Source organism: Astyanax mexicanus, chromosome 11 (assembly GCF_023375975.1).
Source record: "Astyanax mexicanus isolate ESR-SI-001 chromosome 11, AstMex3_surface, whole genome shotgun sequence".
NCBI lineage: Eukaryota > Metazoa > Chordata > Actinopteri > Characiformes > Acestrorhamphidae > Astyanax > Astyanax mexicanus.
Genome location: NC_064418.1, coordinates 612,573 through 684,661, shown reverse-complemented (window position 1 = coordinate 684,661; position 72,089 = coordinate 612,573). Strand labels below are relative to the sequence as shown.

General features: G+C 38.1%; 5 protein-coding genes across 5 annotated transcripts in view; 1 reads left to right on the top strand and 4 right to left on the bottom strand.

Moving 5' to 3' along the window:
• Positions 1-13,397: 13,397 nt before the first annotated feature.
• asmt (acetylserotonin O-methyltransferase) lies at positions 13,398-26,036 on the bottom strand. The gene is made up of 8 exons (XM_022665671.2): positions 25,929-26,036; positions 24,417-24,594; positions 23,268-23,397; positions 21,952-22,020; positions 18,672-18,790; positions 14,676-14,816; positions 14,355-14,477; positions 13,398-13,693 (listed from the first exon to the last, which is right to left on the bottom strand). The coding sequence occupies exons 1-8, from the start codon at positions 25,998-26,000 to the stop codon at positions 13,482-13,484; spliced, it is 1,044 nt and encodes a 347-aa protein (XP_022521392.2). The 5' UTR covers positions 26,001-26,036; the 3' UTR covers positions 13,398-13,481.
• Positions 26,037-28,024: 1,988 nt separating this feature from the next.
• On the bottom strand, positions 28,025-40,094 carry akap17a (A kinase (PRKA) anchor protein 17A). Its single transcript, XM_007235494.4, has 5 exons — positions 39,924-40,094; positions 37,333-38,099; positions 32,553-32,701; positions 32,187-32,427; positions 28,025-31,599 (listed from the first exon to the last, which is right to left on the bottom strand). Exons 2-5 carry the CDS (start codon positions 38,086-38,088, stop codon positions 30,739-30,741), a joined length of 2,007 nt encoding a protein of 668 aa, XP_007235556.1. The 5' UTR covers positions 38,089-38,099; positions 39,924-40,094; the 3' UTR covers positions 28,025-30,738.
• Positions 40,095-44,112: 4,018 nt separating this feature from the next.
• Positions 44,113-46,920, bottom strand: sowahca (sosondowah ankyrin repeat domain family Ca). The gene has a single exon (XM_007235493.4). It carries the CDS (start codon positions 46,718-46,720, stop codon positions 45,020-45,022), a length of 1,701 nt encoding a protein of 566 aa, XP_007235555.3. The 5' UTR covers positions 46,721-46,920; the 3' UTR covers positions 44,113-45,019.
• A 1,069-nt stretch (positions 46,921-47,989) lies between these two features.
• Positions 47,990-59,005, top strand: septin10 (septin 10). The gene is made up of 11 exons (XM_022665683.2): positions 47,990-48,354; positions 50,130-50,244; positions 50,677-50,872; positions 51,509-51,695; positions 52,758-52,919; positions 53,299-53,395; positions 53,907-54,075; positions 55,478-55,507; positions 56,059-56,161; positions 57,442-57,614; positions 58,556-59,005. The coding sequence occupies exons 1-11, from the start codon at positions 48,325-48,327 to the stop codon at positions 58,569-58,571; spliced, it is 1,278 nt and encodes a 425-aa protein (XP_022521404.1). The 5' UTR covers positions 47,990-48,324; the 3' UTR covers positions 58,572-59,005.
• Positions 59,006-64,039: 5,034 nt separating this feature from the next.
• LOC103045289 (E3 ubiquitin-protein ligase SH3RF3) overlaps positions 64,040-72,089 on the bottom strand; it is a 147,809-nt gene continuing 139,759 nt past the window's right edge. Inside the window, exon 10 of the mRNA XM_049485274.1 lies at positions 64,040-69,686. Within this exon, the coding sequence (XP_049341231.1) occupies positions 69,518-69,686 (169 nt within the window). The 3' untranslated portion in view covers positions 64,040-69,517. The remainder of the gene's footprint in view (positions 69,687-72,089) is intronic.

Genomic DNA, 72,089 nt, shown 5'->3' with positions numbered 1-72,089 from the left:
TTCTGCCCAGGCACAGGCTTGATTGCTGAAGTATTTTATTTAATCTGCCTAAAGTTCTGTTTGTGCTTTATAATATAAAATATTTACTGCAAAGCATTGTTAATATAATCATAAGAAGAATCAGTTTAGTGAAATAAAAGTGTAGTTCAGTACAGATTGCACTGCATCGACAAAGGTCTTTTTAGTGAATAGTGAGGTAGAGTTGCATTTTCATTCTGCAAAACCTTCTCTTCAAAACAGGAACAATACAGTAGAAGAAACAAAAAAATCTTTTTTTTATTTTTAAGTCAGTGTGAAATTATTTTATTCAAAGTCTTTTTGGGAATTTCTATTGTTAATAAAGTTTTGAGACAATATAAAAAAAACAACTGACAGATTTACAAAATGCCAAACAGTCAAAAATTGCGGGGGAAAAAAAAAAAAAAAAGAATATCCAAGACTGTTGTGTGACAGAATCATTACTTTTATTAAAGAACCTGGAAAAAACTATTTTTATAACATGAATTTATTGCTTGCATTATTCTTTTTTTGTTTGCATTATTATGTAAAGCAGGGGTCACCAACCTTTTTGAACCTGAGAGCTACTTCTTGGGTACCAATTAATGCGAAGGGCTACCAGTTTGATACACACTCGTGAAATTACAAATTTTCTCAATTTACCTTTAATTATATGTTATTATTAATAATTAATGACATTCATCTATGTGAAGACACAGATATCAATAGGCAACACTATTATTATAAATCTCTGCAAGTGTTTACATTTTATATTATATTTTAATATAATATTACATATTATATTACATTATATTGTATAATAATATATAAACTATAGGCTATCTCTAAGATAATATTAATGTAATATAATCTAAAATTACATCAATGCAACTGTGATTTAAAAAAAAAAGAATAGCAACAAAAATGCTATTTTTAGACCAGGCCTGCGGGCTACTCATAAGGTCCTTGCGGGCTACCTGGTGCTCGCGGGCACCATGTTGGTGACCCCTGATGTAAAGCATCACACGTTTCCTCCATTTCTATTTATTACTATAATATAACACAGATATTATATAGTATAACAGTGAGCCACGCATCTCATTCACACGCTCTGCCCATAGATATACGGCCTAACAGAGACTCAACATAATTCAATCATACCCCCCCCCCCCCCCTCCATCCTCCATCTGTGATTTAGAGCTGAATTGATTTTTTTCCATCTTATTTCGCTCTGAAGAAGATTTCATTCAGAGAGACGCCGAGAAGCAGCAACATGTTGCTATGGATACCTGCTTAGAAAACATAATGAAAGCTCAGAAATTGATAAAGAGCCCTGAATCGCTGTTAAAATACTGTGTGTGTGTGTGTGTGTGTGTGTGTGTGTGTGTGTTGATACCGGCACCCTTGATGGAAGAAGATGTTCTGGATGGATCTAAATTGCTCTGAAAGAGTGAAACATCTCGTTTCTCAGACTGCTCTGCTCAGTGTGTGATGTGTGATGAACATGAATCAATAAGTCATTCCCATAATGCCTACAGAAATCATACGATGTGAGGAATCACTGAAATATCATACGAGGCAAGTCATTGCTGTAAAACTGAATAAAAGCAAATATATATATATATATATATGCAAGGAATTCATTACCATTACATCACACAACATATGTGAGCTCACTCACTGCTGTAATTCTTTAGGGCATGTGATGGAATTCACCAGAGCTGCACAGATTTCCACTGGAATCCTCTAAAACTTTTTCAAGATAAAATCATAGAGCTGGTGGATGTTAGTTAGACGCCTTGCGCTCCAACACCTTCCACTTGAGGATGCCCCACAGGTGCTCAATCGGGTTTAGGTCTGGAGACTACTACTACTACTTGGCCAGTGCATCACTATTACCATTTACAATTCAATACATTTTTTAAAGCCTCTCCTCTTAATTCTATCCTATATCCTATAAACAAATACTATAAATATCTTGTTTACATGTTCACAACAAGTCAACAAGTTTTCTGCTTCTTAACTGCTTCTTATTCTGATTAACTGAACTGATTTCCTTGTTAAAAGTAAAGATTAGCTCTATATTACCATCGTTTAATGTGTAGTTTCAATGTTTTATGACAGAATTCTTCAAAACAAGCATAAAAAAGATAGTAGCTAGTAGTTCGTCTCAGTAGCTAGCTAGCTAATGTGCCTGTTCCACCTTAAATGGTGCAACAGACGGCAGGGGCTGCAGCATTTAAGGAACTGAAAAATACAATAAAATAAAAGCTAAACAAAGCTAATTTCAGCTCTCTGGCCCATTCATAGGCTTGTCTGCTGATGCTGCTGTCTGTTCTTTTCATGCTTTATAATATATAAGACTTTACTTATCATAAGAAAATTCAGTTTAGTGAAATAAAAGTGTAGTTCAGTAAAGATTGCACTGCATTGACAAAGATACTTTTTAATGAATAGTGAGGAAGGGTTGCATTTTTATTCTGCAAAATTATTAAGAAATTAAGGAATGGACAATAATAATACATTTCTGCACCATCTCCACGCTTTCTGAAGACATACTGAATAAAATACGCCCTAAAGTTAACTATAGTTAACCAGCAGCAGCAGCAGCTCGGTTACTGAACTTTAGTATAAAGGTTAGTGCTTGTTATCATGTTTTACTACACTAAAAGTCCATTTTACACCGGAGTGTAAAATTCCTCCTTTAAGGGAACAGTCTGGATACGTTTAGACGTACAGTAATTATGGATTAACTTTGAGAAATGATTTACTTGTCGCTTTACTTGTAGCAGTGAGTCATTTATTTATAAGTGTGAACAGTTTTAGATTCTTGTGTAGTGTATAAACACACACAGACAGACAGACGTCTGATAGACAGTTAATCTGTCTGTCTGTCAGTGAGCGGAGTGCATCATCTCTCTCTCTCTCTCTCTCTCTCTCTCTCTCTCTCTCTCTCTTTTTCAGAGTCTGTTAGAAATGGAGCAAATTGATGGAGGTTGTCAGAGACGGAGGGAGGGGTCAGAAAGGGTAAACAAATTACACTGACCATTACTCACCTGTCAGTTCTGATTCCGCCGTCTGTCACCTGGTGAGAGTGGTCCGGGGACGGTGGGGGTGCGGTCGGTCGGGGTGGGGGGGGTTCCTGGCTTTTATTCAGGGTTGTGCCGGGTCATGCCGGACGAATGCCAGGATTTTTTGGGGTCTATGTTTTGGCGGCCATCTGTGAGACGGGCTAAAGGAAGACATCTGGGCTGGTTAAGGTGTCCTTGGCGCTGCTGGGTGTGAATTAAGCTGTAAGATAGATGAATATTGATCGCGAGTCCCAGCAGAGCACGGGTCGCGGCGCTGACGCTGAACAGAGCTGACTTTAGCTGATTGCTACAGGTGTGTGGAAGATAAGCTGTAAGTGCTCGGTGCACCGTGTGGATGTCTACATTTTTAAGACCTTTTTCTTTCTTCTACTGAATAAACCTCTCAAGTGCACACACACACTTTACACATACACACTTTTACACATTTATCATTCTTCTTCATCCTTCTATTGCAAAGCTTAAAGGTCTTTTAAAGGTGTCCTTCTGCTAAAATCCGATTTTTCTGGTTGTTTAAGAAATACAATAGGTCTCTTGTATGGAGTTGTTTATGATGCTGCACATGATGAAAATCTTCCTCAACCTCTTCCTCATTGTCTGTAGTAGCAAACGTAGTAAAAGAAAATATTCAGATCAGAAAAAGCATTGTGTCTACCTCAACCCGTGAATTAGTATTCATGGCCCCACCCACCTCGCCAAATAAAGAGCTTACAGATCTGTTTACAGCAGCTAGTTAGCGTTAGCCATCTTGTTTAAGTAACTTAAGGTTTAAATTGGATCTCCGGTGGATTTCTGCATTTTACCGAGACCTTAAATAACTAACTTAAATCACTAGGGAAGCACAGTTTGACAAGGCAGCACAGCTCGACAGAACACTGAGTGCCGTCAAAGCAGGCGTTGTTCAAGTTGGATTTTATTATATAGAGCACCGTGTCTACGTCAACCCGTGAATTAGTATTCATGGCCCCGCCTACCTTGGCTCTGCAGTGCTAAAGCATTGCAGCAGCAGAGCCGACACTGTCTCTCATCAGCTAAAGAGCTTACAGATCTGTTTACACCAGCTAGTTAGAGTTAGCTATCTTGTGTAAGTAACTATAGGTTTAAATTGGATCTCCAGTTGATTCTGCATTTTATCAAGACCTTAAATAAACACTAGGGAAGCACGGTTTGACAAGGCAGCACAGCTCGACAGAACACCGGGTGCCATCAAAGCAGGCGCTGTTCACGTTGGATTTTATGATATAGAGCGTATATAGACTCCGGGGCTTCGACGTGGTGAAACTGCCCAAACTGCACCGAATCATCAAGTCTGAGGTAAGAGTTTAGTAGCATTAGTTTAGCTGAAAAAATATTATCAATGCTGCAGGAAGTTAAGTTAAATATTAGGTTTCTGAGTCTGTTTATGTTTGTTTCTCAGATTGAGCTCTCTGATTGGATGTGTGTTTAATGGTTATGTGTGCTTTATTGGCTATAATAAGCAGCATTATTACATATATTTTGCATGTACAGCTGATAGCTTGTGTATTGTTAAAAACTGTTAGTTTTTGTGGGCAGTTGGTTGTTTCCCAGTAACTGAATATCTGAATTTATTTTTAATGGTTTCTATGTTTTATAACATAACACCTTTTTAAAATCCTGCTCTGCACAAATAAACCAAAGTATGAAAAAACTGAAACTAATACTAGAATTAATAAAAACTAACTAAAACTAAGCACTTCCTAGTATTGCCTGCTCAGTAATCTCATGACTTTCATAGATAACAAAGACTATTGAGGAGAATATTTCAGGTCAGCTGACCTTTTTAAAAACACTGAATATGATCTGGAGTAAGAATATATAAGCTTCAGCCACCAGTATATTAAGATTCTGCAGGCAGCCAATGTATTAAATTAACCTTTCGGCTTGTAGACGTCTGTGTTACATATTTAATGCATGCAAAACGCACTCGGTCAAACTGCATATCTGCCACTCCGTCATCTCCCCATATATTTCAAAGTCAGAAGAGATTTTGTGGAGAGATATTCCTCATATCTATTGGTAGAAAAGCCTGGAGACGTCTCGGCCAGGCTGAAGAAATGGTTGGGAAAGGTTACGCTGGAACATGTTTCAACCGTGCGGAGACATTTTCTGAGGACAGTGTTTTCAATCCCACTGCAGAACCGAGCCTCCAGGTTTAGAAATAGGTTTTTGAGAGAGATAAGAGAGAAGAACACACTCACACAGAATAAAAAACACACACTCGGACACACACTCGGTTGTAGAGAAACACTTCTGTTTTGAATCAGACGTGATGCATTCAGTTGACCTCGGGGCCAAGAGCAATCTCAGGCACCGCCACGCATCACACAGCAATGTGATTCAGGGTGAATAAGGAAAAAACGATACGTTTTTATGCCTGTTTTTATGACTATTTATTTGCGAGGTTTGACTACCAATACATTCCCTGGACCAGCATTTCTCAAACTGTGGTACTGTGGGTACAACTGGTGGTACTCGAAGCATCTCAAGGTGGTTCACTAACTAGATGACCTCAGAAAAACATTGCATTGCTTGCATTGAAATATTAAGAACTGAAATCCACCCTACATTAGTTTCAACCTTACATTAGAAAGTATTTAGTTTTTACCCATTAGAACCTGTATGTAATCTACACTTCAGTCCTTCACTCTCAGAACTACAGTTTTAGATAGATAGATAGATAGATCTGAAAATGATGCTTGTTCTTACAGCCTACAACAGAGAGACCAGGGAGGAATCACTACACACTGATGGTGAGTATCTCAAAGATCTCGGTTTGAATGTATATGTGCCCAAAAATGTTCAACTCAACTCAAAATAGTTAAGTAATGTTTAGAATTCAAATTAATTTCTATATATAACAAACTTAATTCATTTGACTTCAAACAACTAATGGGTTTACGGACTAAAATTTACGATTTTGCCGTTTAGTAAAAGTATTAGAAACATTTGTCTGACAGATTAAAGGTCTGGTATTATGCATGCAGGCCGCCGCAGCAGTGATACAAATCCAGAGGAGAACATTTCCCACCTCGCTGACCAGAGAGAGACGGTGGTGAAAGTGAGAGAAAGAGAGGGAGAGAGAGAGAGTGACGGAGAGAGAGAGAGGGAGAGAGAGAGAGAGCTGTTCTCTCCTTATCCATATTGGATGAGTAACAGTCCTCCTGGTTAACGCGTCTCACCGCTTCCGCTAGCTGTTGTGTGACCACCAATTATAATGGCAATTATAGGAAACAGATAAAGGTGGATTTCTTCAGGGGCTCCTAATCGAGCGGCTCAGGTGCTTCATATTTCATTTCTCGCCGCCGTGTCCGACTCTCTCTTCAGCACCGCGGGGTCACGCGTGTTTCAGGTTCGGTCCTGCTACGCCTCAAACGTTTGGGTCGGCGCCGTCAGCAACTGTGATGAACAACAAGTGGGTGGCGCTTAAATCAATAAACTGATCCATGACAAAACAACAACAAATAAATAAAGCAGGAGGCAGGGCAGGTGTTCTATTAGATTGTGTTAATTGATTTGATTAAAACATTGCAATGGCTTGCTTACAGAGGTGTTTAAGGTCTCATTCTATGGTTTTTTCATTCATTTAAAAAATGTCTATAGTTGTGTCTCTAGTATGAATGAATGCCATGTGAGCTGTTTTTTTGTGAAAATAAAGTGTTCCGGTGATCCGGTATAATGCTGCTTTAGTCCAGTGGAGGAGTGGACTGGGTGGTACAATAAGATTTCAGCTCTTGCTCATAAATATTCATACACGCAAATGTATGTTGCCTCTGATTGGCATTAGAAAGGTTTTAAAATACAAAAGACATTTTTACACTAATAACAGTCTTTGCAATGTCATATGTTACTTTACAACATGTGTAATAATGCCCTGCTAAGTGCAGTTCAGCCACTGATCTAGTCTTAGAGTCTCTGTAAAACACCAAATCCACCGGAGATCCTATTTAAACCTATAGTTACACACAGAGGTGGATAGTCAGAGTTTTGTCTCAATTGTACTTTTGTTCTTAATGGGTTTATTTTTTCCCCATTACTTTTAATTTTATACTTTAAGTCCTTTAGAAACCAGTACTTTTACTCTTTTACCCTCCTTTCTATACGTCTACCTACAGAGTAATGAATGTTAATGCTTAAATATTTCTCAAAGAATCACTGGTGCACCTAGGTTGCCAAGATAGCAATGAACGTCTGATAATTGAATAAATGACTGTTGTCTAGAAATATTCTAGAAATGTACTTAATTTCCAGACCCCACCATGCCCATCAGTGTATATATATATATATATATATATATATATATTCAGAAGCTCTGCTGCTATTTAAACATGGTGTGAAAATTGACTGTTGGCGGGGTGCAAAATAGCAATGAGCATCACAACACACCTTGCGCAGGGTGTAAGATATGGCCAATCAATGGTGTTGTACACTTTGTTTTTGTTATACTTTAAAAAAAAATTGGAAAAATCTGAATAATTTTTTTTTCATGAACCCCTATGAATGGATTCCACCCCCGGCATTTGCCTAAAAAGCCATCAGACGGTCCAGCTCTGATTATAAGTAAAGGAAAATGTAGTAAAAGGCTGAATTTCTCTGAACATGTGTAACACTGTCAGTCAGTCGGTCGCACTGTGAGAGAAATGGGCTAATTAGTATTAAAATGTTCTTTAATGACGTGTCAAACACTGAAACTGTGTTCAGTCAGGCGTCTCCATCCACTAGTCCATGTAAAGCAGCAGCAGCGCTCTGTATACGAGTGATTCATGCATTATTCAGAGCGGCTGGATCACTGAACCAACATGCTATAGAGAACATGACGGCTCTCCTGAGGGCCATGTTCTCTTCATCTGAGGAGGTTGAACCACCGACACACTTACAGCCCTAACAAATCATAATGACTTCATCACAAACCAAGCTGTAGAGCTTAAATTCTGGAGAAACAAACCGGTTAGAACTGTTCACAGTGACGACGGAATAAAACAAGATGTTATTATAGAGGGAGCTATCATAGCAAATGATTATAAATACACTACCTGATGATTTTTCAGACTCTGTTTAGAAAATGTGTGGTCTAAAATGTGTTTTTAAAATTGCATATTATTAAATTAGTGGAGAGATACATGCAGTTTATTACCCACCAAAAAATATTCCCCAAAAAATCAACTGACAGCAATGAAACTTGGTGTGTAGGCTTGTAGACATTATAAGACATGTAAACGATTCATGTCTCATGTAGAGCCATGCATGTGATGAATGCACGGAAGGACCAGTATAGCTTTACCAGACTGTAGAGTTTAGATTGGGCCCAAAATGTCCTGTCCGACATCCGTGATTAAAAAAACAGATGCCTACCTGACTGATTATATGCTGCAAGATTGCCCTGTTATGGATGCTTCACAATTCTGACCTTTGTAAGCGAAGTATCGCCTCTGTGAAAAGATTGAAAGGGCTCACATCGTAGAGCTAGGCTTAGGGTTAGGATTAGTTTTAAGGCTAAACTTAACCCTCAGCCTAGCACACTGTTGTCGGCAGAGGACAGAAGAAGGCACTTACCAGCAACATAAATAATCTAGAACATCTTTAAGAACTACAGAAAGATATAGAGAGAAGCAACAATATAGTCAACATGCAAGAAGTGACCCAACAACCATGATTGAATATACATTCAGTGATGCCCTCTGTAAGAATTACAGCTTTGACCAAAAACGGTCATTTAAATCTCCATGAGTGATCCAGTGCCAGCACCATTGGCGGACGGCTGCATGACGTAGGACTACAACATTCAATATGAACATTATGATGACTGCTTTTAAAGAACATGGTGTAAAATGCTAATAACAAATGCTTGGTTATGTTTACTCTCAACACAAATAAAGAATGAAAGAAAGAAATTGGTAGTTTGTAATTTGGATCATTCAGTTTATCTGAAATGATCCACAATTTGCAGTAGAGGGGTTTTTCAGTATAGCGTAATACTTAGAAATGAGTCATATCTGCCAGCGTGCATCATCCTCTGCTGTAAGTGTTTTTTGGAGAGGTCTGCAGTGAAGGCATCGGTTCTGGCCCTCTAATCAAAGGAGCCGAGCCAATAAAAGCCTGACATTTTAAAGATCCAAATCCACGGAGCACACACGGTGGAGCATTTTCTAAAATATTCAATTGCTTTTTGCCCCGGATTCTTCATCTGTTGTTGAACGGCGGACCTTATTATCATACTACACGAGATTGCTTTCAAATGTCTAGAGTCATCTGCCACCGACTTGCTATCATTTGTCATAGAGAAAAGCCTAAAGACAGCGGCGTCAGTCACTCCAGCCGCTCGGAGACGCTTTCCTCCCCGGGCTGTGGAGCGGCTGAGTGTATGTTGGCGCTGTCAGATGCATGTTACATCCATGATTCATGAGGCGGCCTAAATGCGCTCACTTTCCTATGCATGGTTTGCATGTTTAGAGGATGCTGTGTGTGTGATTGCTCTTCAAACAGCGTGAAATTACAGCTTCACTATCAGTCGAGCAGGACTCGGCTCATTAGCGCACCTTCCTCTAAAAAAAAAAGGATTTATGTCATTTTATTTAATGAGATTGACTTGCAGCAAGGTGGAGATCAAACATCATTCAGAATCTCCCAGAATCTTTAGTATAAAAGCTTGGAAGATCCGTCAGTTTCTTTACACAATGTTCTTTAAAGCTGATGTCTGTAATGCATGCGGAAGAATCATTTTAAACTGGGCGGGTGTGATGCGGTCTCCTTCTTTCAGAGCAGATGAATCTGATTCCAGGTTATGTCCAGTCAGAGAGAGAGAGAGAGAGAGAGAGTTCAGTCAGAAACTTCACTCCTTCGTTTCTTTGGTTTTACTATGAGTGAATGAGCTACAGAGCTCTGAGTTTCCTCTTCTGAAGTCCCCGTTGCTCCACCAGCCGCTCGCGTTCAGTAAAACTGAGCCAGATCCTCTTTTAGAGGCTGTACGTGTGACGTAAGTACGTAAAGACGATGCATGACGTGAACAGAAGAAGAAGAACTCCCGCGTAAAGCGACCCGATACCCCAGTTTTTATAATAAATATATATTAGTCTTAGCAGGGATGGTGGTTCAGCACACTGATACCATTAAACATAATATTTTATCCATATTCTTCTCCACTCAGAAATACTTCTGCTTTCAGTTTAGAAACTAAATAATACAGACTGACACTTTAATTTTTTTTAAATGCTTGTTATCAATAATAGAACAGATTAGAAATGAAACACCTACTTACTTTGTGTTTTTACATACTGGCCACTTTATAAGAAACACCTAACATGTGCTTAAAAATTCTGCATGTTCTTATTGTTTTGCAATCTGTTAAAGTGAGTGAGTAAATAAACTGTAATTATTCAGAAATCATGGTTTCTGACTTTGGGGCCCAAACTTTTGGATTATGAATGTTCAAAACAACTTCAAAAAAATACATTAAATATATATAAATAAATAAATATGATTATTAAAGAGACAGTTGTAGTCAAATCTAATCACATGCTCTCTTTATGGGATGCACATTTTTCGGTTTTGCCTTAAGAAAGCCCGCCGGCCTTCCACTCTAACACACCCACCCACACACACACACAGTGGCGTCACACCGAGCTCCCTGCGGCGGACTGGGGGTGACATCACACAGCGTGACTCTCATGTGCTAAAAGTGCGTCTCTGTTTTAAATACACAAAAACAGCCGGCCTGTTTTTCTTCACTTTCCTAATTTAAATCTTCATCGCCCTCGGGAAGGTCATCCTCCCTAATCACCAAAACACCACCGCTCTGATTAATCAGCTCTGATCTCCGGCCCGTTTCACCAGAGCTCAGCCCAAACCCTCCAGCAGTCTCCAGCAGGACCAGGGAGCTGGGTTTATTCTGATTTATAGGACACGCCCCTTTTATTAACCATTTAGGAGCAAAGCAAAAATCTGAATATTTCTGATCTGTTTAGTCCCAACAGTTCAGTCCACTGTAAATTAAGCCCCTCCCATTCAGCCTACAACAGTTTAGCTCCACCCATTCATTCTACAGCAGTTTAGCCCCTCCCATACACTCATTAGCAGTTAAATCCCAACAGTTTAGTCCATTATAAATTAAGCCCCTCCCATTTAGCCTCCAACAGTTTAGCTCCACCCATTCATTCTACAGCAGTTTAGCCCCTCCCATACACTCATTAGCAGTTAAATCCCAACAGTTTAGTCCATTATAAATTAAGCCCCTCCCATTTAGCCTCCAACAGTTTAGCTCCTCCCATTTAGCCTCCAACAGTTTAACTCCTCCCATTTAGTCTCCAACAGTTTAGCTCCTCCCATTTAACCTACAGCAGTTTAGCCCCTCACATTTAGCCTACAACATTTTAGCTCCTCCCAATCACTCTACAGCAGTTTAACCTCAACAGTTCAGTCCATTGTAAATTAAGCCCCTCCCATTCAGCCTACAACAGTTTGGCCCCTCCCATACAATCTTTACCAGTTTTGTCCCAAGAGTTCAGTCCACTATAAATTAAGCCCCTCCCATTCAGCCTACAACAGTTTAGCCCCTCCCATTCAGCCTACAACAGTTTAGCCCCTCCCATTCAGCCTGCAGCAGTTTAGCTCCACCCATTCTGTCTTTAAAAACAGTGTAAAAGATGCAGAAGCTGCTTTAATGTTCTCCCTGGTTCTCTCGGTTCTCCTCGGTTCCCCCTGTTCTCCCCTGTTCTCCTCGGCTCTCCGATGTTCTCCCCGGTTCTCCTCGGTTCTCCCCGGTTCTCCTCAGTTCTCCTCGGTTCTCCCCGGTTCTCCTCAGTTCTCCTCGGTTCTCCCCGGTTCTCCCCGGTTCCCCCTGTTCTCTCCTGTTCTCCTCGGCTCTCCGATGTTCTCCCCGGTTCTCCTCGGTTCTCCCCGGTTCTCCTCAGTTCTCCTCGGTTCTCCCCGGTTCTCCGCAGGTTCCTGAGGATCTCTGTCGTCTCACATGATCATCATTAATAAACCTGACGTCTCTCCGTCTCTGAGCTCAGACTGAGGAGCTGAACACACTTCATTACTGCGGCTCCGCGGCTCTCTCTCCTCTTATATAATGTTTTTCTGTAATGAATGAAGGAATTAAGGATGTAGCGGCTAATTGGACGCTGGGCTGATTAGCATAGAAATGGCTTCTCCTCGTTAACAGAGACGTCCCTCCAGAGCGGGGGTCCGGTTCTGCAGACGGGGACACAGAGACACTCTGAGCAAACCAGAACTTTATCATTCATTTAAATGACCAGCATTAAAAATCATCACTGAATAAACAATAATACATATTAATTAACCCATAAAATATCATATTATAACAGACTAATGAAGAACCATTACAATATAAACAACAACAACAACAACTTATTTATGAGTTTAAATAAGCAACCCTGGGACAGACAGTAGCATAAACAACAAAAAATAATAAACAAATAAATTATAATAAAATAATAAAATAAATTATATTTCTATAAATATAATTATAGTTATAGCCAAAGTAGAGTCAAGTATGTATGTAAATATTTATGTTTTAAACATATTTAAAAATATTTATGTTTACCAATTTTAAACCAAAAAATCTAAAAGAGCACATTTGTTTACTGTTTTACTGTTACTGTACATTAATAATGATGATATAACAACAGCAATACTTATATTGATAGTAATACTATTTGTTCTTGTGGTTTTACATATATTTAAATCAAATATATTATGTTTTTTTTTCTAAATCACAATTCATTTAGTAATATCATTAATAATACCAAAACTACTACTAAGATTACATTAATAATCCAATACAATTTTAAACAGATTAACAGGAAAGGTAACAGTAAATGTAACAATAAGCATTCAACAGTAAATGCTATGCATTTGATAGCAAATTATTTTATTATTATAATTATTATAATAATAATAATAATAATAATTATTATTATTATTATTATAATTATTATTATTATAATTATTATTATAATTATTATAGTAATATTATTACAAATACTATGTTATTGTTCTTGCTTTGTTGCTGTTGGTAATAATGATTATGATAATGTGTCTGACTTTACATGTATCGGATTTATATTATTAATATAAATTAATAATAATAATAATAATAATAATAATAATAATAATAATAATAATAATAATAATAAAGATAATAAAATGAATAGCCCATATGTGGTCTGGAGTGATATTCCTATCCAGAGTAGAGCAGTGAAAGGACAGGTAGGTTAGCTGATGTTTCTGAGACGGAGGAGCTGCTGGATAAATCAGGAGAATCAGGAAGAGACGTTTGGTTTATTTATCTTTTTATTGGAGGTGTTTTTGCTCCTCCTCTTTTACGGAGGCTCAGAGAGGACACTGCAGAGCTGTGCTTTACTTCAGTCCGAGTACGGCGTCGTAGATCTTTCCGGTGTTGTGGATGTGGACGGTGGTAAATCCGGCTCTGGTCAGCAGGGCGGCGTACTCTGAGCCCTTCCTCTCCCGCCCCTCAGTCTGAACCAGCATGTTCAGAGAGTACAGCTGAGCGGTCAGAGGACCACTGTTATCCTCACTGAGCAGAGCTTCAACCACTAACACACCTCCACCTACACACACACACACACACACACACACACACACAGATAAACACACAATTTTGTATTATTTTAAAACCATTTTATTTTACTGATTAAATGATACTTTTATAGTATAAAACAGCAATCATTTTTTAACAGTAATTACCTTTTATTTTTTATTTAAGAATATTCAGACATTCAGACTGACATTACTATTTTTTACAAATATAAAAAAAAACAATCATAAATAAAATGAAAACATAGTTTTTAAATTGAGCATTCTGCTTGTTCACATTAATGTGCTCTTCTTGCTAAAGAAAGTAATATATTTTTAATGTAATATAAATCAAATCAAACAAAAGCAGTGGTTTATTGTTTAAATACTTCCTCATTCCTTTTAAGCACATTCCCCAATAAATAAAATAATTGAGGTTGTGTAAATATATTGTATAATAGGTCAATAATGTATTTATCGTGACAGAATGGACGCAAATGCTTAGACTGGGAATTAATTTATTTACTGTAACAGTAGAGTAACAGTAGAGTAATATATTTATAAAGATTCTGTTACAGAGCCAGAATTTTGAACAACACCTGAAAGCAAAGTGACTTTTGGTCTGTAGGGGGTGAAAATACTCCAACAAATCATTTTATAATAAAAACCCAATCTATAAATCAGATATACAGGTACCTGGTCTGCAGGACTGGTGAATTTTGGACAGCAGCTCGACGTTTCTCTCGTCTGTCCAGTCGTGTAAAATCCTCGCCAGGACGTAGAGGTCAGCCTCTGGAAGACTGTCCTTAAAGAAGTCTCCTGCAGGACACACACACACACATATACACACACACATACACATACACACACACACACACACACACACAAACACACACAGAAAAATGTCATTTTGAGAGAGTGACACCACCATCTGCCTCAAGTCTTCACATCAGAACATCTATAAAGTGTAAAGTTACTATTCAGTTCCTCCTCCCGACCTCTGGGTGGCGCACTCACCCTCATGAAAAGAGATCCGGTCTTCCTCAGGCGACAGGAAGTGCTCTCGGCTCATCTGCACGACCTTCGGCAGGTCAAAGATGGTGACGGTGCAGTCAGGGTACAGCTTTACACACTGCCTGGCCAACGCTCCACTACAACCTGAGCGAAAACACACACCCATCATTAATTAATGTCAACCAATCAGCACTCAGTAGCAGCGATGCAAACCAATTAGCACTCAGTAGGATTAATGCAGACCAATCAGCACTCAGTAGCAGCGATGCAAACCAATTAGCACTCAGTAGGATTAATGCAGACCAATCAGCACTCAGTAGAAGTAATGCAGACCAATCAGTACTTAGCACCAGTAAAATCAACCAATCAACATCTAGTTTTTATTTTTAACAAAACAGAACAAAAACTAAGGCAGTAAAACACTAAGACTAAAGAAACAAAGACAATAAAACAAAGGACAACCTAGAAGACAAATAAACAAACAAGCAAAGAAACAAACAAACTAATGAGGTCTAACCAGAAACTTTGTAGACAAATGCAGAAGAAGTGAGGATCAAACAAACGGCATAAATTCATCAAAACAGGGTTTAAAACTACAGGATAAAACAGGAAACACCTGGGTCTGGAAACAAGGGGGCGGGGCAGACAGACACAGGCGAAGGTGTGATAGATGAAGAACTACTTAGAAGAACCAAGACTGGGGGAAAAAATAAAGTATTATAAAAATAACATTTAAGAATGAAAATATCTTTAAGTAAATGAAGAAAAACTATTAGGAGGAACCCCAAGATTGAAATCCAAGCCTGTACACATGTTCCGCTGTAAAGAGAAGAAGCAGTAGATGAATTGAATAACATGAAGCACCATGGTGTGGTCAATCTCATTTTTTTCACAGCATGAGCACCAGGTGATTCAAAATTATTCCCCTAAAAATACGCCTCAAACTGAACCTCCTCCTGTGAGTTCTATGCCCACCCTTCGTGGTGGCCAGAGGGTCCAAACGCATTTACCGAACGCTCCCACAGTCAGAGACGATCCAAAGAGACAGTGACTTTCTGCCACATATATAATAGAAGAGAACATCACCTCCACTGTCCTTAAACACGACCTGCTGTCCCTACAGATCTCCCCTCAACCTTCCTACCTTCAGTCACTTCAATCCAACATCTACCAGAGGACCAATCAAGAAACAGCTCACCAATCAGTGATGGTTTGTTTGGTCTGTCATCTGCTGGTGTTGATCCACTGTGTTTTATTATCAAGTATAAAGTCAGTGCAGTTTTGTTTTCCCATAAAATCTTACAGCACTTCATATCTTACAGCTTCCCTCTGCTGAGAACAACTTTTATGGAGATGCGGATTTCATTTTCCAGCAGGATTTGGCACACTGCCCACACTGCAGAAAGTACCAATTGGTTTTTATATAATATTCTAATTTTCTGAGACACTGTTTTTTGGGTTTTAATTGGCTATGAACCATAACCATCAAGAATTAAAATTAAATTAAAAGAAATAAATGTTTAAAATAGAAATAAACTGTGTGTAATGCATCTATATATATTATATGAATTTACATTTACTAACTAAATTACTGAAATAAAGTAATTTTTCAATGATTTTAATTTTTTTTTAAGATGCACTAGTGTATTCCAAGACCTGTAAGCTGTTTTGGAGAAGGATTTTAGTGAGGCACTTTGGTTTGGCGTGCACACCGAGTTTATATGTGTGTGTTTGTGTGTGTTTGTGTGTGTGTGTGTGTGTGTGTGTGTGTAGTGTTTCCCCATCATTAGATGTGAGCTGGCAGAGGCAGTCAGGAGTCTGTCTCAGCAGGGTGGTCAGTGTTGGGTTTGCTGTGTGGGTGATTGTCATCTACAAGGACAGACTCTACAGATCCAGCTCCACAGCGCCATCTAGCGGACCTCCTACCATACCTTCAAACTTAAACTTAACAGAAAGGATAAGGATGAAAAAATATATAAAACAATACATACTAGTGCATCTCAAAAATTAGAATATCATTGTAAAAATGTGAAACTTATGTATTATATAGATGTATTTATTACATACAGAGTGTGTAATACAGCCAATGAAAACCCAAAAATCAGTGTTTTAGAAAATTATAAGGAATATTATATAAGACCAATTGGTTCTTTTGGCAGTTCCTGCTGGAAAATGAAATCTGCATCCCCATAAGTTGTCAACAGCAGAGGGAAGCTGTAAGATGTGAAGTGCTGTAAGATTTTGTGGGAAAACAAAACTGCACTGACTTTAGACTTGATAATAAAACTCAGTGGATCAACACCAGCAGATGAAATGGCCAATTTTTGGGATGCATTTGTATAATTGGTAAATTGAATAAATGAATATCTAATCAATATCAATTGATCAACAGACTGGAACTAAAACTGTGTAAAAGCACAAAAAAAACCTACTGAGACAAAACAAGACTTAAAAGAAGAACCTGATCAAAGAAGAACCTGATAAAAGAAGAACCTGATAAAAGAAGAACCTGATAAAAGAAGAACCTGATAAAAGGTCTTTATGGGTTTAAGAAAGAAAGGAGGAAGAGAAATATCTTTGATTTCACAAAGTAAAAACAAAAACAAAAAAGAAACAAGACTCAAGAGCAGGATTGTGTAACGTGTATCTACAGGACTGTGCGTGTTTACACGTCCTGTGTTCCTCTCAGCAGCAGGTTCACTCTCATTCCGTCTCTCAGAGGCGTAACATTTGAGAAAAGGTCAGATTGGGTTTCGTGTCGTGTCTCTATAACGTCTCTACAGCCTCCGGTTCCTCCTCTGCTGCTGTTCTTCAGCTAAAGAGGAACCTGAACCCAAAACCTCCTGATAATGAGATCAATCTAACGGTTCTGCTCTGCTTCTCGCCCTGTAAAAAGCAGCAGGACGGCCGGCGGGGGGGACAGATGGACGCTCCACTGTCCTGATAAAATACTTTCAGCCTGTAAATCAGCACAACGTGTTCAAGCTTTTATAGTTTTCTAGTATTTCTACAAAAAAATCACTTTAAATATATATACATATTTTTACTTAGTACCTTAAAGGGTAACTAGACAACCTGATTTTAGCTGACTCCACCCTCAGCTCAAATTTAAAAAAGACAAAACAAATGTGAGGGGAAGTTTGGGAGGGGCAGTGGGTGATGTATGGGTTTAGGGGCAGGGCAGGAGGGAGAGCTGATTGGTTAAGCTGCAGCAGCTGTGTGCCTCTGATATGATATATTTTAAAGATACTGTAGTAAACTAATTAAAACTGCTGTTAAGATTTCTATTTAAATATTAGAGAATATCAGTCATTATTAGTTAGTTATTAAGTGAAACATTAGATAAAATAAGTCATTTTAAGATATTTACAGTTTTAAACACAATAAGCCATTAATTAATTCCTGCGATATTTGGCTCTGACTATTTTCTCTGAAGTGTCACACAGTACCTTGAAATAATTCTATATTTTATATTTATTTTTTAAAAATGTTATATTTATATTTATTTTATATACTGTACTACTGTTAACGCATTAAAATAACTTATTTCTCTGAAGTTTCACTTAAAATAATATAAGTATACTAAAATAAAATGTTTTTTTTTTCATGTCTTAAATTTATGGCTCTTTTTTCTAATGTTTCACTATGGTAAGTATGGTAAAATAATGATTACTATTCTTTAATATTTCAACAAAAATCAAAAATTAATGACAGTTTTACCTCTTACTTCATTAGCATCTTTAAAATATGACATATTATCAAATAATTGAAATTATGATTTACGCTGTCTAACTTTTACTAAATATCCTAATACTTTAATACAAAATACAAAATGACGTAGTTTTGTAAGAATATTCCATTACATATGAAAGTCATTCTTTTGCTATTTAGTCAGAACTGTGAGAAAACGAGTCGTTTCCATATTCAGAGCCTGAGATAATGAGATACTGCTGTCAGAAACAGAAACAGAGAGGGCTGATAAAAACGGGCGAGGCCTACCTCCCAGATCATAAATACTCCTGAAGGGCGAGAGGTCGAAGGCCGAGATCACGTCCCTCCCGCAGACGTTCCAGATGGAGTTCATCAGCCACATGAACTTCACCATCTCCTCATCAGACCTGCAGCACAAAACTCACGTTATTCCTGGATCAGACTACACGATTCTGGGTCAGTTTTTAGTCGCCAACAGTTTTTCGTTGGTCGCCGACAAAAACTCTGATTGGAGGAAAATCAGGGATCACTCAGCAATCACGCTGGTCGCCTATGAGTCGCAGACACCCGGCAAATGTTCAACATGTTTAATATCTGACTCAGTCGGCGACTGGGAGTCAGGAGGAGCAGCGGCTACATACAGCCAACGGGATCACAGAAAGAGAGAGAGAGAACCACGAGTCCAAAGAACACACCAGACCTGTTCATGAAGAGTCTGACCACCCCACTATTCCCCCTGTAAACTGTTATATCATGGAATTACTGTTAAACTCTAGAGGGAGCTAGTGAGTGAGTCCTCTATGAATAGGGGTGAATGGAGCTAAAAGCTAAAAACTTTAAATTAAAAATAATTATGAACTACTTGTTCTCAGTATTTTTTAATTTGAGAAAGTATAATAATGTATTTTACAAAAAAAAACTAAGAAAGTGTTCCTGTATATTTCAGCTTATCTACAGAAAACATGAAAGATTATACTCTGTAAACTGTAAAGCACTAGCATTACTGCTACTGCGAGCTGATTGGCTGGTTTGCGAGCTGATCCTGGAGATACAGGTAGAGCATGTTTAAATGTTTAGTAAAGGTTTATAACTGGACATTAAAATTATAAAATAATCTGCGGTGCTGAAACATTTGACATAGTTCTGTGTTGAGGACATAAATACATATTTCAGTCTAAAACTGATCAGATATTTATAAACTCTGATTTTGCTCAGCTGCTTCATATGAACTCGTTCATGTTGATCTCACTTTAAGTGCGTATTCTCCTCTATAGAGAAACCCTGGAAGGGCATCGCTAGTTTTCATGTGCATTTAGTTCAGGTGTGTTCTCGTGACGAAACGTGGTTCTAGAGAGCAGCCAGGTGAGTCACCAATTTCCCACACTGAGAAATCGTGTTATTTGTGACCCTGTGTTGTTGATCAGTCATGTAGTGTGTAGTCTCAACAACTGAAGGACTCACAGTTACAGCACAACGACTAAAGACTCAAAAAGTCATGTAGTCTGAGCTTGGCATTAGGCAGCGTCTACAGGAGGAGGACGGGGGTCGGTTCAGGCAGGGACAGAGACGGGGACGGAGACAGGGACAGAGCTGAGGCTAAATTAACTCGAGTGGACAGTTCGTATCTTAAGGCAGGCTGTGAGAAGTTTGTTATCAGGCTTTGGGTTCGCCGGGCCACCGACCAAACCCCGTCAACCAAACCCCGTCAACTCCAACTCCAACCAACAACAAGCACAACAACAAGCTCAGCGACTGTCCTGCAGCCACGCGGGACTCCATCCAGCTCCAAGACCCAAATGTCAGGGCTTTGGTATCGGAGACGGCCCCCGGGGGCCCGGGACGCGGGAGCCAGTCATTACTCAGCAGCTCCTCAGCGTTAACCTCGGAGAGACGCTGGGTTTTTATGAATACAGCAGCAGACAGCTCGGAGAAAGCCGCGGGCCGGGAGACGTTTCACCACTGTTCTCTTCTTTTACTGACTAGAATCTGTTCTTTCTCCCAAGAGACATGAAACTCTAGGATGATGCATCTACTGATCTGAACACAGACCTGCAAATGTGGAAAAATTAATGTTGCTTATGTTTATGTGAAGAAATCTTTTGATGTTTGATGTATAGCCTCCTGAGAAACATCAAATCAGTGTTACTGAATCACTGTAGTACTCACGGGACTGGGACCTATTTAATAGCACCATTTACTGTGCTATTAGACAGCCAGAAGACAGCAGACTTTGTCTGAAGGAGGGATCTGTATCTACTGTCCACTGCAGATGAGGGAGATGTACATGCTTTCAAATAACGAATTTTAAGCTTCTATCACAGTTAAGCTTGAACTAGCTTGTTTGTGTTTTGCTGTTTAGCACAAGCTAACACTCACATGTGGTAAACGTTCAGAGGTATACACGTCATGGCTAGCAATAGCTTATTTCCAGAATTTCCCTCTGGGATCAATAAAGTATATATCTATCTTTTTATGTGAAAGTTATTTTGTGTAAAGAACTTTATGAACATGCTTTGTATAGCCCATAGACCTCTTCTATGGGCTATACAAAGGGCTATACTCGGTTTTCATGATATACCTATATATATATACCATATATATATACATATATATATATATATGAAAACATTTATATAAATCCTCTTATCTGCTCTAATTACAATTACAACTACAAAATTCATTGCTGCCAATCAGAGAAACACCATACTAGCCAACAGGTAGAAGTCCAATGCTAAATATATACATTTTTTAGCGTCCCACAGATGATGAAGATGATGCTGTATAGATAATTCTCCTTCACCCTGAGGAAGAGTCAGTGTGAGGCATGTGTGTGAGGAGTTGACTGGTGTGACAGTTCCCTCAGGTCTTTCTGTCTCTGCATTTCTGAGAGTTCTGAGACGTTACGCACCAAAGAACAGCCCGGAAAACATCACTCTGCTCTGCTGTGTCTCTCTTCTTTCATCCAACTGCTACAGGATCACGGATTACACAACTCTGATGTAATGGACACTCTTAGTCATGTTCGGAGCTTCTTTAGTTAAACACTGGACCTACACGGCTAATATAGCTAACAAACAATTAGCATACTGCTAAAAATGAAGAGAGCACTTCAGTTTCTGAATCAGTTTCTCTGATTTTGCTATTTATAGGTTTATGTTTGAGTAAAATGAACATTGTTGTTTTATTCTATAAACTACAGACATTTCTCCCAAATTCTAAATAACAATATTCATAGTCATTTAGAGCATTTATTACTGATGTTTTTTGAGATTTTGTAGTTGATGTCATACCTGTACACTTTTTTAGTCATTTTAGTCATTTTAATTGAGAACCTAAGACAGTACACAACAAGATTGGACAGCAGACTTCGTCTGAGGGAGGGATCTGTACCTACTATCTGTGTCAAGTTAGCAGATGAGGGAGATTTAAGTACTTTTAAATAATAATGTTTTGTGCTTCTACAGAAGTTAAGCATGAATGCTTGTTTGTGTTTAGCCATTTAGCACAAGCTAACGCTAACATGTGGTAAACACTCAGTGGCATACACGTTGTGGCCAGCTAAACCCACCTGTACACGGCTTCAAACAGGTCCTTGGAGCTCACGCCAAATGCCTTTTCATACTGAGTTTTCCCCTCTCTGGAGAAACAGAACAGAGATAGTTAGTTTTAGTTGCTTTTGATTAAATGTACCCAAACTCTTGATCTAAAGGGGTTAAATCATCAGACAGATGAGTAACCATGTGAAGAAGGAAGGTTGTAAAATGCATTTAAACCATTATATATATATATATATATATATATATATATATATATATATATATATATATATATATATATATATATATATTATAAAAGTACAAAAATGTCTACGCTATGATTTCTTAACTTTTAATGGAAGTAAAAAGAGTTTATTTCAGGTCATTTTAGATTTTTCCACAAGCCAACAATATAAGATTTATTAAGAATATATTAAATAATTCAGAATAAAAGGATACGCAGAAAAGCTAAAATGTAAATGTAAAGATACGAATAATTAGAGTAATAAAATATAAACACAACTAAATAAATGGAGGACTAACACCTAAATTATAAAAAAAATTAAATGATGGAACTAAAATAAATATTAATATGTTTAAAAAAAATTACAAATAAAAAGACGAAATAAATGAAATAAAATAAATAAAAAGTCTAAAAGGTAAAACATAAAATTAAAATAGAAAAATAAAAAGACAAAATAAATAAAATAAATGAAACAGTAAAAGAAAAAACTTAATTAAACAGGATGTCCAAATGTTTGTGGACACGACTTCTAATAAATGCATTCAGCTACTCTAAACTAAACCCATTGCTGACACAGATGTGCAAATATACACACTCACACACACACACACACACACACACACACACACACACACACACACACACACACACAACACACACACACACACACTCACACACACTAACACAATAACACACACACACACACACAGTTTGTCTAATAATACCTGTATAATAGTACTGTACATATACATACAGTCTGTAGTACAGAGTCCTGTATTTAAGTGAAAATAGAGATACAGATACTTTTAGTAAAGCATTACTTAACGTAACTTAATTTAAGTCCTGTAAGTATTTTTTTATTATTAATTTTTTGAGCAGGAGACACAGGTATCTCTTTATTTTACTCTGGTCAGTATTGAGCACTGAGTACATTATCCTCCTCTGTTCCGCTCAGAAGTGTCTTTGATAAGTGCGCCACCTGGTGGATGACTGGTGCTTTAGTCCACACAATTTAAAAATACACTTTATTATATTAAATATAATGCATTTTAAGGTCAGGTGTGAGTGTCAGTGTGAGTGAGTTATGGGGGGGCAGGTTCTCACCTGACTGCGTGGGGCAGGTAATGCCAGCACAGGTACATGGTGTTGGAGTTGTAGTCGATGGAGTGATACAGAGAGCGAGGACTGGACTTGGTCAAAAACACACTGGACATCTCTGTGTTACTGTAAAGTACTGCTCACACACACACACACACACACTTCAGCTGTGGATTCAATTGTGCATAAGCACATACAGGTGCATCTCAAAAAAATAGAATATAATCAAAAAGTTACTTTATTTCAGTAATTCAGTTAAAAATGTGAAACTCTTATATTATATAGATGTATTACACAGCGTTTATTTTTTTTATTGTTGATAATTATTATGGCTCACAGCCAATGAAAACCCAAAAATCAGTGTCTCAGAAAATTAGAATACAATATAAGACCTATTGCTACATTTGGCAGTGTGGCCAGTGTGCCAAGTTCTGCTGAAAAATGAAATCCGAATCTCCATAAAAGTTTTTAACAGAGGGAAGCATGAAGTAATTTTTGAAGATTTTGTGGACTGACTTTAGACTTCTATATAACTGGACTATCTATGTAATATATACATACAGGGGTTGGACAATGAAACTGTTCATCAAATCTTCATTAACTGCACATTGCACCAGTAAGAGCAGAGTGTGAAGGTTCAATTAGCAGGGTAAGAGCACAGTTCTGCTCTAAATATTACAATGCACACAACATTATGGGTGACATACCAGAGTTCAAAAGAGGACAAATTGTTGGTGCACGTCTTGCTGGAGCATCTGTGACCAAGACAGCAAGTCTTTGTGATGCATCAAGAGCCACGGTATCCAGGGTAATGTCAGCATACCACCAAGAAGGACCAACCACATCCAACAGGATTAACTGTGGACGCTGTAAGAGGAAGCTGTCTGAAAGGGATGTTCGGGTGCTAACCCGGATTGTATCCAAAAAACATAAAACCACGGCTGATCAAATCACACAGAATTCAATGTGCACCTCAACTCTCCTGTTTCCACCAGAACTGTCCGTCACCACAATCAATTATTGTGCTCTAAAACCAGGTGATTCAGTTTCATTCTCCAAACCCTGTATATTTCTTGAAGTGACCACCATGCCTCAGAGGGTTATGAGTGTTACTGGGTCAGTGTGTGTGTGTGTGTGTGCGTGTGTGTACTGTACCAGGACCGTCTGCAGTGTTCTGGGTTGTGAGCAGGTCCAGTCCGGTGCAGGCTGAGAGCAGTCGGTTCATGCCGTCCTCACTGCTGTTCAGAGCTCGAGCCACGTCTGCAGCAGCCAGCGGGATCTCAGAGTCCTGCAGCAGGTCAAACACCCCCAACTCACACGCAGTAAACAGCGTCTGCACAGGGGTCAGGGGTCAAACAGCAGCAGGGCTGAGTGCAAAAACACCATAAATTACCTAATTCCACTCTAAGGCCTTTTTTACACCTGTAGTTGTGAAAGTTTCTATGATCCGGATCAGATGATGAGTTTGTTTATTTGGAGCTTTAGTTTACCCCCCCTGTTTGGTTTGGTTTCACACAGGTATGAAAACCTAAACGCACCAAAATACACACCAATAAACCACACAAGCACATCAGAGTCTCCTCTGATTGGTCAGAGCTGTCTGGTGCTGGAGCAGAAAGTAAATATCATGAGAAGATTATGTGTTCCAGGACTGTGCTTTTAATGGGGCGTGCAGCAGCACAGATGTACTAAGCAATGTATGTAGTAAGCAAAGTCACGCAGCTGTGAGCAGTGAATGCAGCACAGACTGCGCTCAGTGTGTAGACAGCATGGAGCAGCAGCAGAGACAGCGTTTGTTTATAGCTGTGTAACTAATTAGCGTTATCTGGCTAATATACATCAGATTAAACTGCACCTTATCATCTGTTTAGGTTAAATAAAAGGAGTATATTTGATATCTGGGTCAGATCGAAACCAGATCACATTCTCACCACAAGAGAACAAAACGCTTCATATGCTCTAGCACAGGGGTCGGCAATAGGCGTGAAAGCATGAAACATCAGGCCCGTGAGCTTGTTTGAACAAAAATTGAAACAAATAAAATAAAATGCTTCTCTGGTGAGCTTTTGTTTACAATTCCCCCTGTCTCTCTTTCAGTCGCGCTCGTCATCATTTAAGATTCTTTAATTTCTTTAGTTTCCGTCCGTTCTCATTTTTCTGCAGAAATAATGGCGTTTTTCCCGGCCGTGTCCCAAATTACTAGCCGGGGCAGCAGTAGTATATAGGACCGTGACCCTGACGACTCGGGTTTGATCTGGCGTGAGGAGCAGTGTGTTTATTTATTTATTTTTTCCTTTATTTTTGGGTTTACCTGCTTCATTTTTCAAAAACTGATTTTTTTGTGGCCCGCCATTTAATGGATTGGAAAATATCTGGCCCACGGCCGAAACTGATTGCCGCCCTCTACTCAAGCAGGTCTTAGTCCGGTTGTTTTGATCTGAATCTGAGTGTGATTACTGTTTTCACACCTGCTCAATCAAACCGCATTAAGAGTACAAACCAATCAGAGTCTGTTTTAACCAGAACAAACGGTGCTGGAGTAAAAAACACCCTTAGAAAATAAAGAATTGCAGAGAACTAAACTCAGACCAGAATATGAAGTTTACAATATTAGAGGTTTATGAATATTTCTGAATATTAATAATGAAATAAATGCAGCAGATTTACCTTAGACACCAGATATCCCTCCATATACTCCAGTATTTTCTTCGGGTACATTTCCTCTTTAGCCGCAGCCATTTCTGAGAGTGTACTGGTCACCTAGTTTGGGGTGAGTGTGTGAGAGTCCAGACGAGAGTGAGCTTTTGAGAAGGAGCTGATCAACCGTAGACATAATCAGATTAGTTAGATTACTGGAGCAGAGTGAAGGGCTGACTGAGCAGAGCTGCTCACACTAATCAACCACGACTGTATATATATATATATATATATATATATATATGCACAAAAATATACCACTATTACAGATATACAAATGAAGAGAGCACTTCAGTTTCTGAATCAGTTTCTCTGATTTTACTATTTATAGGTTTATGTTTGAGTAAAATGAACATTGTTGTTTTATTCTATAAACTACAGACAACATTTCTCCCAAATTACAAATAAAAATATTCTCATTTAGAGCATTTATTTACAGAAAATGAGAAATGACTGAAATAACAAAAAAAGATGCAGAGCTTTCAGACCTCAAATAATACAAAGAAAACAAAAAGTTCATATTCATAAAGATTTAAGAGTTCAGAAATAATCAATATTTGGTGAAATAACCCTGGTTGGTTTTTAATCACAGTTTTTTTCATGCATCTTGGCATCATGTTCTCCTCCACCAGTCTTACACACTGCTTTTGGATAACTTTATGCTGCTTTACTCCTGGTGCAAAAATTCAAGCAGTTCAGTTTGGTGGTTTGATGGTTTGTGATCATCCATCTTCCTCTTGATTAAATTCCAGAGACTTTTAATTTGGTAAAATCAAAGAAACTCATCATTTTTAAGTTGAATCTGTAAAAATGTTACTGTAATTATAGTTACTGTTTCTGCAGCTAGTGTTTCGTCTGTGAGAACAGGAGGAATGTAAGGAATGTGATTGTCAGAACTTTGAGCCATAAAGAGTTCAGTCAAAAACAATAGAATTATCCGTGGACTGATTATGGAAAGCTCAAGCTTCTGCAGCTCATTTCTACTCAGACTGGTGCAGAACCAGTTCATTATTTCACTGGTGTTTCAGTAAGAATACACTCTCTAATGAGAGAGAACTGGGTCAAAGTTCAGATCAGCCTCATTAACTCACACGGTCTTACACTTGTATATATAACACTTGTACAAGTAGTGCATGTCGCTTTTTTCCAGTTTCAGACACTACTTGAATCGGCACATATTCCTTTCTGTAATTTGTTGCCTGTAATTGTTCTAGATTAATACATCAATAAGTAGTTATTTACCTATTAATCCCTGTATGAATAGCCACATCTCAATTCTCATCTCTCACAAACAAATAAAATAAAGCCACAACAGCAGTTCAATATATTTTAGCTTGCTCTTAAAGCCAGGCAACTGTACCATAATACAAGTTATAATGGAACACATACAGTAGGAAAGATAGCCTGGGGAAAGACTAGACACAGGTCTTTTTTTTTTTGGCTTCTTTTTAATTTCTTGCATTTTCTCCCCAATATTTAGCAGCATTGCCAAGTAGCATCACAGCGCTAACGCTCGGAGGAAAGCGCAGCGACTCGGTTCTGATACATCAGCTCACAGATGCAGCCTTGTGCTGATCCACATCACCCTAGGAGTGATGAGGGGAAAGAGAGAGCGCCATCTACTGTACTGTACCCACCCAGAGAGAGAACAAGACCAACAACTTTGTGTGCTATCTCGGGGCTCCGGCAAGTGATTGCAAGCTGCATGACCGGGATTCGAACCAGACATCAGACATGGCTTATTTAGTTTAAATAATTATTTCACACTTTCTGTAAATCCTATAAACTTCTCAAATATCACTGTGTTCATCTGCTATATGATATATTTAACTAAAATTGCTGATCCCAACAACTAATGATTTATAATGACAAATAATGAAAATGATCAGGAGTGCATAAACATTTTTCATACCTCTATATAATGTTTTGTATAAAGCTATTTAAATTGCGTCTCTGTATAAAAGGTGCTATATGTATAAATGTGCCTTTAACACTCAGATTTACTCAGATATTACAGATATTCTGTTCAGAACTAAGATAAAAAAAGAGAAAGAGAGAAAGAGAGATGTGTGAAAGGGTCATTTTATTGGAAACTGAATGAATAAATACTTCTTGAAATTAATTCAGATCATATTCCTGTTTGGAGGTTTGCGTGGAACAACCCACGTTTCCTCCCTGTAACTCAACAACAGCTGATCTGAACGCAGAACCCAAAATGACCCCATTCATTACAAAAAAAAAACAAAACGCCTGCTTTATATCATTGTTTTTCCCCCAACAATTGATCTAAAATCCTCCTGATTTAACTATCAGTGGGTTTAATAACAGTGCAGTTCAGTACCTAACAAAGAAATGATCTAAAATGTTCTGCTAGACCTGAAAAATAAAGTTTTAGGTGGGAATTAAGAGAATAAACTGCATGCAAATCTAACACTGCTTCAATGGAACGTGATTTTAGAATAAACCCCATTCTTATAACAGCTGAAGAGGCCTAAACACTTCTTAGTATTAACTGAGAAACTGCAGAACCAAAAAAAAATCAGTGTTTCTTCAGGTTTAACTGGAGCAGCAGCAGCGCAAATAGTAAAAAGTAAAATAAAGACATGCTAAGAGCCAAACAGCGCGAAAGCTCCAACAAAATAAAAGGTCAGTTCCACTTCTTTTTTTCACTAAATATCAGTAAATATATAACTAAAAAATAAAAATAACTTCTAGATATCCATATCTAATTATTTGCATTGGTGTTGATGGTAAAAGTATGCAACAGTAAAATAAACTCTAATTTAAAATCTAAATTCAAGGCAAAAGTTGAAATGAGAAGAAATGTGTTATTTGACTTCAGTCGACACTAAGAAGCTGAACGTAGGTGAGTTTAAAACACTGTACATCTCACAGCCCTGCAAACAGAAAACTCACTCCTAAACATATGTAGAGCTGAATATTAGGAATATTAGGGCCAAACCCATTCAAATACTACCATGGAATACCATGATTTAAACTTGCAAGCTAAATTTGCATTCTTATTATGAGACAGTCCATTAGTTTATGTAATTAAACATCCAATTGGAATTTTTATCAGTATAACTCCCTGATTTTGTGTACATGTATATGAGCTGTACTCCAAAGTCAAGGCTGCATCCTAGGTAGTTTCCAACAGGTTTCAAAGTGAAGGATCCTTGGTGTACAGTTGAGTGATTTGTAGGACGCGACTGAGGTATCCTTCCTGGTTTTCGTACGCTCAACGCAAAGGGGAAAAAAAGGAACTGAACCATGAAAACTGCACAAAAATTGAGCAGCTTGTTCTAACATGTTGTAAAACTTTTAATTTAGGAATTTTATTTTATGAAAAAACAAAAAACAAGTTTATTAAATGTATAAATACATTTATTTTATGGTAGATTTCGTCCTAGCCCCATCACAGCTTTGGTGTGAGTTTATAAACCAAACCCCTCAGGAGATATTTTTATATAACTGTTTTTCAATGTTATTAATCCTTTAGAATTAAACAGTGCTGTCTCTTTAAGGTTTACATATATGTAAATAGGTTCTGTTCCGATTGGCTGCCACGATATTGTGCCTCATTCAAAAATCAGCCTATGCTGAAACACTTTTTAAAATTTCAGCACGAGTGGGAGGGGCTTAACTAATACAAAAGTAGTCACAGAAAAAGCATTGTTCAGCCATTTGTGTATTTTAAATATTCAAGTTTAGCTACCATGAAAAATTTCTGCTCTATTGCTCAGATCTATATGGATACTACAGCCAGGAATTATTACCCAGAATCAGCAACTTATTAATAATGAAGAACTGAGAGATGCAGCATTGGCTTTAATACCTATATAAAACAGATCCAGCCCTGTGGCTTCTTTATAGAATGTTTTGAAAAGCATTAGAATAAAACAGCAACACTTCTAATGTTGTGCATGCTCATTACAACTTGATTTAAAGTTATCCTTGGTGGAAAAAAAACAAATTATACTATACTATAATATTCTCTCTTTTACCTTAAATTCAGTCATTAAGATAAGACATGTTTGGTGCTGCAGGTTTCCTTTCTTAACTAAAGAATGTTGGGTCTGGTGGAGCCTCTACTTACTTTATTTATACATTTATTGCATTAATTGTTGGTGTTTAACAGTAATTTTGGGGGATTTTTCCCTATAAAAATGTTACAGCTGAACCCACTTGCACTGCTTGGAATACCTTAACAACCATATAACCAACAGCCAGGAATATACCACAATAAAACGCTTCTGGCAGAGTTTCGGCTACACTGGAGTTAAGTAAAGCTAAGTAAACAAAACTGTAATTAAAAAAAGACTTCTAATCTGTAATTAAACAGATTTCTCTCCTGAAAACTCTCCTGTTTATTTGGGTGAGTAAAGCACTTTAGTTTATCTACAGTAAGCTTAGATTAATAAATTTCTCCAGCACTAAGGCTGGAGCATTAGCATTATAGCGGCTAACCACTCCAGCAGTGCTAGCAGGGGTTAGGAGCAGGCTACAGGCCAGATAATACTCCCCTCTGAATGGGGAAATAGCGAAAGCGGTTAGCGGGTAATGCTAATGCTACTCCATATTGCGGTAATTGAGTTCTAACATTGTACAGGGAAACACCAAACATGTTTTATCTAATCGAATACAGGGTGCAAACTTGCAATTTTTGACCTTTAAATGAATTTTTTGACTATTTCTTAAATATTTGAGCTAAACGGATAAACAGGGTTTTGATTGGGCTTTTTTAGTGTGGTTCTGATGTTTTAAGCAGTCTGGTTTCAGTTCAGTGCCGTCGAGAGCGGCTGTAGGAGTGTCGTCTTCTTTCTCCTCGGCTAGAAGAGCGACTTCTGCTTCTGTTTCTACTTCTGGAGCTGCTGCTGCTGCTGCTCCTACTGCTGCTACTACTACTCTGGCCGTGACTATAGCGATGGCTCCGCCCACTGCTCTTTTGGCCCCGCCTCCCGTTACTGTGTCCCCTCCCACGACTTCTTCGGTTTCGGCTCTGGCTCCTCCTGTAACTGCGGCTTCTTTCTCGACTGTATCTCCTGCCGCTCCTACTGCGTCTCCGCCCACTCCTGCTCCCGCTTCGGCTCCGCGCACTTCTGCGTCCCTGACTCCGCCCCCTGCTGCGGTTCTGCGCCTGGCTGCCGCGCCCGTGCCGGCTGCCGGAAACGTCCGCACTGCGTCTCCGTTCCCTCTGGCCTCTTCGCTCGTCTTTCCCGCTCGGCCTCTCCTCTCTCTTCGCGGGTTCGCTCTCCTGGCGCCCTCTAGTGACCGGAGGTGGAGGTGCGTCAGGAACCGGCTTGGTTCTGTTGAGCCGCCGGGTGACTCCGTTGAGTTGAGTCTGTGTCTCACACACCTGTGGCGCTGTATCACCTGCCGGTTCTTCATTAATCTCAGGTCCTGTCTCTTCCTGACAGTCAGTGTTGGTGCTCTTCTTCAGGAGGTTCCCCAGCAGTCGGTCCCTCAGCTCTCGCTCCTTCCTCTGGAGCTCCAGAGCTCGAGCTTTCTCACTCTCCACCCGCCGGAGCTCCACCTCCTGCTGCCGCCTCTTTTCCTCCAGCTGCTGAAGCCGTGCAAGCTCCGCCTTCTGCTTCTGGGCAAGCTCCGCCTTCTCCTGTTCCAGCTGCTGCTGTTTCAGGGCCTGTGGAGACGATACAGGAAACACAGGATTATGCATGAATGCATTAGTACACATTTTATATTTTGGGGTGTGTTTTCACACATAAGTCCAGACCATCGCCAGACTACGTGGGATGAGTCCCCCTACTAATTTTTAGAAGGGTGCGTATCTGACTTCTGCATGTTGACTTTGCATAACTGCAGTTTATAGAGATCCCCCAACACCCTGCCAAAATTCAACACTCCTAGTCCATGTTCCGGTAAGCCAGGGCGCTGTCAGCTAGCAGTTTTTGTTTTAACACGATAAACACGCAGACTACAGTCCAAAAGAGCTAGCGCTGCGGTTAGCGCGTAATGCTAATACTGCTCCAGACTTAGTGCTGGAGAAACTTCACTGAAACTCCTGTATAACTCTGTACTTCAGTGGAGTGTCTTTACTGCTCCTTAATACCTGACTGATAGAATTCATACATAAGGAGCAGCGGATTATAAGGAGCTCTGATGATTTTTGGAAAAATAAAAGATTTTAAGTGCGTCTTATAGTGCGAAAAATAAGATAATATTTCATTTTATTAAAAGACTCCAGTTTGTCTGGATGTTATCTGTTACCTTGGCTCTGCTCAGCAGTTCAGCGACGAGCCGGATGGACTGGAGGTTCCTCTGGGCCAGCAGCAGCTTCCTTTCCTCCATAGCGATCTTCAGATGGAGTTTCTTCTGCTCCTCTTCCTGCAGTTTCTTCACCTTCTTCTGGTTCTTCTTTTCCTCTCGTTCTTTCAGTTTCTGCTCTCGTTTCCTCAGCTTCTCCTCTCTTCTCTTCTCCTTCTCCTCCTCTTCCAGCTCACGTTGCCTCCTGCAATCACAGAACCACCAACAAATCTCAAAAGATCAGAGGAGATCTTTATGTGAGGACCATCCATGTGTAATGTAGAAGAACTTTTTAGTGTTTTAGTGTGAATCCTATTAAAGAATACATACCGCTCTTCCTCTTTTCGTCTTTCTTCTTCTTCCTTCTGTTTGCGCTTCTGCTCCTCCTTTTGCCTCTCCAGCTCCTGCAGCTTCAGGCGCTCCTGCTGCCTCTTCTTCTGAGAGGATTCGCTCAGGTGTTTGGTTGTGTCGAAGTTTACCTGAAAGGAGATATTTAGGTTATTTAATCAGATGTCTGTTAAATTTGCTGTATATCGTATTTTAAAGCACAAGTCTCACCAAAAACTAGGTTACAAAAAGAAATATCACTCATTTTTTAAACATTTAGGTCAAATTTGTGAAAAGTGCAATGCTTTAATAAAGTTTTGAGAAGGTTCTGGGTCTAAAACATGTTTTTAAAACAATATAAAAATTAGAGCATCCAAAATGCACATTAGAGGTATTAACAGCGTGCAGTGGCATGGCTTGAGACTAGTATCATGTCCCATGACTTTTGCCACATCGCACAGAAGCTAATATATTCAGCACTGATCTGAAGAAAGGCGTGTGGGGTCTAGGGGTGTGCCATATCATATCGTATAAATAAAAAATAATCATTTTTATTTTATTGCAGTGCATTCTTGAAATAATTTTTCTAATTCAATTTAATTAATTTTGTCATATCGCCAAAATAGTGCTGAGTGATTATGGCCTAAATAAAATAACCTTCGATCTTCATGCTAAAACAGTGCTGGATTTCATTATTTGCTCAGTCCTCGGCAAAGTGTTTAGTAAATAAGCGCGGGTAAGTCTGTGGGAGTCGCCGGTAACCAAGATTAGACGGATAAACACTTCAGAAATGAGGAGCGTTTCTGGATATTTTAAAATCGCATTAAAACTGTAATTCCGATTAACCAAATGTATCGTGAAAATCGCCCAATACTACATCAAAAGTAACGTTATTTAAAAAAAATAAATAAATAATAATAATAATAATAATAATAATAATAATTGTGATATTTTAGTGCCATATTGTCCACCCCTAGTACTTTCTACAGGAACCATCAGGAACATCACAGAAATTCTCAAATAGAGCCTGTCTGGATCTTCAGTGTTTCGAACGTTCCTCGAAATGATGCTAAAGCCCAGACAGAACCTCATTTGACTAAAAGCTCTTAAACAGACTGTGCTCTGTGAGCTCTCGCGCTGAACAGGATCACCTCATTAACACAAACAATCTGCTTTTACTAATCTAATCCCTCTTTAACACTGTACATCTAATAAACCACCGCAGTAACTAAAGACAATAAGACATTCAATCAGTTTCTACAGACCTGTGGGCATCTTCTTTCCTCAGATAATACTCATATATCCACATCCACAACTACACATATCCTTACTTATCTTAATATGGACAATGCTGGACAGCTAGGCTAATCAAAAATCAATAAAAACCTACAATTACAACCTCTAACCACAACACACACAATCATATAAAGTTATTTATGTGTCTAGTCACTAGTAAATAATGTTATCTTGTCATTTATTTTGATTATTCTAGTATTAGGGCTGGGCGATATGGCAAAAATCTATATCCTGATATAATCCAATAATGATATGAGCAGTATTTCTGCCAAATACTTTAATTTTGCCAAAAATCATCAGCGCTCCTCATAATCCGGTGCACATTATGTATAAATTCAAGTATATCGGCCTGCAGTCTGCTCCTAACCACTGACAGCACTGCTGGAGCAGTATTAGCATTAACCACTAACTGCGCTAAACGCTAGCTATTACGCCATTCAGAGAGGAGCATATTGGACAGTAGTCTGCGTCTTTACCGTGTTAAAACAAGCTACATTATATAAACCACTAGCTAATATCACCCTGGTGTATCAGAACACTACTGAGGCTTCCTCAGTGGGTGGCATTAGCAGTTAGCCGCTAATGCTATTGCTAATGCTAATGCTGCTGCACTTTGCCATAGTGGAAATGTGGAAATTTAAGCTTACTGTAAATAAACAAAAGCACTTTACTCACCCAAATAAACAGTTTTTAGAAGAGAAATGTGTGTAGATTAACATCCAGCACTCGATTAACTTTAAAAATAATGCAAAATGCAGTTTTGTTTACTTAACTTAGCTTTAATTAACTTATTTACCTCGCCACAGTCTAGCAGTGAGACCTGCTGAATTAGAAGGGAAACATGGCGACACCTCTGTTCCTTACTAGTGTCACATATTGTGTGAGAATACGTATACCAAGTGTACACCGAGTTTTATACCAGTTATATCGATATCTGAATAATATCATATCGAACTAAATTTTAAAAATATATATTGTGATACAAATTTTATAATTGAAACGTAACCCCTATATCACCATACGCAACATATCAGCATGTTGTACGATAATAAAAGGGCTGCAGGTAGGGCTGGGGCGGTATTGATTTTTTATAACCGCGGTAAAAAACGCATCACCGCGATATTGCGGTTAACCGCGAGACCCCCCCCCCCCCCCCCAAAAAAAAACCCCACAAATTTATTGGTAACAAATCTTTATTCTTCAAACCATACAGCCTACATACAACCTCTACATAAACCATAAATACAGCATAACAAGTGAACATATGCTGCCTGTATAATTCGTCATTGTACAGCTAACCTGTCTTTTTCCGTGCAGACTTTTTGAAGGAGGAGCTTGTCCGCCTCCCCCTTCTCCATCCATAGATCTATTTTAGGGCTGGCCCAATAGCGGTTTTGAGCTCAGGATATTCGGCAGTAATTGTTAGCGAATATTCTAATATTCGTTTAAAAAAAAAAAGACGAATTAATCCACAGCAAAATTTTCCACTGACCCCCGGCCCCGAAAAAAATATATTTCTCACCCCTTTCCTCGGGCCGTTCGGGCTCAAGGCTCAAGAAGTCTGTGATAGGCGTCTGTTTTTTTTTTATTCACACTCTTCTTATTTCTCATTAAATATCTACTAGATACAGATTATATCTGTACAGTATCATTTATTTCACTTCCCTCCTGAATATTTGGAGTGCATTATGTCTCCTTATGTTGTGTAGTTATGTAGTTTTCACCCCAGAATTTCTGCTGCCTCACACCAGGCTTCGGCTGCATCGCAGGGCAGGAGCGCAGCTGCGTTACGGCTATTTCGTTTGAATTGTGCAGTGCAGAGTATTACAGATTTTGTATTTTTGCACTTGGGCTATTAGCTCAATATTAAATATTTCGTTTGTTTATAAATTATTTTATATTCTTAAACCATGTTAAATTATATTCGATTGGAGGAAATTAATTCAGACATCATTTCTTTTTTGTCCCGTTACCGTTCCGCAAAAAAAATCCTTCTTTTAATCCCGCATCAGCCCGCCACATACACAGTTTTGCCGCACCTGCCCCGCGGTCCTAAATAAATTTAATAAATTACATTTAGTGCTTAAAATTAAAAAAACATATTTATTAAAACCGCGCTGAATAGTGCGGTCACGTTTCTTACCACATTACAAAAAAAAATCGGTGTGTGTGTGCGCGTGTCGGTCCATTCTCCGCTCCTTTTTTGTGCTTAGGGTTTTTTTGTTGCGTGCATGAGAATCACTGCGTGATTATTACAATTTTCTTAACTATTTATTAATGTGCTCCCACATCCTCTGGATTGATTAAACTCCTGTTCCCGCCAATAACAATTCAGTTCTGTCTGTGCCGCAAGATATCCTGACGGGACCCGCGTCATATAATATGTTGATTAAAATGTCGTGACATTAAGAAATCGGCTCGCAAGAGACAACCGACCAAAAAAAAGACATTAGTTCCATTTTAAAATAATAGAAACCTGTCCTTTATGTTTGACAATTTTTGTTTCACTTTACTTGTCCTTACTCATCTGAAGTTTATTTATCTGAACTGAGTTTCATATGGTTATATTTGTAGCGGTTCTGAACTCAGTTCCGCGTGCTGTGAAAGAGACAAGGCGCAGCGCATTTTACCTCAGACTTGGTCAGATAACAACATTTCAGTAAAGATGGTGGTTATAGTTTTATATCATTGCTTTGCTGTTTGAACTACACTTCAACCAACCTTACTATTTTTACCAAGACTGAGGCGCAATGCCGCGCGTTCTCCGCGGTGCTCACGCAGAACAGCCAGCAGCCAGACAATGAATTAATATATTTTACTTTCTCAAAATGTGACCACGGAACACCTTACATGGCTCTATGGTTTACCTTGAGGTGGGTGAATTAGTTTGATGTGTTGGCGAGAGGTGCAGACACCACTTTCCGGCAAATCTTGCAGATGATTCTATTCTGTTCTGAGTCTTTTTCTTCCTTTTTTCTCAACTTACTGAGCCTGCCCTGTAGCTTCCATTTCCGAGCCAATATTAGTGCTGCTAATCTTCACTCTCTTCAGCAGCCTCAATGGAGACGAAGTGAGCAGGAGACTCCAGAGCTGTTCTGACCTCAATGAGTACCACGCACCGCGTTTTGCTTAACCCATTCGCTGCCGCGCCAGTGCAGCGGCAGCACAGATAAATGACAAAAAAATTTATATTCGATATTATGAATTTTGAGATCGTTTGACACCAATATCTATCGCGATCAAAATATATTTGATATATTGCACAGCCCTATAGTGTAGGACTTACACTTGACATATTAATACTGAATTCACCACAGTTGTGCTTATATGGAGCATTTTACTACCGCTCAAAACGCAGTCAATCAGATTTGACAGCCATAAAAAATGCGGTAATGACGGTAATGAGCTCATCACCGCGGTGACGTCCCATAACCGCGGTATTGCGGTAATAAAATTATCGTCACAGCCCTAGCTGCAGGTAACTGACCTTAATGTTGCAGGCCACAGCTTTCCCATCGTCTCCTTTATACATCAGCTTCATCCCTCTCAGAGTGTCCATGGCTTTGACGAAGCCGGTGTGGTCCTCGTACTGGATGTACCCTTCGAAGTTCAGATGGCCGCCAAACGAGAAGGTGTTGAAGTTCTTTCCGGTCATTTCCTCTCTGTAGGGATCCAGCATGGGGATATCTACGTTACGGATTTTACCGAAGTTCTCAAACACGATTTTAAGAACAGCTTCTGAAGGCCGGTCTGAAGAACTGTCCTTCAGGGCGAACCACTTGCACGGGAGTCCCTCCAGATGGATGGTGTCCGGACGCTCCCCGGGGACGGTCTCGTTCATGTCTTTGGCGTCTCTGAAGAAGGAGTCCCAGTCGTGGCGGGTGGGGAAGTCCACCTTGTTCTCCGCCGCTCGGACCTTCAGGATGTCGGTGAAGCCGCTCAGCTTGATGCTCTTTCCGTCCAGCTTCGCCACGAAACTCTTAACGATTCCCCGATTCTCCACCTCGCCCTCGAAGCGGATGAAGTCCATGGTGCTTTTGGAGATTCTCAGCGAGGAGAAGAGCTCCGGGTGAACCATGTTCTTCAGCCTCTCCATCACCTCCCAGTTGGAGATGGACTTGCCAGGCATCTTGAGCTGAGGCAGGGCCACGCTGATGGTCATCTTGGCGATGGGCTTCAGGTAGAGGTGGTACTCCTGACACAGATGCACAGCTTCCGTGGTGTCATGGATGATGGTGGTCATTTTGGAAGCAGCTGGAAGGTGAAGCAGAGGGAGTATGAATGAGGTGAATGGTGAAAATGACTAAAGACAGAAAAAGAAGTTGAAAGTATCTTCTTTTTGTTAATGTTTTATTTGTAATACATATATATTAATATATTTACACATTTTGGAGGGTTTAAAGGAATACTTAGCTAATACGAATCTTTGTTGGTTTACAGCAGGAGATGCTAGGCTAACACTGCTAACAAACCCTTTCTTTAGGATACCAAACATGCATTCATTGGTTGATGAACTGAATCTGGAGTTAATATCTCCAAAAGTTAACGCCTACATTACTTATCGAGTCTCTTCTCAGAGCTACATATTCCTTGTATTCCTGTTTTCTGTATTTCTTTCTTCTGGTAACATATTTTGTTTTGTGGATTGCTGCAGCTTTTAAAGTGTCTTATGGAAGTTGCTGTCACTATGATCCACAAAATCTCTCAACATTTTGATTGCACATTTAATTTTTTTTTGTGACTGATGAAATCATTTTGTGGCCCCTTACTGGAGCACAGGGATGTAAAGGTTCTCTATGGAGTGAATTTTGTGCCAAACGTTTTACGCAAAAAAATAAAATCCGCAATCAAAATCTTAAGAATCAAAAGAAAAAAGTGTATGGGGCAAAATCAAAAGAGAAAAATATATATACATTTACATATACATTATTTATTTATACATATACATATACATTTTTTTGTATTATTAGTATTATTGTCATTTTAAGGTTTATAAGTTTTATTTTATATTATATTGTTTTCTATTACATCTTATTTGAATGTTCCTTTTTATCTTTAATTTTACAGTTTTTTTCTCTCCATTTTTCCTTTTTTAATAGTGTTTTGATTGCCTTTTTCTATGTACAGCACTTTGAGCTGCATTTTAATGTATGAAAGGTGCTATATAAATAAAGCTTATTATTATTATTATTATTATTATTATTATATACATTTATAAAAAATACTTGGATACTTTATTATTCTTTCCAGACATTTGAATTTTGCCCGTCTCTGCTTAATTTTTGTAAAACCAGTAAAAACTGAGCCAAAACTCAGAAGCAAAAAAATGAAGCAGAATCAAACAAGAGATTCCACAAGCAAAAGTCTTTGACAGAAAAATCCACAAAATTCCACAAAAACACAGAGGAAAAAAAGGAAAAACGGAAAAATCCAAACTAATATTCTTATCAAAATAACTGCCAATAATAATAATAAAGTAAACCAAGTACATTTAAAAATATATATACTTGCTTATATACTTAATATACTTTTTGCAAACACTTTTGGCACAAAATTCACTTCATAGTTCTCCAATTCATTCACTGATAGAACTATGAATGGAAACATAAATCTGAACCCTTTAGATTTAGGTTACCTAGTTGAAAGCTTCTAAAAGCTTTAACACAGAAAATAATCACAGTAAATGGTGATAAATAAACTGGGAGATATCTGAAGCACTATTTTACCGGAGTTCTGAGAGGAATTTGGGGTCAAAACCGGTAACAGAGGAGGAGAAACAGCAGCCCGGTTGTTATTAACCTCTTACTCATGTAGCTAACAGATAGCTTAGCTTATGTAGCTACAGGTTAGATAGTAAATGAACCTTAGCGCTGTTTTACTAAAAAACACGTTTTTAATGAGATTTCTGAGCTTAAATGTGAAATATTTTATCAGATAAACACACAAACCTTAATCACAGATCCTGAATCTTCTCTGATAGAGTAAACAGAGAATCACTATTTACTGAATCCAGCTGCTGATTATCCTTTACTGATGCAATTACTAAACCATCAGAAACATTATTAACCAATAACCTACCGGAGACACCGCGCTGTCTGTCTCTCTGTCTCTCTCTCTCTGTCTGTCTGTCTCTCTGTTTTATTTTCTGTATTTTTACATCTTCAGGCCTGAAAGCGTCCCTCACACAGAGCCGCACAGTGAATCCAGCAGCAACCGACTACCGCCCGGCGCTCTGCTCACACACATTTCAAAATAAAAGCTCTATAACAATTAAATATCTATATTAATTATCTATACCGTCTGACATTTGTTTATACCAAAGACTGAAGTTGAAAAGAAAAAAAAATATTTTGCCATTAAAAATTGTATATTGTAAATATTTGTAAAAAAGAAAATGATAATAATAATATATTACATCTGGTAAGTAGTACTGTAAATAAACTGAGCTTTGAAAATTTATTTTAAACAATGTAAATTTACAAACCCTTATTCTGTAGTAAAGCAGTGCTGGTACAGATGGTGTTACTGCACTCTCTACTGCAGCCTTTACACACTTACACACAGCACTATTACTATTAAATTATTTTCTTATTGTTTATTAAACTGCTTTCTCATTATTTTAAAATAATAAGTCCTTAGATTAAGATATTAAGTCATTATTTTGCTATAGTTATTCCTTATTTTGATATAGTAAGTCCTTAATTTAAGATACTATCTCATTATTTTAAGATTCCAAGCCATATTCTTAGATAGTAAGTACTTATTTTGACTTACTATCTCAAAAATAATGAGATGAATTTCCTTAATAATAAAAAAAGAATGTGCTGTATTTTTTTTAGGTGACGGAAATGGGCTTCCATTACATTTACACTTTCATCATACTTAATGTTAATATAATAACAATAAACAGTGCTGAAAATAAATTAAATAAACATTGAATACAAAATGTACTACATTAATATAAATATACAAAAATACAATAATAAAAAATACCATGCTGTAAAATAAAAAAAACAGCCTGACGAACTAGATTCAGGGCACGTCCCATTAACTCAATACATAAAGGACTTTTATTATGGCAGGGGTCAGAAACGTTAAACGTGATAGCTTCTTTCACAAAGCCGAGCAGTAGCGCCATCAGGCGGTGTAGTGTTACAATACCTTCATTTATAATACATAACCTTTTCTTACTGCTATTATCCATCATAATAAAAATCATTATATATATATATATATACGATATTACATTTTTTTATTTCTATTTTGGTGCTTTTTTTAAAACACTAGAAAATTAATTACTACAAATGTACAGAATAATGTATAACTAAGCTGTAAACAGTATCTTATTCTATTGCACACTAACTAAAACAAATTCACACAAAAGGAGAAAATGTTCACTCTCAGTTTGTTTATATATTTGTTTTTTGTTTGTTTGTTTTTTTTAGTTTTTTGTAGTAATGAGCATTGATGTGTTTTATTTGTCTGAGGGCACAAGTGCATGTTGTGTTCTCTCTCTCTGTAATTAAACTCGAATAACACAAAAAAACACCATCATAACCATCATAATGGTGCATTAACTGCAGGCTGGCAGAAACTGGCACAGTTTCCTGGGGGATCTGTGCTGGAAATGATGTAACAGTGATGAGCTCACTGGTTTTATAGGTCACTGTTCACTCAATGTCCCACTAATGTTAACATAAAGCAAATTAAATAGTGTTAACAGATAAATAGATAAATAGAGATGTAGGACAGGACTGAAGAACACATACACTCAGCAGAAAATACAAAAATGAAGCTAAATCAGAGTTTAACATGTTTATTTTAGTACAGTTTGATTACAGATGAGCATGATGAGTATGGATTGGCATGGATTGGTGTTGCCATGTTGATTAAAATTGGAAAAATCATAACTGGCTTCACCCACCTTCTCCTTAACAATTCCTTCTTTTAAATATCTAAAAATATAGTTTTAATCATGTTTGAATCATGTTTTATTCTTATTTAATTTTGGTATCCATTTTATTTATATATATTTTTTTATTTGACTTCTCGGTGTATTTTCTAGTTTGTAAAGCACTTCAAATAACCGTTGTGTATAAAAGGTGCTATATAAATAAACTTTCCTTGCCTGACCATAAACAAAAGAAAAGTTTTTATATTATTATTGATATTCTCTAAAATAATTCTTTATGCAGTCATACACACTCCCCATATTTTACACTGAACTGTATGATTACACTGGGTCTCTGAACATTTGGTAGATCTGACTTTTTATTATTATTTATAAAATATTATATTTTATATATTATATATTTTTATTTGTATATATTGTACTGTTTATTTTATCTTTTCTTTTTTTACTGAGTGCCTTGCTATCCCTTTGCTGTTGTAATACTATGAATTTCCCCACTGTGGGACTAATAAAGGAATATCTTATCTTATCTTATCTAAATTAACATTTTAAGTTAAGTTAAGTCTTCCTCTTAGAAGAAAAACTAAACACTATGAATTAAAACAGATGTTTAGAGTTTCATCTTCTCAGACTCTCAGTTATCAGATGTGTGGAGGAGGATCAGGTAACTTCAGTCTAATAAATAATGAACACACTCCAGATGGCTGACTATTATCTACTCTGAGAAACGATCAATAATGAAATAATGATTCACTGATAAATTGATGAGAATAAAAAACACTGTTAAAGTGTGAAACTGAAGTTGTTCTTAAATAAAATTGTAGAAACAATTTCTATTCTATTTACTGAATTTATCACATAGAAAAAATAAGAAATTAATGAGTATATGTACATTTAATGTGCCAGCACTTTAGTATGTTTTAATATGTTTTAGTGTGTTAAAATTAATTGTGTAGCAAAATGAGAATGTAATGTATTTACACTTTATTTAACACAAAATCATCACATATTATTAGATTTGCTCATATAATTTCATTTCATATTACAGTATAATTTATTTATTATAATATAATTCCTATATACATTATTATAAGTTGATTCTTGCTGTGACTATTTTATATAAATACATTTATATGTAACAATAGTATAGTATAGTATAGTATAGTATAGTATAGTATAATACTTGTTTTAAGTAATGATATCAGTTGAATCCTCACCCACCCGTGAAAACTGTGCCAAAACTCAGAAGCAAAAAAAAATGTAATTCCAGGAGCAAAAGTCTTTATCCGCAAAAAATCCACAGCAAATTTAATTCTCTTTTGAATTTGCATCATATACTTTTTCCTTTTAATTCTTAAAAAAAAAAATGATAGCGGATTTTATTTTGTTTGCATAAATTTCTGGCAAAAAAATGTACTCTTTACAAATCATTGTAATATTACAGTCACATTATTCTATATGTTTTTTACAGAAATCTGAAAATAAGAAGATTAAATGATTATATGTGCAGTAATCTCATTTATTGTAGTACAGAATAAGCAGCACAAACACTGAGGAGGTGAAGTCTGAGTCTGATCCAGTTTCTCTTTTACAGGAGGATTAAATTCTGATCACATTCACAAAAGTAATGTTCCAAATAATCAACAAGATTCAGATTATAAAAATATATAAAAAGTGCATTACAAATAAGCATGTACAACATATTAAACATATTAACATATTAAAAGCAGGTGTGTAACAGTCATGATTGTGTTTCACATTTATGCATAAACGCACATCTAAAGCCACCAGTACCATTTTACACTTTACAATAAATGTTACATTAATTACAGTCCTTATAACAGAACATCTCAACTAATGATTAACTAACATTTAAATATAATTTACATACATTTTTCTTAAGTATTAACATTTTTGTAATGTCAAGTAATTTTTAATAATGCCTTAAGTAGTTTCAATTAAGAATTTGTTGAGATATTAATTTTAAACATTTAATTAGGCCTGTCACACAAAATATATATTTGTGTCTATATATTGTCCCATAAATAATTGCAATAAAGGACAATTTTATGCCACTGATATAACAATAATTGCATAGCATAAAATTACAATTACATGAATTGTAACAGTAATTAACTTTTTTAAAAGAAAATTTAGACATTCAGACTGACATGAAATATATATTTTAAAATATATAAAAAAAAACAATCATAAATAAAATGAAAGCACAGTTTGTGAAGTAAACATTTTGGCTATTCACATTAATGTGATTATTTTTTTTTGCTAAAAAAAGCATAATATAATGTGATATTAATATATATATATATATATATATATATATATATATATATATATATATATATATATATATATATTACTTTAGGAAGTGCTGTTAATTGATGTATCCTTATTGTAAAGTGTTTTTAAGCATCAGAACAGCAACATTAATCCAGTTAAGGACCGGAAGACGGAGGAGCAGTAAAGGCACACTGTTCACCATCAGAACACCCAAAACAGAACCGTGCAAAAACTACACCAGGTTTACAGCAGGCAGCGTGCATATTTTATATTTCACAACTTTATAGCATGAATGTGCTTCAGAAATTCACTAGCTAGCATCCCAGGTTAAAGGGAAATTCCACTGATTCACCTACATTCTTAATTCATGTTAAAAAGAGATAAAAAGAGCAGGATTTGGTGATTGTGATTGATTGTAGAGAAATATACTGACTCAGATTTCTTTACTTGTGGTGAATAAATGCAAGCATCCTTCTTCTATACCTACAACAGAAATATAGACATTTTTAATATGGAATGTTGAGAATAATTTAAATCCATTCACCACCATTCTCATTATTTTTTCCCAATTGTCAGAGAATTTTAACACTAAACCCACTCTGAAATAAAATACCTGTACTTCATCTACATCTTAACCATGTATTTAAACTGTGTATTTAAAATTCTACCTTAAAATATAGCAAAGTGTCAAATGCATTGGTCCAGTAGTGCTAATCCCTATTGGTCACATTTTCACAACATAGATTAAAGCTTTACTAATTTGTTTTTTAATTCGTTCTTGTTAAAGAGCCTAAGTGCTTGGATATCCAGGCATATCTGAGTGTTTAAGCCCATTAGCGAAACGGGGAGCTTAGTGCCGCGTGAATGCTTCAGGGGGTGAAACAATGCTACACTGTCCGACAGCACCTAAGAGGTAAAATTGGGACAGTTTCAGGAAAGGTCCTCGTTCAGAGACGTTCCTCTATTATCCAAAGAGGTTAGATACGGGTCTGGACTTGACCGGACTCTTCAGGGACCGGTTGCCCTCTTCTGTCTCTCTGAATGAGGTGCTGTGAACTATCTGAGTCCTTATCTTGCCTCTATTTAGCTTGATCCTGCCAATGGAAGCCTTGCGATACAGCGATTTTGGCTTGGCCTGGCCGTCAGACGCAGGTTCCTCCAGCGGGTTGAGAAGTCTCAATGGGTTAAGGTTGGACTGGAGAACTTTGGGAAGGCGCCACCATCCAGCACTGTACTCTACATTTTCAACACCCAAGTCAAAGTCCTTGCAAGCTCCTACAATATCCTGAATGTCCTTCGCCACCGAGGGATCGAGGTACTGGGAAGGCTTCTTCCCACTGTAGTCCCTCGCCTCAAGGTCCGCATTGTAGGCTCCAACCAGCAGCTTCATGACCTCTATGTGGTTGTGCATGGCTGCTAGGTGGAGAGGGGTGTACCCGGCACTGGAGCGGGCGTTCACGTTGACAGCGACAGAGTGCTGCTGGGCGAAGGTGACCAACATTGCGAGCAACTCGTGTTTTCCTTGCTTGGCAGCCCAATGCAGGCACGTGAAGCCGGTCACAAAGTCCTTCTTGGTGACAAGACTCGGCTCGCAATCCAGAAGACGCTGGAGACTGTCCCACTCCCCATCACTGGCACACATCATCCACTCATGCTCGAGAGGGTCTAGAGATACCAAAGCACAGTCCTCGTCCACAGAGGACAGAATAGAACCCGAATCCCCATCGCTCTTCAGAGATTCTCGTCTTCGGCTCATCATTTGACTTTGGGAGCTCCTGCGCAACAGGTTGCGCCTCACCTGTGGAGAACTGCTCATCATGATCTCCACAAAGCTCCTTCGGCTCCCTCTTGGTGTTCCTGTGCCAACTTCTGCGCCCAAACCTGAGGCACCTAGAGCGTCGACTTCGCTTACGCCATCGTCAAAGGAAGCAACCAGGCTTCGCTGCGACCCTCGAGAGGATCTGCGGCGGCTTGCCAGTTGAGCCGCAAGAGCTCCTTTACAATCCATGGATTCATGCTCCGCGTGATTGGCCAGTTTTCCAGAAGTGGAAGTAGGGCAGGTCGTGACCTCAGTTACATCATGCTCAGCTTCACATGCCTCTCTGGCATTCCCAGAACATTTTCCACAGTCCTTTCCTTTCTGTTCTTCCTGTGCCAAGTCAGAGCTGGTCACTTCAATCAGGGCAATGTCTGAAACACACAAGTCAGATACTGGTTCTGAGTCTGACACATCCATTCTTTTGTCTTCTTCTTCTTCTTTTTCTTTTTCATCATGAGCATCATCACCACCACCAGCATCATCAGCATCCCCACCCACAGCACTGAGCATCCTCTTATTCCCCTGACCATTAGTCTCCCGACCATGGCTGTCATCTTCATCTTCACACCTCAGATTATTATTCTCTGCATGACCCTCATCATGATCTGCATCCCTCATCCTCCTCTTCATCTCCCGGTACTTCTTCTTTAAGCACACCATCTTCTCTCCGTTCTCCTGCTTAACGTAGGCAATGTTATCCACAAACCGTTTGAAGGTCTCCCTGGCCACAGTCCTGTCCTTCCCTCCAGTGAGGAACTCTTTAAAATGCTCTGTCAGCTCCTTATTCCTCACACGCCCCCCTTTCTCCAGCAGGAACTCCAGCACAGACTCCTGGGTGCACTCCATCCTGCTGTTCTGAGATGTTTATAAACAGAGTAATGGATGCAGTTTGTGCTCCATCCCGTTTTTCCTCATCTAAAGTAGCGCAGCGGTTTAAACAGGAATAAATCAGGGGTAGAGATGCAGGCAGGGGTCGCAGTGTGTTCTGAGCTCAGGGTGGATGAAACTGGACTCCTGGATCCTCCCTGTTGGCTCCCAGCAACTCCGCTTTAACATCAGGCTGCGTCTCAATTTACTCCACCGCTCCCTACACACTTAAACACACTGCAACACGAGCAGCATGAAATAACAGGATCTGGGACTCAAAAAAAGGTAAAGTAATAATAATAATAATAATAATAATAATAATAATAATAATAATAATAATAATACATTTTATTTTTTACATGCGTTGCAAATTCATCTTAAAGTGCAAAAGACAGCAAAAAAACAAACAAAAATCCCAAACACAAAAAAGCAAACAATTAAAGCTAATTGAATGCTAAAATGTAAAGTGCACATGTAAGTAAGCAAAAATACACATTATAATGAAAATCAGGTAATAGAAAGATATATAAAAAACAAAACAATACAATAACAAACTTTAATTAGAACCAGTTAATAGAAAAATATGAAAAAAATAATAAATAAAACTTTAATAAAATGCAGATCAGTACCGGTGAATAGAAAGATATATTTAAAAAATAGAAAATGATAATCTTTAATAAGAACCGGTTAATAGAAAGATATAAACAAACAATAAAACAATAAACTTTAATAAAAGGCAAATTTGAACCAGTTAGGTAATAAGTTAAGGTATTGCGTTAGGAAGTTATAAAAAGACAATAATTAATAAAGTTTGATTAGAATCATTTAATAGAACGATAAAAAAACAATTAAATGTGAAAACAATTAAATAATAAACTTTAACAAAACAAACACTAGAACCAGTAAATATAAAGATATATAAAAAGATTAAAAATTAGAAATTTTAATAAAATGTAAATTCATATGAGAATCAGTTCATAGAAATACCATAGAAATTCCAATAAAATAAATACAGATTAATATGATTAGAAAACAGATAAATAAGAATAATAAAAAGACTAATCAAAAAGGAGCTGATTGTATCCTATTTTTTTAAGCACATTACCAGAGGGAGCCTACTAAGGGAGCAGAGCGCGATTTGGGACACGCCCCTGTAACGGCCTCTCCTCGCGGAGCCGGAATGGACAGAGGCTGCTTAGCAACAAGGCGAGAGGAGGGAGGAGGAGGGGGCGGGGCTGGAACCTACCACTATCATTCAGAGTGAGTGGGGGGGAGGTAGTGAATTTAAGCGAAAACAGCGCGAAAACAGAGCGATATCGTTTAAAATTCAGATTAGTACAGTATTTTACAGTTAGTAAGAACGTTAGACAGGAGCAGTATTTGTACACAAGTCTGTTAAAAGGCGCATTTAATCTCGGGCTGAAGTTTTATCTCCCTCTTTCTGTAATAAACTCCCGCTCCGCTGGTATTGTGTATCAGCTGGGAGTTATTGGGGAAAGTTGGGGCCGTTATCCATCTGTCGGTAAACCGGAGCTCAGAGTTTTTATTTTCTTTATTTTACGGGATTTTTCTCCGGATTACAGATGGTTTTACCCGAGCCGGGTCTCAGAATGGTGAGTAGGTAACTATATAAGTTTAAATATGAAGCTCTGAGTCTGAAATGTGGGAGTTTTGCTGTAAAGAGGCTGAAGTTTTGGGTGTGGGAGTTTCCCTACAGCTCTGAATAAACTTTAAATCACTGTAAATACATTTAATCAATATATTTACTCAACTTTTCTCAATATTAATCCTGTTAGATATGCTATGAAATAGCGATTATATGTTTACAACTACCCTCTTCTAGCCAAACAGTGGAAATTCTCATTTATACAAAGATATGTATGAACAAATTATTTTTATGATTTTCCTTTAAAAATCATTAACGTAAATTTTCTATGATTTATAAAGAAAAATCATAAAAATGATCAGTGGTGCCCAAACTTTTTCCATATTCCCATAGGTACCTCGGTTAGTTTACATTCCCTGATAGCAAAAAACATTAAATAAATGTTTATTTATTTATTTATTTATTTATTTTTTGCATTAGGTTTTGCATTAGATGTGTGATGGAAACACAGCCTTTTAAACAACTTTTTATTTAAAATTGCATCATAAGCATGGGTTAGTGTTAAAATGTTGAAATAAAGGTTAATTTAAATGCTTTGAATAGTCAGGAATCTTCTTTTAGACTCACAACCCAGTTAAGATAGGATAACTAGAAAAGTACTGTGTGTTAAATCGTTTTAACTAATTTTTCAGTATCTAGGATAAAATACAGAATTGATTTATTAGTGCACATCGATTGTATACCGATTATATCTTCAGTGCTTAAAAAAACAATGGGTGATTTTAGATGCTCCCCTTAAACAATACTACTAATAGATAAGTAAAGAAATCAGATTTTGGACCCCGGATTCAGATTTCTGTGAACAAACACCCAAAACCCTTTTAAACACAGTTTGTTCAGTTTTTTGTTGTGTTTATAGACTAAAGTAAGTCAGGCTGTTTCTTTAAAATCCTCTGAAAACCATAATTTACCAAACTAACGCAGATCTGGATGTTTTGGGGAGTAAAATAGACGCATCATAAATCTCTTTAGAAACTAAAGTTTAGATACTAAAAATACTGTATGTGACTGTACAGTGTACAGTGTAAACTAAAGAAGCACAGGTCAGATATCAAACATGTTACAACTGATCGACAGAATCTGGGGTCAGAGATCAATTCTGTATACATTTTTTTATAAATAGACATGCGTATATGGCACTTACATCTGCTTATGATTTTTAATATGTTGGTTGGTTGACTTGCATTACAATAGCCTCCAAACACACACACACACACACACACACACACACACACACACACACACACAGTTTTGTGTATTTTGTGTATTTATCTTGATATGTTTTATTATTATTTTATTTTGTTTTATTTTATTTTTTCTTATATTTATTTTATTTTATCGATTGCTCTTTGGGTGTTACTGGACCGGGATAACACTATATAATAATTTAGTTCCACCATAATTTTGTACCACATGTGATGTGAAATGACAGTAAAGTCTCCTTGAATCCTTGAATCCTAGAAACACACAGTTGTATGTAGTGATCAGTGGTGTTATTGTTTCTCAATTGTGTTACAGAACGTGTCAAGTGGTCGTAACAATGACCTCCTTTAAAGTGAGCTGACAGTGTCAAATGAGTTTGCTTTCAATGGGTTTGCTCTCTTGGCCCGTCTATTCCGGCTTCCCGTCGTCCATCTTTTATTTCTCTCTCTCTCTCTCTCTCTGTCTCTCTCTCTCTCTCTCTCTCTCTCTCTCTCTCTCTCTCTCTCTCTCTCTCTGTAGGAACAGAATGCTCGCTCTCTCACTCTGTCGGGTCATGTTGGTTTTGACAGTCTTCCAGATCAACTGGTGAACAAATCCACCAACCAGGGCTTCTGCTTCAACATCCTCTGTATTGGTGAGAAAACATCTACATATTATACCACAGTTAGTTCAGACCCTGCAGTGTGATTGGCTGAGAGGCGTTCTATAAGTACCGTTATCAGCCGGTAATGCACTGTAACCCCGTAGCTCTCCATGTACAGTAGTACTCTGCTAAAATCCCTGATTCCCTGACTCCAACCTCAGCTCAAATTTGAAAAATGCAAAAAAAAAATGGGAGGGGGAGTTTGGGAGGGGCACTGGGTGATGTATGGGTTTAGGGGCGGGTCTGGAGGGAGAGCTGATTGGCTGAGCTGCAGCAGCAGCAGTGTGCCTCTGATAGCGGTGAGACGCAGATGGTTGGATGTCAGCAGGGGGGCGGGATTATTGATTGACTGATTTGCATATTGTTGGCTCAGTTCACTCCTTATGTTCTGAATCAGCTGTTTGTGTTTCCTGTCGTTTTCAGGGGAGACTGGTATTGGGAAGTCCACGCTGATGGACACTCTGTTCAACACCAACTTTGAGAACTTTGAGTCGTCACACTTTGAGCCGCAGGTGAAGCTCAGAGCTCAGACCTACGATCTCCAGGAGAGCAACGTCCGGTTAAAGCTTACCGTGGTCAACACCGTGGGCTTCGGGGATCAGATGAACAAGAAGGAAAGGCAAGAAGATACATGAATAGTGTAATATACACATCTAAAAAAAGATAGAACTTAAAAATGATGAGTTTCTTTGATTTTACCAAATAAAAAAACTCTGGAATATAATCAAGAGGAAGATGGATGATCACAAACCATCAAACCACCAAACTGAACTGCTTGAATTTTTGCACCAGGAGTAAAGCAGCATAAAGTTATCCAAAAGCAGTGTGTAAGACTGGTGGAGGAGAACATGATGCCAAGATGCATGAAAAAAAACTGTGATTAAAAACCAACCAGGATTATTCCACCAAATATTGATTTCTGAACTCTTAAAACTTTATGAATATGAACTTGTTTTCTTTGCATTATTTGAGGTCTGAAAGCTCTGCATCTTTTTTGTTATTTCAGTCATTTCTCATTTTCTGTAAATAAATGCTCTAAATGAGAATATTTTTTATTTGTAATTTGGGAGAAATGTTGTCTGTAGTTTATAGAATAAAACAACAATGTTCATTTTACTCAAACATAAACCTATAAATAGTAAAATCAGAGAAACTGATTCAGAAACTGAAGTGCTTACATTTTTTTCCAGAGCTGTATATAATGTATATGAATAGTCTGTACATGTGTTCACAGTCTGTACTGTATTTTTTACAGCTATCAGCACATTGTGGATTATATCGACACTCAGTTTGAGTCGTTCCTGCAGGAGGAGCTGAAGATCCGTCGTTCTCTCCATAACTTCCACGACTCCAGGATCCACGCCTGCCTCTACTTTATTGCCCCCTCTGGCCACTCCCTCAAATCTCTGGACCTGGTCACCATGAAGAAGCTGGACAGTAAGGTCAGGCACTGTTGGGAGAAGACAGTATGAGTGTTATTTAAAGGAGAATTCCAGTGTGAAACTGATTTTGTTGTAGTAAAACGTGATAAAAAGTTCTTATCTTTGTTGAATATCTCTCCTCCGCTCTCCTGCAGCTTTCCGAGATCCAGTATTATATATTTTACACTGCAGATAAATCACTTTTTACACCGTTATTCAGCTCACAGCATCTCCACACCTCATTGGAAGAATCTAGAGACCCTGGCCATGTAATTTTATTTTTTATTTAATCTAAGATTTTACTTTTTCTCAGGATATGTTAGCTCTGTGCTCACAGTATCACAGTTTTTTTTTATTTTAGGCCTGTGTAGGGGGTCATTCTTTATATAGGACTCTTTTTAACTAACAGTATGGTCTACAACTGTAAAAAAGAAAAAAAAAATCCCAGTAGTACAAAATTTTCTTGTATGCTTTATAATAGGGATGCACCAATGTGAAAAGTCTGAGACGATGCTGTTATCAAACTTTACATTACATTATTATCCAAGATCTATGTATGTATATATATATATATTATATATAAGACTACACACCCCGATTTTAACTTTATAACTTTAAAACTAATAAAAAATGACTTTGAAGTACTATTAAAGTGCTTTTTTCCAAAATAGTTCAATAGTCTCAAAAGTCTGGTAATTCAACACTATTGATCCAACCTGATTTTATTTTGTAAATTGTTGTTTTACTGGTGTTTTATGGTGTAATTGTGAATTGTCTGTTTTAATGTTGAAACTGATGTTTACGCTGCTGTTTTCACCAGACTTCCGTTGGAAAAAAAGATTATTGTGTCTCAGTAGGACTGACCTGGTTAAATAAAGGATAAATAAAAAGAAATTTAAAAAATCCCAATAAAAAAATCCCAATAAAAAAATCCCAATAAAAAAATCCCAATAAAAAATGCTGCAATGGATTGACCACCCCTGGTTCCAGACCTCAACATCATTGAAAGTGTTTGTGAGATGTAGAAGCAGGTGGAAAAATAATCAAAAATGATTTATTTTTGTTCATTTGTCTCTCTTTCAGGTGAACATTATTCCGGTCATAGCGAAAGCCGACACCATCTCTAAAAGCGAGCTCCACAAGTTTAAGATGAAAATCATGAGTGAGCTGGTCAGCAATGGCGTCCAGATCTACCAGTTCCCAATCGACGACGAGACGGTGGCGACCATCAACACCACCATGAACGTACGCTACCAGAACATGCATTTTTCTCTTCTTAAAGGAGAACTCTGGTGTTAAATTGATTTTGTTGTAGTTGTTGTAACACGATAAAAAGTACTTACCTTTGTTGAATAGCTCACCTCCACTCTCCTGCAGCTTTCTGAGATCCAGTAATCCAGTAATCGGTGTTGTGCCGATTCTGTTCGCTAAGGGGAGCCGGATTCTGCAGGGCGTCAGATTCAGCACAACAGCAGCGACAAAAAACACTGAGAAAGCTGCAGAATTCTGTGTTTGGGATTAAAAATATATATTTTTGGCCCCGATCTAAGCTCTACTCTACACAGTTAAACTATAGTTATGGTTATGGTTGATGTGGTTGATGTGGTTGTTGTTATTATTTTAGGGTCACCTTCCGTTTGCTGTTGTCGGGAGCACAGAGGAGGTGAACGTTGGGAATAAGATGGTGAAGGCCAGGCAGTACCCCTGGGGTGTGGTGCAAGGTGAGAAAACCCAGCTTATATATTCAATTCAATTCAATTCAATTTTATTTATATAGCGCTTTTTACAACAAAGGTCGTCACAAAGCCGCTTTACAGGTAAAACAGGTCCACGCCTCTTATGAGCAGCACCACAGAGATGCTGATTTTATGGTGACACAGTGGCAAGAAAAACTCCCTTTAAGAGGAAGAAACCTTGGAAGGAACCAAGACTCAGTCCGAGGAACCCATCCCACTCGGGTCGACCCGCTCAGTACAAACAAACAACAAACAACAAACAAATAACAGAACAAAACAGTACAGAGAATTAATGTGAACTATGGCTAATATAACAGGTACTAATTTATGAATATAAGAATGTGATGGGCACAAACTATAGAGCTATGGCTAATACAGAAACAGATACTGAGTGTGTTAATGTTAATCAGTGCAGGGTTGTATTTAAACTATATGTATATATGTACTTAAACTCACTCCTGATAGTTTAACTGTATTTATGTGTTTAATCTTTCAGTGGAGAACGAGAGCCACTGTGATTTTGTGAAGCTGCGGGAGATGCTGATCTGTATAAACATGGAGGATCTGAGAGAGCAGACTCACACTCGACACTACGAGCTCTACAGACGCTGCAAACTGGAGGAGATGGGCTTTAAAGACACAAACCCAGAGTGCCAACCAATCAGGTACCAGCTCAAACTGTCCTCCTATCATATACTAGAGCATCTCAGAAAATTAGAATATCATTGAAAAGTAATTCAGTTTTAAAATGTGAAACTCACATATATTATATAGATGTATTAAACACAGAGTGATCTATTTTAAGTGTTTATTTCTTTTATTGTTGATGATTTATGATGATTATGGATTACAGCCAATGTAAACCCACAAATCAGTGTCAAAATCAGAAAAATGTAATATTATATAAGACCAATTGATACTTTTTTGGCAGTGTGGGCAGTGTGCCAAGTCCTGCTGGAAAATGAAATCCTCCGCAATCTCCATAAAAGTTGTTTTCAGCAGAGGGAAGCTGTAAGATATGAAGTGCTGTAAGATTTTATACTTGATAATAAAACACAGTGGATCAACACCAGCAGATGACAGACATGTCTCTCCAAACCATCACTGATCATCAGTAAATTTTATATTTCATTTAAAGTAAATTAAAGGATCAGAGTCTGGAGGAAGAGTGGAGAGACACACAGTCCAAACTGCTCGAGGTCTAGTGTGAATTTTCCACCAATCAGTGATGGTTTGGAGATGAGGATTTCATTTTCCAGCAGGACTTGGCACACTGCTCCAAAAGTACCAATTGGTCTTATTATATCATATTCTAGTTTTCTGAGACACTGATTTTTGGGTTTTCATTGGCTGTAAAATCATCATAATCATCATAAATCATCAACAATAAAAGAAATAAAGGCTTAAAATAGATCACTCTGTGTTTAATACATCTATATAAGTTTTACATTTTCAACTAAATTTCTGAAATAAAGTCACTTTTTTTCAATAGTATTCCATTTTTTTAAGGTGCACTAGTACACCATTTTTTTTTTACATCTACATTATATACTTAAAGAATATAAAATATATACAGAAAAACACAATTATTAACACAGCAAGCTGTTCCAAACTTCTAAATGGTACTTTCCAGTTTTCTGTGTATAAATATTTGTTCGTTCCTCTCTGGTTTGGAGAAGCAGAGCTTGAGAATTTGACCTCATACTTCAGGACATTCCTCAGACTTACGGTACTCAGAAGTCCCCTAGATTCCTTATCCAGCCGATGTACAGCTGATTTAATCAGACTGCACACTTATTTACAGTACAGTCGACTTGATTAAGGTCTAATTTGTGATGCAGTTGTTCTTTAAAGCTAAATTTATTTTTGTTTTTAAGGAACAAGTTAAATATTGAGGTTAAAACAATGTCCTGAAAGCCTTTCTTTTGCAGATTGAAATATTATTATTTTTTTCTTATGTAAATCGAGTTTTAAAGAAATGCGTTGGGTTACTGTATAAATATGTAACTAAGAAAATCTGTTATTAATGGATGTTGGCTCTGTCTATGTGTAACTCTGTGTGTTTAGCCTTCAGGAGACGTATGAAGCAAAGCGTAACCCTGCGTTCACACTGGAACGCGACGAGTCGCTTGTGTCACCCAGCGTTTGTCGCTTGTGGGCGTGTCAAGCTCAACGCCCGCGTTTATCATGGTCCAGCCTCCGACAAGAAAAAAAGCACAAAAAAGGAATCACTTGGCCACTTTATTTTCCAGCTATAACTCCCAAACTTGCTGGACTCTTGTGCGTTTCTGTGATTTAACTGCGCTGGAAACGCAGCCGTTCCCACAGATTGATGCGGGTCCACCCCGTTCAACAGAAAGAACCGGGAAAGAAACTAGAAATTCAGAGAGCAGGAGCTTGAGGACGTCGAACCGCCTTGTTTGTGATTGGTCCAAAGAAAAGCTAGGAGCCAATCGGGTTAGAATGTCGCTTCACCGCGTCATAACTCATTTGCATAAAGTTGAGAAAAATTCATCTCCGTGTCGCTTGTCGCTCTGTCGCTTTGTCGCTTGTCGCCTCTCGCGTGTCGCAGCGACAAATCGCGCCCTGCCATAGGAAATGAATGGTCGCCTGTCGCTTTGTCGCTTTCCAGTGTGAACGCAGGGTAAGGAGTTTCAGGCAGATCTGCAGAGACAAGAGGAGGAGATGAAGCAGTCTTTTGTTCAGAAGGTGAAAGAGAAAGAGGGGGAGCTTAAGGAATCAGAGAGACAGGTATTAAACCAAACCAATTAAACATTTATTAATAGGTTCATTACCACTTCAGTTTCTGAATCAGTTTCTCTGATTTTGCTATTTATAGGTTTATGTTTGAGTAAAATGAACATTGTTGTTTTATTCTATAAACTACAGACAACATTTCTCCCAAATTACAAATAAAAATATTCTCATTTAGAGCATTTATTTACAGAAAATGAGAAATGACTGAAATAACAAAAAAGATGCAGAGCTTTCAGACCTCAAATAATGCAAAGAAAACAAGTTCATATTCATAAAGTTTTAAGAGTTCAGAAATAATCAATATTTGGTGGAATAATCCTGGTTGGTTTTTAATCACAGTTTTTTTTTCATGCATCTTGGCATCATGTTCTCCTCCACCAGTCTTACACACTGCTTTTGGATAACTTTATGCTGCTTTACTCCTGGTGTAAAAATTCAAGCAGTTCAGTTTGGTGGTTTGATGGTTTGTGATCATCCATCTTCCTCTTAATTATATTCCAGAGGTTTTTAAATTGATAAAATCAAAGAAACTCATCATTTTTAAAGTGCTCTCTTATTTTTCCAGAGCTGTATATACTTGTGCATCACAGAAAATTAGAATATGATTGACAAGTTACTTTATTTCAGTAATTCAGTTTAAAATGTGAAACTCATATATTATATAGATGTATTACACACAGAGTGAAAAAATCAGTATCTCACAAAATTTGAATATTATATCCTAGACCAATTGGTACTTTTGGTACGCAGTGTGGGCAGTGTGCCAAGTCCTGCTGGAAAAAGAAATCCACATCTTCATAAAAGTTGTTATCAGCAGAGGGAAGCATGAAGTGCTTCTTTGCACTGACTTTGGACTTGATAATAAAACACAGTGGACCAACACCAGCAGCTGACCTTTTATGGAGGTGTGGATTTCATTTTCCAGCAGGACTTGGCTGCACACTGCCCACACTGCCAAAAGTACCAATTGGTCTTATATAATATTCAAATTTTCTGATACACTTATTTTTTTCACTCTGTGTGTTTAATACATCTATATAATATATGAGTTTCACATTTTGAGCAAAATTACTGAAATAAAGTAACTTTTCAATCATATTCTAATTCTAATTCTAATTCTAAAAAAAATGCAGTAGTATATATAGGAGAATTAAGATGTGGTCTTTGTAAATGACCTGATAATATATATATATATATATTGCTGAATTCTGTGTGTTTTGCTTTCCTTTTTTGTCCTCCATGTTCATGCTGCCCTCTGCTGGTCCTGGTTGCAGCTGCAGGCGAAGTTTGATCAGCTGAAGCGTCAGCATGCAGAAGAGAAGAGCGTTCTGGAGGAGAAGAAGAGAGCGCTGGAGGAGGAGATATTCTCCTTCAGTAATCGCAGAGCTGCTGCTGAGCTGCTGAACGCCCAAACTCTCAACTTAAAAAAAGACAAGGACCGCAAGAAGTGAGTCTCAGTGTATTATGTGTGTTTTATTAAAGAGTTGCAAGGCAGGGTTACGTAATTATTCCACAGTTACTAGAATTAATAACATTTATTTATAATGAATGTCCCATCGCTCCATCTAAGTGTATAATATTACAATACCTACATTTAGAGTGTTATTAATATATAGTGCAATTCAAATTTTTAGGCACCCCTGATAATTTTCATTGGTTTTCTGTATAAATCATTGGTTGTTTGGATCAACAATTTCAGCTAAATATATCATATAGCAGATGAACACAGTGAAATTTAAGAGGTTTATAGAACTTACAGAAAGTGTGCTATAATTATTTTAACTAAATTAGGCAGGTACATTAATTTGGGCACTGCAACAGAAAAAATAACCTCTAAACGCTTCCTAAAGCTTCCAATAAGATTCTTTTTTCTGGTTGAAGGGAATTTACAGAAAATGAGAAATGACTGAAATAACAAAAAAGATGCAGAGCTTTCAGACCTCAAATAATGCAAAGAAAACAAGTTCATATTCATAAAGTTTTAAGAGTTCAGAAATAATCAATATTTGGTGGAATAATCCTGGTTTTTAATCACAGTTTTAATTTCATGCATCTTGGCATCATGTTCTCCTCCACCAGTCTTACACACTGCTTTTGGATAACTTTATGCTGCTTTACTCCTGGGGCAAAAATTCCATCTTCCTCTTGATTATATTCCAGAGGTTTTTAATTTGTTAAAATCAAAGAAACTCATCATTTTTAAGTGGTACTTTTTTAGAGCTGTATTTAACTGAGATTGCTGATCCTAACAACCTATGATTTATAAGGGAAAATCATGAAAATTATCATACCACTGTATATTCACCTTAATGATAGACTGTACCTATGTCTCAGTGTATAATATCACAATACCACACATATCATCACATATTTGTTTTTTTTTTTCAGCACTGGATTCTTGTGAAGAACCTGAACAAAGTCCTGTTTAAGACCCACAGTGGATCACAATAAGCTATATAATGTAATTGTTGCATGTTCTTAATTAGTCTGTGTAGAAACAGCATTACAACAATACAAACACACATTTTACTATTTACTATTTATCAGTATTACCAATATCCCCACAACTGTTGAATTATTAAGATTGATCTTTTTTATCAGTTTATGTCATATGGTACTCTTTCCACTGTTTTAGAGGAAAGTTTTCTACAGTAGTTTTCTGTCTCTGTCTATCTGATTGTATTTTTGCCAAAAGCCAAGTATAAATGAATGTGTTGCTGCTGCAAATCAGTCTGATAAACTTTTATTAATGAAACTTTTACTTAATGTCTAACATGGCATTTATTTAAACAGTTATTTTTTGTAATGCTTGACTAACAAATAAAATGTTGTACTTTTTTAATGTTTTTTTTGTGTGTGTTATGAAGAATTCTTAATATATCTTTAGAAAATTATCTGTAGTATTTAGTATTTGAGATAAACACAGATAATAGGGTGGAATAATGATGGTAAATCCTGTCAGTATTAAGCATCATGTGTCCCTCCATCGTTTTAACAATATTAGATTTAAATGTTAAAATTAGTGAGGTTATATCAATAAGAAATAAATTTATATTAGATGATTCAATCACTTAAAAATGTATTGCATGAATCAGAGCAGTATTCTCTGATTTATTCATGATAAAAATCATAATGAACAAAGTCTAAATGCTGATTTTGTTATATGCTTATACTCTGATAATTCACGTTTCCTTGCCATGAACTCACCATAAGATAACACCTCACAACTTATACAGCCGTACAGCCGTACCACTTCATGACCAAATTACATACTGCTATCCCATGACTTTTGTCAGCATGTCAGTGTGTATTGTGATATGATATTTTTTACCATATTACCAAGCCCGTTTTTTTTTCTTAAACCTAATCATTTAAGAAGCTGCAAATGGTTCATCAAACTTAAGCGCTGCCACTATTATCAAGAAATCGCTGGTTTGAATCCTGGTCGTGCAGCTTGCCATCAGCTGCCGGAGCCCTGAGAGAGCATAGTTGTTGGCCTTGCTCTCTCTGGGTGGGTACAGTACAGTAGATGGCGCTCTCTCTTTCCCCTCATCACTCCTAGGGTGATGTGGATCAGCACAAGGCTGCGTCTGTGAGCTGATGTATCAGAACCGAGTCGATGTTGGCGATTTCCTCCCAGCGTTAGCGCTGTGATGCTACTCGGCAAAAAGAGGTTTAAAAAGAGGCGGAGTCTGACTTCACATGTATCGGGGGAGGTGTTTGCTTGTCTTCTTAACCTTCCTGGTGATAGAGGGAGTCCTAATGAGTGTTTTGGGTATTTGGCCACATAAATTGGGGAGAAAATTGAATTACAATGAGAAATAAATTACAAGCAAACTTTAGTTTAATTTAACTATGCATAGAATTGAAAGGTGGAATTTAAGGGTAATAAAGTGAATCTGTTTTTTAAACACTAGATGGAGCCAAACTCTAAATTATTGTTCATGCCTGGCTCTGATTTACACTCATAATAATGTCTTATAATAAAATCAGTTTGTGGAGGATCACAGGAGGCTCATGGGTAAACAGTTTGGGATCATGGGATCAGTAGGAATGTGCTGTGTGAAATTTCAGCGTCTCTCTCGTTCAGTTTTTGGCTGTTAGTCTCTGTGGCGGTGGCGGTGGTGGAGGAGGTGGTGGTGGAGGAGGTGTGGATGGTGGTTTGGTGTGTGGAAGAGTAAATGGGTTTTGGATTGGCTGATTGAATAAGTGTGGGCGCTCAGTTCCCAGAATCCTCTGCACCTGAAAAACAGCCTCTCCTACAGCTTTCTGTAAAACAATAAAGACGGAGCTGAATGAGGTAATGCTCCATACAGCCTCCTGATTGGTTGCTAGGGCAACAGGAGGAAGATCGGCGAGGTTTCAGAGTGGTGGGAGGTAAACAGGTCAACAGCAGCATTCAGCTTCCTGTTCCTCTCAAATACCTCTCATCTCTCAATTCAAGACTCACGGCTCGTATTAAACTGCATCTTAATACAGAGAGTGAACCAGGAGATGCTGAGTAGATTCTAATGGATCTCAGTATTTCTTATCCATATTCACATATATGCATGATCCTCTTATTAAAAGAGGATTTCTCTGACTTTTTTAAATTCTTTGCATTATTGAACAGTTACATTTTAAAGTGAACAATAGGGTTGTACAATAAATCACATTTTATTGTTATTGTGATATTTATATTGGTACGATTTTTCATGACAATAAGATTAAAAGAGTTGCGATAACTCGAATTGCATTAGAAGACTAGCACACGCCTCTTCTGATCGCTTTCTGAGCGCTAACTTCATTGCATCACAGCGCTAACGCTCGGAGGAAAGCCAACGACTCGGTTCTGATACAGCAGCTCACAGACGCAGCCTTGTGCTGATCCACATCACCCTAGGAGTGATGAGGGAAAAGAAGAGCGCCATCTACTGTACTGTACCCATTCAGAGAGAACAAGGACAACTGTGCTCTCTCAGGGCTCTGGCAGTTTAATGGCAAGCTGCATGACCGAGATTCGAACCGGCGATCTCTCGATCGTGGCAGCTCTTTAAACTGCTGGACCACTTAGTGCCCCCATCAAACTACTTCTAATCGCTGGTTTATACTATTGTGTGCATCCAGCCTTTTGAATTTCTATAAACAGTTCTTTACATATCCACTTAAAAAAATTAGAAAAAAAAAATCTCTAATCTGGGACTCTAAATGATGATATTTTATTGATCCCAAAAGGAAAAAAATTATGGTTAATCGAAGGATAAAGTTAGTGAGTTATATAGGGTCAGAAATCACATAAGCAAGTCTGTAAACTGTGTTTTTCCTGTAAATATTTCACTGCTTATTGAAGACAATTCAGTTTTTTGTTGGAATTGACCCAGAAAACAAGAGAACTCAGAGCTGCAGATCCTCTAAGTGAACATGTTGAAGGTGTTGAAGGTGTTGAAAGTGTGACACCGTGTCCGAATATCACACAACCTCTGTGTTTATTTAGCAGCACAACACTCCTCAGGCCCGCCTGGATTTCTCACTTTGAACCGAGGAACCTCATTGGCCCTCGCGGTCCCGGGAAAGAGTCATCTGCATTTGCATTTAGATAGACGGGCATCGCCAGGATTCCTCAGCCGCTCCTGCCGCAGACCGAGAGCCACGGAAATTGGTTTGTCACTCGAGGTCTGCAGCAGAAGATTTCACAAAGAAAACAGAGAGAGAGAGAGAACAGAGAGAGAGAGAGAAAGAGAGAGAAAACAGAGAGAGAGAGAGAGAACAGAGAGAGATCCACCTCATCCCCCTAAATTCCCTTCTTTCTAATTCCTTTTTCTTACATCTTGTGATTTGGTCCCCCCAAAAGGTCTAATGGCCTTTGGACCACTAACTCACTTTATCTCACTTTATCTCATTCTGTCTCACTCCTCTTCAAAATACTTTACTTTACCTCACTCTACCTCATCCTACCCTTGCTCTACCTCGCTTTTCTTTACTTTGTTGCACTCTACCTCATTTTATCTTATTGTATCTCACTCTATCTTGCTCTACTTCTCCCTACCTACTACTACTACTACTACTACTACCTACCTACTTATACCTCCCTCTTCCTTGCTCTACCTCACTCTGCCTCCAGCCTAGTTGTCTACTGTTAAATATGTTAATGTTTTAATTGATTAAATAATGTTAAATAATGTTCCTCATCATTTATCAAACCTTGAATATTGACAAATAATTCTACTAATTATAAACGAGAAAAAGTTGTATTGATAAATATTGTAAAGAATATACTGTATGCTATGCTTTGCCATAACAAACATTACCTACAAAATGAAGATAATTGAAATTAATGAGCTGTATGAATTGTAGAGTATGTAATAATTAATATTACAGTGACTCTGATGTCAGATAATCTGGTGTTAATGATCTTAATCAGGGTCTATAAAGCTTAGAAATAAGATCCCACACAGGCGCTACTCTGATCTATACAGAAAACACTTACAGCAGTAATGCCAATAAAGCAGTTCTGAACTGTGTGTGTGTGTGTGTGTTGGTTCTGTAAGTGCAGATCAAAGCTGAGCTGATGTGACGCTAACAGGAAGTAGCCGTTAGCTTCAGGTCTTTCATGTCTGAGTTTCTGTCGAGTCTCTGGAGCAGCTGCTCCACCCCGAGCAGCCGGGACGTCCAATAGGTTCAGTGGATCCGACTGAATTCAGACGGGAGCTTTGATCACTTTTCATTTCCAACTCTTATTATAGAACCTCCTTTACTGCACTCGTCCTAATGATGGACTGACTTCTGAGAAAATCCAGAACCCTCCAATATAACCCAATGTTACCAACATCTCTCAACATCTCTCCACTGTTACTGCTGACTGCTCTTACCCAAACAGTTATCTAGCACCTTTTGAGTCTTGGTTCCTTTTATTGGTTTGTCCTTATTCTCTTTTGGGCTCTGGTTCCTTCTCTTGGTTCTATCTACCTACTTATCAATCAACCAACCAAACAACTAACCAACCAACCAACCTAACTACCTACTTACTTACCAACCAACCAAACTACTAATCAAACAACCAACCTAACTACCTACTTACTTAGCAACCAATCAACCAACCATACTACTAATCAATCAATCAACCAACCAACCAACCTAACTACCTACTTACTTACCAACCAATCAACCAACCAAACTACTAATCAAACAACCAACCTAACTACCTACTTACTTACCAACCAATCAACCAACCATACTACTAATCAATCAATCAACCAACCAAACAACCAACCAACCTAACTACCTACTTACTTACCAACCAATCAACCAACCAAACTACTAATCAAACAACCAACCTAACTGCCTACTTACTTACCAACCAATCAACCAACCAACCTACTAATCAACCAAACAACCAACCAACCAACCAATTAACCAACCAACCAACCCACCAAACAACCAACCAACCAGCCAACCTAACTAACTTACTTACCAACCAACCTACCAAACAACCAATGCACCAACCTATCTAGCATACTATTGGGAGCATCAGCTAAAAGCTGTAAAAATATATTTGGGAATGCTCGGGGTGAACAGAGGTGGGCTATTCAAGAGAAGTTTGTACTCATTATGATGTTTCACTGTTTTACTACATCACAAGTCTATTTATCCTTTAACTCCAAGGAAGGAGGCCACATTTCATTACATTTTATCTCATTTTATCTCAGTAAAAGTATGGTTATTATTGTTGTCTTATCTCAACCCTGCAGCTGAATATGATCTATAAATTCGTGAAGAACTGATAATCTCTGGAGTTTAGGATTAAGAATTACCATTTTTTAGCATTAATCTGCTGCAGTAATTACAAAGCAATGCAAAAAGAGACAGCAGACAGAAGGACACACCCAGACCGTATGTTTTAAAACAAAGGCATTTATTGCTAAAATGCACTTGACATGAAAAAAACACAAAAAACTGATCACGAGTAGTCAGTACAAGACAATGTGTAAATGAGTACGATGTCAAAGTCACCAGAGAGTGAGTTTTTGAGGCGATGCTCCTCAACGTCTCAACTCTAGCACCAATAGCCTATAAATATGTTCTCACAATATATATTTTTTATATTTATATATTTATATAGATCTTTTTTTTCTTTTTCAATGCATTTATGAAGGGGAACCCTTCTGAAAGATCATTTTCAGTGGTCATAAATGAGGAACTTCCTGGACAGAAGAACTTCAGGGTCCACCTGTCCATGTCATCATGGTAGCGCCTCGTCTCCAACATGGAGATGCATTTGTGCTTGGCTTTCAAGTGAGCAAATTGGCAACGGCACCAAGATCGCAAAGACGAGAGAAGGATTTGGAGGAGGTGGGGCTGAAGAGCACGGGGGAACTGGGGTTTCCAGTTCTAGTACTGGAGTACTGACACCTGGAGTACTGAAACCTGGAGTACCTGCTCTCATGTCCTTTTTAGCTCAATCAGGACGAGTTTTATTTCTCCATTTCTCCATATCTGCACTGTTTAATCAATCAGATGAAAGCAAAGTCATTTAGAATGATTTACTATCGAATTGTAGAGAAACACAGTGGTGGTAAATGAAATTAGAGGTCAATATAACAACTGTATTTTTTGCACTATAAGGTGCACTTAAAATCCTTTTATTTTCCCCAAAAATCATCAGTGCATTTTATAATCCAATGCACCTTAAGGTACTAAGGATTTAATGAGCAGTAAAGCCACTCCACTGAAGTACAGAGTTATACAGGATTTTCAGTGAAGTTTATCCAGCACTAAGGCTGGAGCAGTATTAGCATTAGCCGCTAACCAAAGTGCTAGCATATTATGTTTTATATTACTGTTCTAATTCTCAAAAGTGATTTAAATGTTTAAGTACCAGATTACATGTCACATCAAACAGTGTTTCACTTTGTGTTGTGTTTAACGGCTGGCCACTAGATAGCAGTGTTGTGCTCTTATAGTTTTTAGATCCCACTGATCTGACTAAATCTAACGTATTAACTTGTTTTTATGCATATATTTTCACTGATGGACTCTGGGTTGCCTCTCTTGTGCCTCCATGGTTAAAAAAGTGGAGGAAAAACATTGAGCATCAGCAGGTGTGTCCATTCAACACCACTGTGAGAGTTTCACCACAAATCTAAATCTGAAAACAATAAAGAACAAATGGTCCAAGACTGAGACCTACTGTTAAAGTGTTATTCAGTCCATCACTTATGTACAGCACAGGTACTTCACAAGGTTTCTGGTATTCAGACCTTGATTTCTTTGTTCTTGAAACAGGGAGTGTGTAGTTGTCAGAAGAAGAAGAATGTCCATTAATGTCTGAATTAATGAACTTTTTTTGTCTTGACTAAAAGAATCAAGAACTTAATACCTGCTGTATTCTAGAATATCTGTCTTGGCGTACCCAATAAAGACTGGGTTGACAAAAACTGATCGAATGTGGTTCAAAAGAGAACCAATCTCTTCCAGCGACCCCAACTTTGATTCAACGTTGAGATTGCTAATCAAGTAAACAAGCTAAGGCTTAGGTACTCCAGGGCCAGTTAAGATTTAAGAGTTAAGAGTTGGGACCCACCAATTTTATGAAGTCGTTCAAGCCTTGTCCAAGAGAGGCTGTCAATCTGTAAATCTAGAATTTATATTTCTTAGTGTTTTAGAAAAACTGAGGCAAAGACGGTTTGATGTGTGTGTTGTGTATCAGTGTGTGTTGTATTATTAGCGTTAGCTTAAAGGAGTCTAGAAGGTCTATCTGATTGGCATCATGGCAGCTCAATGCTGGGAAAAAACAGGACACGGTTGAGATTGAGAGGTCTGTGGAGTCTCGACCGACGACAAGACGATCCATCGCGGGTGATGAAATTACAGCCCGGCCTGAACATCACAAAGAGAGAACCACCGCCAAGCGAGCGTGGCTTTTAATCTCAGCTCTTTCTGATTTACCAGTGGGCCGTAATCCCCGTCAATCCTCCAATCACTACCCAACGTGCTAAATCCACAATCCACAGTGGTTTGACACCAATCCCAAGCTGGTCTCTGGCACGATTGAGGAGATTAGACCACACAGTCCTCACCCCCTCTTCCTTTTTACTCTTCGCTTCTTTGGCGCCCATTTCTCCCCACCTCTGGATTCAATGCTACCGGCTGCATTTTAAAGAAGAAGCCCTTCTTTCTGTAGATCTTTGAAAGTTTGTTTGTGCTTCCTGGACTGTGTGCTTTCTGACGGCTCTTTCAAAACCTAGCGACTGAAATCCAATTGCCCAACGGCGGCTCAAAAGTTTCCAGCGGCGTCGCCTGGGCTTTGTGGCCGGTTGCCGAGATTAGCGATTATGCTCTTACAACACCAGCTGCTTTTATATACGCCAAACAACTCCTATTCCAGCTCCCTCTTTCCTTTCTACCTCTTCTCTTCCTCTCTTCTTCTCTTCTCTTTTCGTCCTCAGAAAAGGACGATAAGACGAATGCAAGTGTGTGCGAGAACTGTGTGTGTGCATGAACTGGTTTTGGAGGCGTTCAATCTTTTCACAAGTCTTTTCACAACAACTTTTTTCCGTTGAGTCACGAATCCACGCTTTTAGAACAAGCATGACCAAGACCAAACATGGAAAAGACACGTCATCATCTTGTTGCCATATTTAAGACACATTCAGAACATGGTGCATTCATGTAAGAGCAAATAAAAGAAAGTCTACAAATAAAGAAAGCACTACATTCTGTTTCCTCGGTGGACCTGGAAAGAACACAGCTGGGATATTTTTCACACTTCCTCTCTAATTGAGATGTTTGTGGGTAACCTGCAGGGTGCAGTTTGGTTCCTCTGAGACTAAAGCACTTCCAGCTCTTCCCCTGGTGGCTCCACGAAGCTGAATGAGGAGGGTTTGTGCTTTTTAATGATGCAGCTTAGGCTACCTGTGCATTACTACTGTAGCAGCTCTGACTGTGGGTTTTATATATATATATATATATATATATATATATATATATATATATATAATAATGTTTAATAAATGTTATTAAGGCCCTGTTTACACCTGGCGTTAACAAGATCAGATCACCTTCACCCTTCTGTAAGTGGGGGGCAAATGACCATCTAGTCGTCTAATCAGATCTAGACAGAGCTTCTGCATTAAATCAGCTCTATGCGAGAGTTGGTGTGCATCACAGTTGCGTACTTATATTGTTAGTACAATAATCTAGTATTTGAGTATTTAGTATAGAGTTTAAAGTTTCAAACTTAAGTTGGAGTATAGTAAAATTGTAAAATTGTTCAGTGAACAGTATGGCTTGTGTACGTGAATTGTGGTTTCGATATTATCCCACAATGCAATGCAATAAGTTGAGGAAAGGACAGGAGACAAGATGCAAGTGTAGCGGCAGAAAAATGAAGAAAATGACATGCTGTTTCTGTTAATATGAAACGTATTAGTGTGTTAATATTTTGCATACTATCCTGTCAAACCTGTAATTTATGATAAAGATTAATGTATAGTCTTTAGGTTAGTGTTAGTATTAATGAGTATTACACAATTAAAATTGTTTTTTCTATCTATTTTTTTGCTCGTGGGCTCCCCTTGTGGTTGAAGAGTGTAATTCAATTACTTTTACTCCACTGCAGTAAATACTACAGAGCCCCTAAGGTGACATCATGTTAAATAAGGCGTGGGAATGAGATCCTAATGCGTGAGAACAAGATAATTAAGTTGCAGCAAGAGAATAATAAAGCTTGCTTTTCTGTAAATTAATCCCCATGAAGAGGCTGAATATTACATCAAAGCTCCAATCCAAGAATAATCTTTAAAAAAAATGTTAGCTGTGAAACAAAAGGACCTTGTGGCCACGCATTAATGACTATGAATTAACTTGTTTCCACAAGTTGTGGCCACGCCTTCATTTGTACCTGCGACTTAATGATCTAGTTCCCTCACCTTAATGATCTAGTTCCCATGCATTAGGATCTTATTCCCATGATGTCACCTTAGGGGCTCCGTAATGCATGCATTTGTGGACAAGCTGAGAGATACAGAAGCACTGTCTGAGTGAGTAGTAGAGTAATGTTACAGGATTTTGCACGGATGTGACCCGGCTTATGCTACGTTTATGCAATTCTGATGATACTTGTGCAATTCCACCAAAGTTTCATAGTGCAGTAGTAGTGTGGAGATGCTATTCTCCCTTTCTCTCCATTACAGTCAGTGTACCATTATTAGCATGATTCAGAAGATGCTGTTTTTGTAGATAATACAGATTAATTAAAGGTAATAATACTAATAGTAAATGTCATTTAAAATAAATAAATACACCAGAAGTAACAGCTGAGAAGTCATGTACAGTATTTAAAAAGTTGTTAAAAGTCTCTGGTCTCTCTGAGGACGCATTTTAGTGAAAAGTGTAATCTGAAGTAATGCCAGATGTAAACAAGCTTATCAAGCTCATCGCTCTGATCTCAGGGCTACTTTGAGAACTTTGGGATCTGGATTGAAGTTGAAGTTGAGCCAACACTAACTTATCTATTTAATTGTGTATTCAAACACTATCCATATACGGGGCATGTTTTATTACTGTGTAAACAGGGCCTTATTTACCGTATTTGAAAGGGTGCAGAGATCTTAAATTTATCTAAACTCTTGCGATGCAAAAGAGATCTAGCAGGTAAAAAACAGGTCTGCCTGAAATGGATAAATGACAAACGATCTTCTGTGCAGAGAAACAGAACCTTCGCCCACACCATTTACAATTTCAAGCATGATTTCAAAGGTTTGAAATGATGTTTTAAGGGAATTTTCCAAAAATGATTCCTATAAAAACTCATTTATAAAGAAGTCTGATAAAGATGATGAGATGATGGTGTAAACTCACTGTAACTGAGAGAAAATGGCCATCGAGGCTTTTTCAGCCAATGGAAACACAGTCTGAACCACGATAGAGATGAAGACACACCGTTTCACTTCACATTAGCAACGTTAGCATCTGAGACCGGGGCTGCTGAGGGCTTCGGGAGGGATCATCAGGTTCCTGGGATGAAGGATGTACAGTAGCTTAAGCTGGTTGTGTGTGTTACAGTTGTGTATGGTAAGGGACCAATCATGGCTTTGTTCGCTTGTATAAAAAGGGGAAAGGGATTTAAACTGATTTAATCAGCGAATGATTTTGCTCATTTCTCTTTGTGCTCGTTGGGTAACTGTGCCGCGGGAGGTAACCCTGCCCCTAGTGGACGCAGGGGGAAACGACGGCCACGTCTCTGCCTCAGGAGAAACTCTGTAAACCTTTATCACTTTATGTTCTTTGAGTTCCTTGAGTTCCTTGAGTGGCCCAGGTGGTTGTGTTAGCTTGTAGCTGCTCGCTAGTGGTGGGATTCTCGGCCTCAGGGTCTCAGAAACTCTCGACGAAGCTGCCGGGGAACAGTCCGGTGCGGCCGGTGCGCTGCAGAGTCCCCTTATACCAGCCGTCCTCACGCTTCTTGTGCACAAAGACGATGTCGCCCTCCTTCAGCTCGATCTCGGCCTCGCTCTGAGGCGGGTAAGGCACCACCACGCGGTACCTGCAACCAGAAGAGGGTGAGGAAATGCAGTCAGAGTGAGGAAGAGTAAAGACAAGAGAAGTCAAGGTGATCATGCTAAGGTGAGGTCTGATAAAATCCTCTTTTTCTTGCTCTCTTTATATTCTGAAATACAGTAGGTCTCTCTGAGTTGTTTATGATGATGCTGCACATGATGAAACTCTTCCTCAGCCTCTTTTGTCTCATTGTCTGCAGCAGCTAGTAAAAGAAAATATTCAGAAAAACGAAACGAGTCGATCAGGAAAAGCACCGTGTCTACATCAACCCGGGAATTAGTATTCATGGCCCCGCCCACCTCGGCTCGGGACCGCCCACAGACAGAGCTAAGGCTGGGCAGCAACGCAGTCTCATCAGATAGGAGATAACTAACAGTGCTAGGAACAGCATGCAGTTCATTCCTGTGTTATTTGTGTGAATAACACATCAGTGTTTATATACTTTACCCAGTAATTCAGAGCTAAGAAACAAATGGTTAGAATTAGTCTATGGAGGAAAAACACCACCAGCCAAGTACAATTGAGATAGGTAGGAGTAAAGTATGTTTAGAACAGTTCTGTTTACACTAGTTAAAGGTGGATTTTTACTTTCTGGACCTGGACTCTACCCACCTCTGTGTGTAATGAACTATAGGTTTAAATAGGATCTCCGGTGGATTTGGTGTTTTACAGAGACTCCAAGACTAGGTCAGTGGCTGAACTGCACTTAGCAGGGCTTTATTACACATGTTGTAAAGTAACATGCAAACTTTCAAAGACTGTAATTAGTGTAAAAATCTCTTTATTTAAAAAAAACGTTTATAACTGTTGTCTGTCTCCTCTGTGCCTCCTGGTGTCGCAGTGTTGTTAGCCAATCAGAGGCGATATGTTTGCATGTATGAATTTTTAAGAGCAAGAGCCAGGAACCACTGAATAGTAATAGTACGTGTTGTAATAACTGCAATAAACACTTCAGTTCCACATGATTGATTTCAAATCTTTAAATCAGTCCACAATGTGCAGATCAGCTAATGTCATTGATTAGACACACACACACACACACACCTAAACACACATACAATGCAGCTGTAATGCAGTTGTAATGTGTGACTAGCCTTTACGATACTGATCTGAAGAAGCGTCTCTGGTTTTCACGGATTCTGCTGGATCACAGTTTTTGGTTTGTGAGTTTCTGTGTTTCCTGAATCGATTCTCTCCGCAGAGACGTGGATTTGGACCCGGCGATTATAAGCTGTATCATGTCTGGAGCCTCTCTTGGGACTCAAACACCAGCTTGTTATTACCGTCCTCTCCAGCCGCTGGCGACAAAGCCGATCGGAGCGGCGAGAAAAGAGAAAATCAATCGATGGTTTTTCAGTGGCATCAGGAGGAGCCGGGGGGGGCGAGGGATTGGGGATGAGGGATTGGTGGAGGGGTTTAAGCTGCCAGACAGGTAATATATGAGCTTTAAGAAGAAGAACAAGAACCTGCTGCTCCTCCGACGCTCTGAAATCGGCTCTAGAAACGGATGACAAAGCAAACATGTCTGCATGAGGTCTGCAGAAAGATGGCTCCCTCTGCGGCCCATTAAATTATAGCAGAGCTCCTTCAGAGGGTTTAAATCACAGCGCAGGTTAAAGTTCAATCACTTACGGGCTGCAGACCGTGTGAAGCAGAGCTTACAGATACTGTACATCTCCAACAATGCAGCTCTCACTTCTGCAAAAAAAAAAAAATCAAAAAGTACTATTGATCTCTGAGCCCAGATTCAATCGATCAGTGAAGACGCGTTTGGTATCTGACGAGAGCTTCTTTAGATTCAGAGAACAATAGGAGATGCAAGGCTAATGTAGCATCACTTTACTTGGATGGTCCATCTATTATAGATGCCTCTTAGGTGCTCACATAACATTGAGACTGACATTCAAATAACATTAAACTGAATATCTAGTAAATACAACTGAACTCTCAACTGAATGTACATGATTCTTAATGCTTATGCTACAATTTCTTTAAATCAACCTTAAAACCTCAAGCTAATCCTAACATTAACCTAAAACTTACATCTATAAAATCAGACTGAGCCCCTTAAAAAAAACTTTGCTCAACTTGTTTTTTTAAAACATAGAATTGGATGAGAATTTATACCTGGCCCATATTCCCCTCTGGACTGGCTGTAGAAACTGATGACTGGGATTCTGGTCAACTTGTTTTCAAATCAATTAAGTGCAATGAAGTCATGTGACCACTAGATGGTACAGGGAGTGCCTCCATATAAGGCCAAAGGGTCAATGATTTAAAAATTCAGTATCATTGTGCAGAGAAGCAGAAATGTAATGTCCACATATGAGGACAAAGGGTATAAATAAAACAAATAATAATTTAGATTTTAAAAGATCAGAAATGAAGC

Bases quoted from the DNA above. Each gene is read 5' to 3' on its own strand.
- sowahca (XM_007235493.4), bottom strand. From the start codon at position 46,720: ATGGAGTGCACCCAGGAGTCTGTGCTGGAGTTCCTGCTGGAGAAAGGG.
- asmt (XM_022665671.2), bottom strand. From the start codon at position 26,000: ATGGCTGCGGCTAAAGAGGAAATGTACCCGAAGAAAATACTGGAGTAT. The intron at 22,021-23,267 runs GTGAGAACCTGC...CTGTTTCTCCAG, and splicing joins TACCTGCCCCACGCAGTCAG to AGAGGGGAAAACTCAGTATG. The intron at 18,791-21,951 runs GTGGGTTTAGCT...TTTGTGCTGCAG, and splicing joins CTGTTTGAAGCCGTGTACAG to GTCTGATGAGGAGATGGTGA.
- akap17a (XM_007235494.4), bottom strand. From the start codon at position 38,088: ATGACCACCATCATCCATGACACCACGGAAGCTGTGCATCTGTGTCAG. The intron at 32,702-37,332 runs GTCAGTTACCTG...ATCTCCTTTCAG, and splicing joins CTGTGGCCTGCAACATTAAG to GTAAACTTCGACACAACCAA. The intron at 31,600-32,186 runs GTAACAGATAAC...TCGTCTCCACAG, and splicing joins AACTGCTGAGCAGAGCCAAG to GCCCTGAAACAGCAGCAGCT.
- septin10 (XM_022665683.2), top strand. From the start codon at position 48,325: ATGGTTTTACCCGAGCCGGGTCTCAGAATG. The intron at 50,245-50,676 runs GTGAGAAAACAT...TGTCGTTTTCAG, and splicing joins CTTCAACATCCTCTGTATTG to GGGAGACTGGTATTGGGAAG. The intron at 56,162-57,441 runs GTATTAAACCAA...TCCTGGTTGCAG, and splicing joins TTAAGGAATCAGAGAGACAG to CTGCAGGCGAAGTTTGATCA.